Genomic DNA, 72,089 nt, shown 5'->3' on the forward strand with positions numbered 1-72,089 from the left:
TGAAATAAATTAAAATCTTGTGATATTAGAAAATGTGGTTCATAGGTGTCAAAATCAGTTTGACATCATTAATTGCACTTTTTCGAAATCGAAATTTTAATTGGTATCTTATCCATTTTAATTTTTTCATTATCATCCCAAGCAGCACAAAAGCAATGGCCCTTGATTGGCATTCTGGTGGCAAAATTTGGCAAGGAATATAGGTCCTTCGTTGGCATTTGGGCAAATTACTACTTTTTCCAACAATGGCCCCACCATTTATGACAATAGTATGCCAACCCGTCGCCATTTTATTGCCATGAGTATGCCTGCATAAAGCCAGCCCGTTGCCAAGGGTATGCCCGCGTAAAGACAAGCTGTCGCCACTTTCTCGCCAAGCATACGCGCGTGCAGCCAACCTGCCGCCACGCTCGCGCCAAGACTACGCCCACGTAGAGCCTACCTGTCCCCACGCTCCTGCCGAGACTTTGCCCATATCCAGCCATCCTACTCCCCATTTGTGCCATGGTTATGCACGCGGGAGAATCTGCTGGAGAATCTAGGCAGTGACCATTATATCTTGAGGATCACGATAACAGACACCAACATCAAGCGCAAGCTCGGCACGGCCAAGATCACCAACTGGCCGGCCTTCCGCAAGGCATGCACGGACCTGGAAGGGGGGATTACTTCCATAGATGATTGGTTTCAACAACTCAAAGACATCCAGAAGCAGTACACTCAGGAAGTGGATCACACTGAGCAAACACCAGAGGTGGACCCTCGGCTCCTCAGGCTATGGGAGGCAGGCCGAGGGCTCACCAAGCGCTGGAAGAAGCAGCGCTTTAACAGGAAACTCAAGCTGAAGATTGCAGAAGTCGTCAAGATAGCGGAGGAGTACGCAGCCTAACTGGCCAGGCAGAGCTGGCAGCAGTTCAGTAGCTCGCTGGACGGCACCCTCAGCACGACCAAAACGTGGCGTATACTCAAGACCCTCCTCGCCCCTATCCAAACCAGGGCCGAAAGCGGGAAAGCTATCCGCAGACTCATCCACACCTTCGAGGGTACGGAGAAGGAACTGTTAGATAAAGTAAAGGAGAAATGCTACGGCACGATCTTGCCTGCAGCATGCCCGAAACCATACTTGGGAAGACCGAACACCCACCTGGACAGGCCGATCACCAGGGAAGAAGTGTTCGCTGTCATAAAGGTATGCACGTGCAATACGGCGGCGGGTGCAGACAAGATCCACAATGCACTCATACGCAACCTCAGCGACGGGGCATTCGACCAATTGACAACCTTCTTCAACGGGCACTGGGCCGCAGGAACGGTTCCTGAAGAGTGGAAGCATGCAGAGGCCGTAATGATCCCAAAACCGGGTAAGAAACTCCAGATCGAAAACCTCCGACCTATCTCACTCACCTCCTGCCTAGGCAAGCTCTACGAGCATGTCGTTACTCGGAGGCTCCAAAATTACATGGAGGATGAAGACCTGTACCCCCACAGCATTTTCGGCTTCCGAGCTCACCTTCTCCACGCAGGACGTTCTCATACAACTCAAAAAGGAAGTCCTCACCAATGTCCCGAGCGCTGGCGAGAACGCGGTCATGGCCCCTGATATTAAAGGGGCCTTTGACAACGTTAGCCACGCGGCTGTAATGGAAGGACTCGACAACCTCCACTGTGGCGAGAAGATTCACAGCTACGTAAAGGCCTTTCTCTCCAACCGAACTGCAACGGTTGGGCTCGGAGTCCTTCGCAGCGATAAATTCTCGACCCTCAACAAAGGCACACCTCAAGGGTCCGTCATCTCGCCACTATTTTTCAACGTGGCTATGATCGGACTCGCTAGACAACTTGAGAAGATCGAAGGCATACAGCACGCCATGTACGCTGACGACTTCACGGTTTAGGTTACCTCCGGGTCGCCCGGCCAAAAAGAAGAAAGACTGCAAGCAGCGGCTACCTGCGTAGAAGAATATGTCCATGCACAAGGTCTCGCCTGCTCCACAGAAAAATCCGAACTCTTGCGAGTTCACAAAGGGAAACACAAAGAAGGGACCCTCAATGTCTCGCTCTAAGGACAGCTACTTCCCGAACAAGACAAGATACGAGTCTTAGGAATGTGGCTTCAGAACAATCAGCGATGCGGCCATACGCTCGGCGTACTCAAGCAATCGACCACTCAGGTCGGCAGGATGACCACGCGTGTGTCGCAGAAGCGGGGCGGTATGCGAGAGGGGGATACCCTGCGCCTGGTTCAGAGGCTGGTACTCCGTCGCGTAGGCTACGCCCTCCAGTATTTCAACCTCAACAAAGGAGAAATGGAAAGTGCAGATATCATCATCCGCAAAGCTTACAAGACAGCCCTGCACTTACCAATGAACACAGCTCTAACGCAAAACTACTAGCTCTTGGCGTTCACAACACCTTCGAAGAGATCAAAGAAGCCCAACTGGTCACGCAGATAGCCAGGCTCCAGCAGACTCCTACGGGGCGCTCGCTTCTTAGGTGACTGGGGCTAGGTGCAACTGCGGAAATCGAGAATCGTACTGCGAGCATACCGGAAGCAATTCGCCAGACGCTAAAGGTTAGCTCCCTTCCCCGGAACATGGACCCAACTTGCATGTGGCCCGTAGAGCAGCCAGGGCGAAGTATGTACAACTAAATTTAGCTACAAGATCCACAACGGTATACACGGACGCGGCTCCGTATACAGGAAGCTCACATAATAGCGCAGTGGCGGTAGCTATTGATTCCAACCTAAAGGAACTAGCTAGCGCCTCAGTCAGGAAATGCACGGTAACCGAAGGGGAGGAGCTGGCCGTTGCTCTTGCGGTGGTAGCCGGGTATCGAAGCAACACGTCCCTTACCATTCTTACAGATTCTAGAGAAGCGTGCCGTAACTACATGAACGGCCGCATAGGTCGCGCCGCGCTCAGGCTCCTCCAGAGCGCGACCCCATCAAAAGTCAAACACAACATCTACTGGGTGCCAGGACACACCGACATAGCGGGGAACGAACGCGCCGATCAGGTAGCTCAAGGGTACACGAGCCGAGCTTCCTCCCAATCGGACTATCTACCCGAGCGAGTCGGCTCTACGTACTCAGACATTCTGAACTACTATAAGGGGGTACGGATCCGCTATCCGCCACCTCATCGGGACCTAAAACAACAAGAGGCAGTGTACTGGCGAAGACTGCAGACAGCAACATTCCCTAACCTGCATACCCTAAGCAAATCTACCCGTCACAATATCGGGACACCTGCCCATGGTGTGGTAGCAAAACTTCGTTATACCACATCACGTGGCAATGTAAAAATCACGACAGCTTTCGTAAAGACCCGAGTGCGGAACAGTGGGAGAGCCGGCTCTCCAGCGGCGATTTGGATTGCCAACTAGGTCTCATCCAGCACGCCCAGCGAGCCGCGAAGCTTAGAGGAGCCCTGAAATAGGGGCACCGACCCTGTGAGAAGACGGCAGATGGAACTCTTCTGCTACTAGCATAAGACCCTCCTAGAGAAACTAACGTATTTCCTATCCTATCCTATGCCTATATCCAGCCATCCTATCCCCACACTTGTGCCATGATTACGCCCATATCCAGCCATCCTGTTCCCGCTTTTGGACCATGATTACAACCATATTAAGCCAGAATATTGATAGCCCGAGATTCATGCTAAGGCTTGGAATATGTGCAGCCAGTTCCACCCTGGCTCAGAATGCTTCTATTTCAAGGCGACCGTTGAATTTCTAGGCCAGTAGGAAATCAAATCAGGGGCACCCCACTTAGTTACACACCCTATACTCTTGTATATTCTGCAATTTGTTTTGTTTAATCGACAAGGGAAGCTGGAGGCAATAGTTAAATACACAATGCAGACTCCAAAAATTCGGACTTACACCGCTTGTCCTCCCCCAGAAGGCGGTTTCATATTGTAGCGCCCGAAGAAGAAGCGTGATCGCTTGGAAAAAGACGACGCTGCTTCCGTGAATCTCGCGTGGGCTGGTTCCGCTGCTGTTGTGCTGCACTCTTTGCCCTTTCGACCCGAGGTCTCTGCTGCCGCCGTGTCCCTGTGTGTCAGGACGTGACATTAGTGGAGCTGCTGGGTAAGAATTCGCATGCAGTACACCCCAACACGAAATTCGAGCCCAGTATTAAGTCCTGGCCACCGGATTTTCTTGGAGTCCGCAGCTGCACCTGAGATCCGCGCTAGCCGACGTCAGCAAGGCAAAGCGCCGGAATTTGGACTCCTCGCCGAGTGGAACATGTCTCGTGCTAACGTAACCCTGGCCTCCCAGTCGCAACAGCCCGACAATGCGACTGCGACACGGATAGTCTACGTGCCTGTAACGCCAAGGACTGTCTCTCCTGTCCGTGGCAATGACCTGAATGACATTGAAGACTGGGTAAAATATTATGAACGGGTTGCCCGCCAAAACGGGTGGACTGCAGAACATTTACTTCTCGCTGGAGGCACCAGCGAAGTACTGGTTCGGGAACCACGAAGCTTCGTTGACATCTTCGGAGACGTGCAAGAGCGAACTGTTACAAATGTTCGCGAACCAATACCGACGCAGAAGAGCTACTGCAAACTCGTATTCAGGGCCCAGCGGAAAGCGTGAGAAGTTTCGTCGGGACGTTCTGCGCTTAAACTCTCGCGCCGACCCTAAGGCTACAGAGGAGAAAAAGGTACTTGCGTTGATGCAAGGCCTACGAAATGAGACTTTTGATGGACTTCTAAGAAATCCACCGACTACAGTAGCTAGTTTTGTCACCGAAGCTACTACTATCCAGCGGGCGTTGGCCACAAGGAACACCCATATCAGCGATTGGGCAACAATTTCCCGAACGTATTGAGCCTTACCTCGCCTAGCCTAGGAGGGTTTGGCATCACCGATATTCGCGGTATAATCCGCGAAGTAGTGCGAGAAGAGTTTAAAAGGTTTTTTTTCTGCTTCAGAGCAATGTTCCCCGGCAACTATTACTACAGCCGTTCGCGAGTATGGCGCAGTGATCGACGTGGGGCAGAAAACGTTGACACTCCGGACACGTTGTTTCACCAAGGCCTCGTGTAGCGAACCGAGCTGTGCTTCGAGTAGACTCAAAAAAACGTAAATTTGCCGCCACTGTCAACAGTTTTTCTGCCTGTTAAAGCCGAGACATCTGTTTGGGGCGAAGGTGCCATGGAAGCAAATGTTTAAATGCTACTTACGAGGGGAATCGGCGTTGCGAGAGGGATAGGAAAAGGGCGGGCCAACGTCATCGTCACCAACTTTAGGAATGAGCCGCAACACCTGACGAAAAGTTATAGCCTACATGGAAGAAATTAGTGACGTTCACGAGGCTGTTGCGTTTTCTGAGCAAAGCTTGTCATTCGGAACACAAGAAAAAACGGGAATTGCAACTGGACCTAGATAAAAGGCTAGAGTTGTCCCAGAAGCGCGATCTTCTCGAACTTTTGCATCGATACAACGATTGTTTTGCCATGACATCCAGAGTTCGCCAGACGCCTGTCACAAAAAAAAACAGAATTATTGTCGATGGCGCAACACATCCGATTCGCCAACCGCCATACCCGGTTTCCTTGAAAGAATGAGAGACGATACAGGAGCAAGTGCGTGAAATGCTAAACGATGATGTCATCCAGCCTTCCAACAGCCCGTGGGCTGCACCTGTGGTACTTGCCAAAAGAAAGACGGGTCGCTGCGATTCTGCGTAGATTACCAACAACTCAAGAAAGTGACAAAAAAAGATGTATACCCACTGCCACGTATCGACGACATCCTCAATCGGCTCCGTCACGCCCGCTATTTTTCGTCGATCGATTTGAAGAGCGGATACTGGCAGATTGAAGTAGATGAGCGCGATCGGGAGAAAACTGCGTTTATAACACCAGATGGTCTCTATGAGTTTAGGGTGATGCCGTTTGGTTTATGTACTGCCCCGGCACCATTCTAACGTTCTCGCCGGTCTGAAGTGGCAGACCTGTCTTGTGTATTCAAATGATGTTATTTTTTCGAGCACCTTTGCCGACCATCTTGTGCGCCTTGAAGCGGTTCTCCAGGCTATACGGAAGGCAGGCCTCACACTCAAGACCTCAAAATGCCGGTTCGCGTACAGTGAATTAGTTTCTTGGGCATATTGTCAGCCACGCGGGCGTAAAGCCAGATCCTGCAAAAACAGCAGCCGTAGCGTCGTTTCCACGGCCCGGACAAAACGAGTCTGAGAAGGTTCTTGGTTTGTGCGCCTACTTCATACGTTTTGTCCACAACTTCGCCCAGATCGCCGCACCCCTGATCAACCTTACTAAAGATAGTATTGCCTTTGAATGGAATGAAGAGCAAGAGTCAGCATTCAGGCAGCTAAAACAAGCCCTTCAAACACCACCTATACTAAGCCACTTCAATCAAGCTGCCGACACTGAGCTGCACACCGACGCCAGCAACAAAGGACTGGGGGCAGTACTAGTGCAATTGCAGGACGGCGCTGAGTGAGTTATTGCGTATGCTAGCCGCGCCCTTTCCAAGGCAGAGTGTAATTACTCCACAACGGAAAAGGAGTGCCTCGCTGTCGTCTGGGCAACAACAAAGTTTCGACCGTATCTGTACGGCCGCCATTTTCGTGTGGCGGCCTATTCCTATGCAAAATCTACTACACCTTTCGAGCTGAAATAACGTTCACAAAGTAGCAAAATGTCGTCTACGTTATCTGATAAGTGATTCAACATCGGTACTTGCCTAGATTTTCCGAAATCGAGAAAAAGCTGCTCTCGGCGGCGTGCACAATTTTCGCAGAAGAGAGTCGAAAAGCTATTTTAACATGGTGCGTCATCTGTCGGGCAGCGAGGCAAGCGCGCCGACGGCCGGGATGGAGCTTGTCTCACTGCTCGACAGATGGCGCATCATGTTAAAATAGCTTTTCGACTGTCTTCTGCGAAAATTGTGCACGCCACCGAGAGCAGTTTTTTCTCGATTTCGAGAAATCTAGGCAAGTACCGATGTTGAATCACTTATCAGATAACGTAGACTATCTTTTGCTACTTTGTGAACGTTATTTTAGCTCGAATGGAGTAGTAGATTTTGCATAGGAATTTTTTAAATACCAGCCCCCAAATATTCAAGACCCGATATATAAATCCGGCCGAAAGCATCATGACGCTGACTGCTTGTCTCGAGCCTCCCTGGAGCCGGCACCAGGAGACGATGAAGACGCTGACAGCTTTATTGCGGTCTTAAACACGGCAGATATAGCGGTTCGACAAAGACATGATCCACAGCTTGGCCAACTAATGGCGCACATTGAAGGAGACGACGATGTGGTACCTCGCGTTTTCCTGCCTGTCCTGCCCACATTTAGAATTTGGAACAGCGTACTATACAAAAAACTTCGACAGCGGCCAGACATCGTGCCTTCTTGTTGTGCCAGAAGATCTGCATAGCGAGATCACGAAAGCTTGCCTTGATGATCCTACAGCTGGTCACCTTGGTTATTAGCCGAACACTTTCACGGAATCAGGAAAAGTATTACTGGTGCGAAATCGCTAAGTATGTGCGTCAGTACACAAGAGCTTGTCGCGAGTGGCAACGACGGAAGACGTGCCAGTCCGACAACAAATGCATCATAATAGCGACAGACTACCTGACGCGCTATGCGGAGTCCCGCGCAGTTCCCTCTGCGACGGCTGCGGAGGCAGCCAAATTTTTGTTGAGTGTATTGTCTTGCGGCATGGCGCACCGGCAGTTCTAATCACTGACCGAGGTACCGCATTTCTGGTACAACTTCTACAATGCATCCTGCGTCTAAGTTGTACCAGCCACCATCGAACTACTGCGTATCATCCTCAAACCAATGGGCTAATGGAGAGGCTGAACAAGACGATGGCTGATATGATTGCCATGTACGTGGCGCCGACCATCGAAATTGGGACGAGGTGCTACCTTATGCTACGTTTGCTTACAATACTGCAGTTCAAGAGACAACACGTATGTCACCTTTCCAACTGGTGCATGGCAGAAAGGTCACTACAATGCTCGATGCTATGCTGCCGCACGAACCACCTGACGGCGTCGCCGATGATGCTCGACTAGTTGCGAACGCGCTGAGGAGGCTCGACAACTGGCACGACTCAACATACAGCACCAACAACGTACCGACGCTTATCACTACAACCTCCAGAGACGTGACGTTGATTTTCGACCTGGGGATAAGGTCTGGGTTTGGACACCGGTTCGCCGTCGAGGCCTTTCGGAAAAACATATGAAGCGCTACTTTGGACCCTACATGGTTATTTGTCGCATCGGTGACCTCAACTACGAGGTGCTTCCCAGCGGAAGCCAACCATCACCACGCCTTTCCTCACGTCCTGAAGTTGTTCATGTTGTGCGGCCCAAGCCGTATTACGTGTGACCCTGGAGGAACCCTTCAGTGTTTTCTCCGCTGCACTTTTATCGCGAAACAACATGTGCAGACACTAACCGTGTTCTTGCTGGTGTTTTCCTTTTTTTTTGTTTAGCATCGAGACGATGGTTCTGTCGGAAGGGAGGCAGTGTAGCGCTCGAAGAAGAAGCGCGATCTCTTGGAAAAAGACGACGCTGCTGCCGTGACTCTCGCGCGGGCGGTTCCGCTGCTGTTGCGCTGCACTCTGCCGTTGCCCTGTCGACCCGAGGTCTCTGCTGCTGTGTGTCAGGACGTGACAATATGAAACATTTTGCATATGAGCGGCGAGCAGTGATGCAAAAAGGGGGACAAAATGATCGAAGAAACAAACTTTATTTTAATGGGAGGAGGAACAAGCTGCTGTGTTACTGGGTGCACTTGGCGCCTTCTTCTTATGGAAGTTGGGCTTGACTTCAGTCTCCTTAGTGCAGTGCTTGATCTGGAGCTCTCATGTTATCAGGCCAGGTAAAACGAGACCCTACAATTGCAATTCATAGGAGTCGACCCTGACATCTGCCAAAAAAAGTACCCCCCACGTAACTCAATCCCAACTTCTGCGTAAAGTAGGCACCCAATGCACCTTATGAGTCATCTGCCACAATCCTTCCATCTTGATAGTAAATACATTGCTGTAAAATTAGCTGAACTTATCTTGTGTCTTTCTTTTCGAGACTTGAACACTATGTCAAATGTAGTTCTCATACATTTGGAGGAGACTGCGGTGCGCACTTCTGACATTCAAGGAGGCTTCATATAATATGGTAAAAACATATTTGGTAGGATGGTAGCACTAGCCATTCTGTAATCCCCTTCCAAGGACAAAGTGAGACAGGAGGCTATAAACGTACTGCACACGCCACCCAAGGGTCCTCATTGAAAGACATTGCTGTTATATTAGAATAGGAAGATGGGGGGGGGGGGGTAATGAGATAAAGAACAGCGCACCAGGAATACATACAGACAGAAATGGCATGATCTGAGACACTGCAATGACACAAAGTTGAGGGCAAGCATGGAGGGCTGGCTGGAAAAACACTTCGTCTCTCTTTTGTGCTCTTCATCTTAGTGCAGTCCCAAGGCAAAGGTAGTTTTTAAAGATTTAGAAGTGATCAGCGCAAGTTTCCAACCCCTCCAGAACCGTCTCGAATGTCCCGAAGCTACTGTATTGAAGCTGAAAGAATGCTCAAGGTTCACTTGATCTCTTGGACTAATGATGATCGCTTGAATACAACAGCAGGGAAAACACATGTGATTCACGATATGATGTTGTATAGCCCATGTCATACATTCATTTTGCTGCTTGAAGATTATTGCATCACATTCTTAATTTGATATAAAGGCGCTGGATATAGAAGCTAAAACAGAAGCAATCTCTGCTGCAGTGATGTGAATATAATGCATAATGGTTCCTTATAGTAGCCTGTACTCGGCATAATTTTGCTAGAAGGCAACAATAACACATTTTTTTCCAAAGTATGAGAAATTCATTCATATTTACCTTCTTTTTAGGTCGCATCTGGCTGTTATTCACTTCAATGAAAATTCTTCTAAGATCCAGGCGCAGAAAAAAAAAAGAGAGGATGGCTGGAAAGTGAAAATGACAAAATCACGAAAAGGCCACTTCAGTGTCGCTCCAGTGAAAATGAAGCATACGTTTTGTAAGTTAGAACTTTGTTCTTCTTATATTATTACACAAAAAAACCAAGTGAACTGTTGTAATCACGATGACTATTCCACGCAGCGTACGTCCAGAGGCTTCTCCAGGATGCGGAGATACAGTCTCAGGGCTCTTCACACAGAGACAGCTGCAAGCATAGCTTCAGAGCACCACCTTATGACTGATGTCTATGAACGACCGTCAAAAGAAGAACTAATTGCTGCACACAGGCACAGATTTGCGCTTCATCATGACTATTCAATTACACAGTACAAGTGTCAGTATACTTAAACCAAATGTTCAACAAACTGGCATCAGCGCCGTAAAGCATTGGCCGCTGGAGCCGAAACAATTGTTTCAATATGTTTGCTGCGACTAACAATAGCTGGAGCGCAGTTTCATATGACTTTCTGTCGGAGTAAGTGCAGTCTTGTTGTAGCCATGTCGGTAGTTTGCTTCTGGCTGCGGCCAAGCAAAAGTGCGCAGAAAACATGTTGCTGCTTGCTTATCGCGGCACCTCTACATGGTGTGCGACCGCTCGCATGCCCTTCAAGTATTGCATCAAAGCTACCGCTTGAAACAAAAAGTAGGAAAGGAAGAGCAACTGTGGGTTCAGGATGTGTAAAGCTAGATTGCGAATAATTATGCCGATCAGAGTTATTCAGCTTCTTGAGGCCAAGCTGGAAGTAATTGGAAGTAATTAAAGTGTGCCGACTTCACAAGTGACCATGTCACATCTCTCTTTTCACGGGCTCACTGTTCCCCATCCATTAAGCTGCACAGTTAACAAGACAATAGTGTAAATGCGCTGATTATTATTATGTGCGCGAAATAATACTGTGTTCTTAGCGGTAATTCATACTGCTGAGCGACTAAAAAAGCACAGCGCTTCGCCGCGCGAGAATTTTTCTTTTTACTAACGTCAATTGTTTACTGCCTCAGGACATAATGGAATATGCTGTGAGAATTATCTAGAGAAATGCTGTAGGCCTTCTCTCGAAATAAAGTTTTCTTTGTTTGTACAGCCAGGTGGGTACAGTTGTCGTACCTAATTTACTATAAGACAAAAGTTCATACGCTACAAAGTTACTACGTGACAAAACGAGTTCGACGCAATGAAGTCAACAGTTCAGATGATAGGTTTTTAAAAGTCGCCACAGTAATGATACATCACAACAATGACTAACTCATTGCACCTGTGAAACCATCGTTTATCTGTGCGCTATATTCGTTTATCTGTGCGTAGCGGTGGCGTAGCGGTACAACATCCGCCTCGCATGCAAGAAGACCGGGGTTCAAATCCCGGTGCCGCGCAATTCTCCAACGGATTAAAAAAAAAAAAGAAAATCCGCGTATCGATGGAATTGCATAAACAGGTTTGTAGTGCGACCTGATGCCGGTGAACACCTCCGGCAACGCACTCCCTCACCAGAGAAGGAGTTGGTCACCCTGGTGCAGTAATTCGCCTCAACCTCTCATAAAAAGCTCCATAAAACCCCGGCCCTCACTCACCAGCGGCTGCGGACCTTTCGCGGCGGTCAGACCTGTGACGCAGAAGGGGGTGCTAAGAACTTCTGGCTCCGCTGGACAGGCCGCCATTGGAAACTGACCTTGGCAACGTTTAACGCTTGAACCCTAGCTAGTGAAGCTAGTTCAGCAGTGCTGTTAGAGGAACTATAGGGTATGAAATGGGATGTCATAGGGCTTAGTGAGGTTAGGAGGCCGAATGAGGCATATACTGTACTGAAGGATGGGCATGTACTGTGTTATCGAGGTTTACCAGAGAGGCGACAACTAGGAGTAGGTTTCCTTGTCAATGAGTATATAGCGGGTAATATAGATGAATTCTATAGTATTAATGAGAGGGTTGCAGGCATCGTAATTAGGCCTAATAAGCTGTATAAACTGAAGGTTGTACAGGCCTATGCACCTACATGTAGTTATGATGACCAGGCAGTTGAAAGCTTCTACTGTGCTAATGGTCGACTTCAATGCCAAGGTAGGGAAAAAGCAGGCAGGAGACCAAGCAGTAGGTGACTATGGCATTGGTTCTAGAAAGAGCATGAGGGAGTTACTAGTTGAGTTTGCAGAGCGCAGTAACTTAAGAATAATGAATACCTTCTTCAGCAAACGGAAGAACCGGAAATGGACATGGAAAAGTCCTAACGGGGAGACTAAAAAATGAAATCGACTTCATCATGTGTTCAACCCCCGCCATTGTGCAAGATGGAGAGGTAATTGGGAAAGTGCGATGCAGTGACCACAGGATGGTGAGGTCCCGAATTAGCCTAAATCTAAAGAAGGAACGCGAGCGATGAGTAGGAAAGAAACCCGTCAACGAATTAGCAGTGAGGAGGAAGGCAGAAGAATTCACGATCTTGCTACAGAATAGATCTTCAGCTCTAAACGAGGATGGCGACATTACCCTAGAAGCAAGGAACAATAACTTCAGAGATATCATTACTGAGTGTGCGGTAGAAGTAGGCGGTAGGACACTTAGAGAGGATGCCGGTAAGCTGTCTAAGGAAACGAAACAAACGCCAGAGTGTGAAAGCTTCCAATCTAACAGAAGAGATAGAACTGCCCGAGATATCAAAGCTAATCAATAAGCGCAAGGTGGCCGATATCAGGAAGTATAACATGGAAAAAATTGAGCATGCTGTAAACAATGGGGAAGCCTTAAAGCGGTAAAGAAGAAATTGAACATAGGCGAAAACCAGATGTATGCGATAAGGGACAAGGCGTGCAACGTCATCACGAATGTGGACAAGATAGTCAAAGTTGCCGAGGAATTCTATACAGATCTCAACAGCAGCCGAAGTAGTCAGGACCGTAACAACATTGGCGGCAGAGAAAAACAGTCAGACGTTACACCAGTGACGAAGGGCGAGATCAAGAAAGCATTAGAAACTATGGAAAAGGGGAAATCAGCTGGAGATGATCACATAACTACAGATTTGCTGAAGGACGGAGGGGATATCGAGCTAGAGAAACTGGCCACCCTGTATACGCAGTGCCTGGGATCATCGACAGTACCGGAACCATGGAAGAATGCAAACATTATCCTCATTCATAAGAAAGGGGACTCTAAGGACCTTAAAAATTACAGACCAATCAGCTTACTGTCTGTTACGTGTAAGGTATTTAGCAAGGTAATCCCTAATAGAATCAGGAGAACCTTAAACTGCAATCAAAGGATCAAGCAGGTTTTCGGAAGCGATACTCTAATATCGATCATATCCATACCATCAATCAGGTGATAGAAAAATGCTCGTAATATAACCAGCCCCTATATATATAGCATTCATTGATTACGACAAAGCATTTGACTCAGTTGAAACATCGGCGGTGATGCCGGCATTGCGAAATCAGGGGGGTTGACGAGCCGTACGTGAAAGTGCTGGAAGATATATATAGTGGTTGCACAGCAACCATAGTTCTGCATAAAGAAAGTAACAAAATTCCAATAAAGAAAGGTGGTAGGCAAGGAGACACAATCTCCCCAGTACTATTAACAGCTTGCTTAGAGGAAGTATTCAGAGACTTGGAATGGAAGCAATTAGGGATAAGGGTAGATGGAGAATACCTCAGTAACCTGCGATTTGCTGATGACATTGCCTTGCTAAGCAACTCGGGGGATGAACTGCAAATAATGATTGATGACCTGGACAGGAAAGTAGAAAGGTAGGCTGAAAATCAATATGCAGAAGACTAAGGTAATGTTCAACAGCCTCGGGAAGGAACAGCAGTTTGCATTAGGTAGCGAAGTACTGGAAGTATTAGGCGATTGTGTCTACTTAGGACAGGTAGTAACCGCAGATCCGGACCATGAAAAGGAAATAACAAGAAGAATAAGATTGGGATGGAGCGCATTTGGCAAGCACTCGCAGATTATGACTAGCAGCTTACCGGTATCGCTCAAGAGGGAAGTATACAACAGTTGCATCTTACCTGTGCTCACCTATGGGGCTGAAACGTGGAGGCTAACCAAGAGAGTTCTACTTAAGTTGAGGACAACCCAGAGGCTATGGAACGAAAAATGGTAGGGGTAACATTAAGAGATAGGAAGCGTGCAGAGTGGGTCAGAGAAATAACTCGTTACCGACATTCTAGTGGAACTTAAGAAGAAATGGGCATGGGCAGTACATGTAGTGCGAAGAGAGAATAACCGATGGTCGCTTAGGGTAGCAAACTCGATTCTAAGAGAAGGAAAGCGTAGCAGAGGGCGGCAGAAAGTTAGGTGGGCGGATGAGGTTAAGAAGTTCGCGGGGGTCAAGTGGATGCAGCTAGCACAAAAACGGGTTAAGTGGAGGAATATGGGAGAGGCCTTCGCCCTGCAGTGGGTATAGTCAGGATAATGATGATGATGATGAAGATGATATTCAGGCTAGTAAACACATTACTTACCAGCGTATGCTGTCGCTTTGACTCAATCCGAGGTGCGTATTTTGGTTTGGTGGACACGGGAACAAAGCGGTTGCCTCCGAAATTTTGCTGCACTGCGTACAGCGCGGTGCACTTGGGCACGGCTTTTAAGGCACCGACCTAAGCTGGAGACCGGTAAGCCGATTTCGAAGTCCATTTCGCATGGGAGACACAAGAAACGAGAACATACACAGGCGGAAAGCGCCACGCAGGGAACTGAAACGAGGTCGCCGCGCGCGATTGCGCCTTGGTTACCGTTGTTACCGCGGTGCCTGCGCGATACCGGAAGTGCAAGAAAAAAAGCTTTTGAAAAATGTTTCTGCCTGCAAAACATTCTAATTTTCGTTCCTGATAACTAAAGGTTAAGCATATTACAATTATTTTGGCATAAGTGGTAGTTTTATGTGTGCTTGACGTCGCAAAGAAGCAGACCAATAGTCATTCGAAAACGCATGTACGTAGACACGTTACACAGAGGAGATGGGGGACCGCAAAAGTCGAACAAAAGAGAGCGCCAACTTTCGAATAGGGTTGCGGAACCCGTGCTGCGCGTACGCGTGTTTTATTACGTCGGATGTGTAGCGCAGCATTACCTGGCGACTGAGATAGTTTGCGAGCAATGCTCGGGAGGTGTTTGTGGACCCCTTTAAGCGCAACGCAATGTGTTAGAACGCATGATTCGCGTTTGGCCAACTATGATGACTGTCTTATGTCCTAGCACGGACACCTTTAGTTTCTACGCCAAAGAACACCAGTCTTCTTTCACACAATCTTAGATCCTAAACAGACTTTTCACTAATTGGCAAGAGGACCATGAGTCTTTTCGTTTGTCTTGGCGCAGTGAAAAGCCGTTGAACTCTCGTCTATTATACAACATATTATACCTGCGAATGCGTTCCTGTCAATCGAAAACGGATGTTCTTTTGGAAGGATTGTTCTTGATTTAATTAAAAAGACGTGAGCTAGCAGATGCTCTCAGGTGCCCATGTATCGTATAGCGTTACAGATGTGTTCTCTATGGATGCACAAAGTCAAGCATTAATATTGCCACGAGAAAGGACCATGACGAGACAAAATAAGAAAAACCATTGACTGTTTTTATCACAGAACAGAACGATCTACAAATGCCTCACGTTTAGGAACTCAGCGCAAAAAAATTGGATGTACATGCGAATGCACTTTGTCTCGCCTTTATTTTCTGTAGCAAGCTTGCGTTTTAATATATCTTATTCAGGCGGGAAAAATAGGGGTATTTAGAAAAAAATCAGTATCTAAATAGAAAGAACGGAAAAAATGCTTTCTAAAGTTTTTGCATCGCAACCAACACGCCTAACAAGAAAGCTCGAGCACGCGGCCTCAATGATTATGACTGATGCTTCAAACTTTATCACACGGCGACTGCAGGGCACCCACCACAGCCACAGTGGCCCCAGGTTCATCGCCCAGTACTGTCCCGGAACGAGCGGCAAGCGCTGAAGGGCGCTAATGCCGGCTAAGACCACGTGATCGAGTGTTTTGGTTGAACGTGCTGGTAGAATTATGGTTTCACAAGCCGCCCGAAACATTTCATAATGATCAGTGTGGCTATTATAAAACCAATCAGGAAAACTGGTTCTCCTCCCTTTGAAAGTGAAAGAATTGTTTTTGAATCTGTAAACAAAAATACGTGATGCTTAGATTTTCCAGCACATTGAAAATATTTCTCCTTCCTGATCGCCCTATATTACAAATTACATTTTTGTTAATGCGATATAAAGGAAGAGCGCAATTATTTTTTTCTTTCAGATTTGTCGCTTCATTCCCAGTTCTTTTACGAATGCTTGGCAATGTCCTCAACCTAAACCAGATTTTTTTCCTCGATGCAGGCCGAGCTATGGACCCATTTTTTGTTTTTGTTTTTTCCGTGCTGACAGCATATTTAGAAAAGTTCCGCCACTGCCTCTGTATTCGACTTAGCAGCGATCACTACGGAAGCTAAGACAGCGCTATCTACTTCATGAATTTTGCCCTACTATTGCGAATTACAACTACCTTCGATATATTCAGTGCGTGTCTGTTATATTAGTACTTAAATTTTATATAGTTGTGCACCACCACACGACCAATTTTTTGACACCCCGCCGGTTTGGCGCAGTGGTTACGGCGCTCGACTACTGTTCCCAAGGACGCGGGCGGCATCTTTTCGATGGAGGCAAAAATCAAGGCGCCCGTGTGCTGTGCTATGTCAGTGCACGTTAAAAAACCCCAGGTGGCCGAAATTTCCGGAGTCCTCCACTACGGCGTCTCTCATAGTCTGAGTTGCTTTGGAGCGTTAAACCCCACGAAACAAAGCTTGTAGGCTGTAATAGCCGTCTGAATGATCTCAGAATGTGAGCTTTTGGGGCGGAAAGGTCGTCGGTGTGAATTCCACCCATAGTTTAAGAATAACCTCAAAAGTAATTTTATTCTCCAGAACATGTCATATAATTTGACGCCATGCACTTCCAGCATTCTGCGTCAAACGGGATACATCCTTTCCAATGCACAAACAGCGCCCATACTGCGTGTAGTGAATTAATATTGTATGTTACAAACGCATTCGCTATATCTAGAACGTTTATTTGTTATATACATATAACGCTGTGCAAACGTGTACACCTCAAAAAGCGAAATCGTTTCAGATCATCCGGAACCCTACACGACCAAAAACTCGGCCGTATATGGCTACCCAAAGATCCACATTATTCCGCGTTTCGAGGTCAAAAGGTCGTCTGCGCTATTCTCACACTTATTGTAGACTTCCTTTAAATTATCTGTTTTGTTTTTAAGGTTCCGAATCATTTCACACATACTTCAATATTCTGCGTCAAACGAACGACGCCACGTTTTATCCAAATGGTAGTCCTGTAGTGGTTCCACTTCAATAGCCGATATGCTCGTCATAAGGATATACTGGCATAAGGAATGGATGTTGCGGTTATTGATCGAAGTGCTGTGCGCTCACTATTGCTTTGCGCCTCATTATGATCACGATGTATCTATTTTAATGCCTTTTCGCCTCACTTCGTCCTTCATATCCTAGACACGCCGCCTTCGAAATAGAAATTAGAAAGAGCCTACGCTATTAAAACTGCGATGCCCTTTACACTCATCAAACCATTGCACAGCGCTGAGATAGTATACGATTACTGAAAAGCATTTCCTTTCTTTTTCTACTTACGCTCGCTTGCAGCATTTCTTATGAAAACTGTTCCTCTTTAAATGACAAACCTTGCTCAATACTCTCAATTTCGCCTACGCAGATTTATCTTTTTACACTGTTTACCTGTGTTCTAAAAGCGGTGAGCTCACTTAACTCACTTAACTTTCGCTGGTTATTAGAGACTGGCAATACTGCCACATGGGCCGGGCATCAAAAAGGTGGAGCAGCATAAAGACACAACTGAGCACAGAGATATAGATCAGAAAAATAATTGGCCACCAGTTTATATTTTATTAGTCAAGGAACACTGAAATACATGATCACTACTTCACTCAACCTGTGCCGCAGCACAAACAAATCGCTGAACAATGACACATCATACATATTGATGCATTTGGCTGACAGCCGAAGAACTGTGCCTGGCACGCACGTTTTTCTCTTATGCCGGTACTCTAGAACCGAGCTCTTCTGGCCTTGTAGCCTGATGCATATCATTTTCTGCTTAAACCCCTAAGAACTACGCATGGGGCAAAGGTTAACATTGAGAAAGTATAACACATTGTAATAAAAGAAAACCAATATGTTATGCTTTTACATAGGGATGTGAGCTACACATTGGAATCATTTTAGAAAACGAGCGTTACGCCGCTTCACGCATAAACAGACTGCCGAGGTATAAACCGTAGCTTAACAGAATCTAATTGATTGAAGCTTATTTTGGGGTCATCCAGGTTAAATTGCAATGGCTGATCAAGCACCACCCTGTACTTTCGCAATAGGAATGTCACCAGAAGGAAGATCTCCATCGATGCGAAGACTTCTCCCGGGCACGACCTCTTTCCTGCAATATTGTGAGTAGGAAGAAACGTGAAAGGCATTACCAAAAAAGATCAGTGAGAAAAAAGGCGTCGTGAAAGTTTTCAAATGCAGAAACACTCACAAATTTCCTAGTCAAGATGTCCCAGGAACGGAACAATATGGATAAACACTAGGAAATCTAACTTCCGTGCGGCTTGCTAGGGTGTAATTAGCAAAGTTGATGGTTCAACGTTATGAGCACCGAAACGTAGTCCCTAAGTCTCCGCACCCATTTTGATAAACGTTTTCGCTGCTTAGCCGTCAACACCTGCCTCTTCATTTCATGGCACCCAAGACGTTTCGCCTTTACTTCATCGCAGGTAAGAACGATATGCGGTTCAACCTCGAAGTGGGTTCTTCATCACGTCATCACTGCAGAAACGGAGGACCATTTGGCAAATACAACCCTTCGTTCGAGGGCTCCTGTGATATACCGAAGCAGACAAATCTGCTACTCTATGAGGCAAGAATATTTGCACCAGTTAATCCCTCTTTTAGTACCCAACAAGATACTTAACAGCTCTAGGGCTTGTCTACGCAGCGCAAGAGCGATAACTACACCAACCTCATATGCAGCATGCAATGCAAGCAACTGCAAAATTCCCTGCGCTGTTGGGATGACACTAAACACAAGCGCGTCCAAGCGGTTGAAATTAACCTTGAGCCCTTCAGTGCAGCGTCCCCGGTAACCTCTCTACTTATTAAAAATTTTAAAGTCCACTGACCATGACAAATACATTATTTCTTTTTAAGCAGATGCCGCATACTATGTCAAAACCTCTCTCAGGCTTCAATGTCTGAAGAAATCACCTCCCTGTTAACTTTGCAATGAACGGGAACGCGGCTAAGCAAGCGCAAAGAGGCGTCAAATAAAGAATTATTTCTGCGGTATATAAATAAAAGGTTTCATATGTTTATACCCCAATGATAGCAATATACGTAGAAGAACACCGTAACTCACCTACTGCAAAGGGTATCACATTCTCTAGCTTTTGCTGAATGAAAGAGCCATCCTTGTCAAGAAATCTAATCGGGTTGAAGAGTTCTGGTTGTTCCCAAATATTGGTGTCGTAGTGGGCTGCCCAGAAGTTGAAAAGAACGACAGTGCCTTTGGGGATAAGAAACTCGTTCACTACAATGTCTTCATTGGCCCTGCAAAGATAAAAATAATCCGATGCTTTTAGTTGTCTCGGCAAGGAAAGAAGGTACAAGCAGGAAGCGCTAACTGCCGACGGCCTGCTATAACGTAGAGGCATTTTTGTTTTCATTTCTAATCACAAAAAAAAAAACATAAGGAGTACCTTTTTTACGCACAGATTATTCTGAAAGGAAGTAACAAACAAGATTGATGTGTATTCGATATGGAAACTCTTGCTAATACCACCTCGTATTCTTTCCCAGTGGCAAGTACTTTCTACCGACCTACTAGTTACAGTTACGTCGCCAGCTGCATGTGATATTACAATGAGATGACAATGCGCATCATTACGTGAAAATATGAACCACAGTTAAAAATGCAAAACTCTGAACATTGGACATTTTTGCTGTTGAAAAAAACAATGGTACTTGTAAATTAGGACACCTAACCATGTTCATGGCAAGGTTAAGATTCTCCGCAATAAGTACTCCAAATTGTCGTGCCCAGGTTGAGATACGGCCAACATATTCCCGCAGCGCTCCTAAATTTATCTACAAATTTGATATTCTCATCTTCCTGTCCTCTGTTATGTATGCCTCCTCATGTACTACGGGCTATTTATTTTTTTTTATTTATTTATTCAGTTAGTAAGTAAGTTAGTTAGTTAGTTAGTTAGTTAGTTAGTTAGTTAGTTGGTTAGTTAGTTAGTTAGTTAGTTAGTTAGTTAGTTAGTTAGTTAGTTAGTTAGTTAGTTAGTTAGTTAGTTAGTTAGTTAGTTAGTAGGTTAGTTAGTTAGTTAGTTAGTTAGTTAGTTAGTTAGTTAGTTAGTTAGTTAGTTAGTTAGTTAGTTAGTTAGTTAGTTAGTTAGTTAGTTAATTAGTTAGTTAGTTAGTTAGTTAGTTAGTTAGTTAGTTAGTTAGTTAGTTAGTTAGTTAGTTAGTTAGTTAGTTAGTTAGTTAGTTAGTTAGTTAGTTAGTTAGTTAGTTAGTTAGTTAGTTAGTTAGTTAGTTAGTTAGTTAGTTAGTTAGTTAGTTATTTTACCTTTTGTGAATATATACAATAAGTTATCACTGGGGACAGGAAACATTTGTACATGTTTAGCTGAACAGTGTAAACGTGAACCAAATGACATAATTAGGCTACAATGACAAACGTCAAACTATCAGAATAGTCGCACAATTCATAAACGCAAGCAAACCAATAAGTGGTAGTAGGCTGCAAAGAACCAAATCAGAAATAGTTTAAACAACTCATAAACGAAATGTAAATTCAAGGTTGACACAGCTAAAACAGGCTAGTTATCACGTATTTTGAAATACGCTGTCTTTGTAAATGCGCAGGATCTATTGAGGTTATTCGGTTGGCTGCTTGTCTGAACAGAGAATGAGTGTAATTGCGATCTTTTGCTGTTTGGTATACTGAAGTTATAATGGGATCTCCCGACGACAGAAAATACATAGCTGGCTGTACTTCGACAGCGCGAATAGCAGGTCACGATAATATATTTTATGAAATGAACACAAATGACCCACGTTTCGGCCATATTATTGCGAAAAGCTACAAATTGTTTTCATTTGTACTACATTGACTGTTTTGTGGCGGTTGTTAAATATAATACAAACTGAGCGGTTTGACTCCGCTTCCAGCTGATCATTTAGTGTGGCGAGGTATGTATTTAAATATCTTGATGCGTGTGGCACTGCGATTTAGCAAAAATCATAGAAAACAGTTGCTTTAAGGATGACGGTGTGGAGAAGTTCTCAGATATCGTAATGTAGTGTAAGGTTCGGCCGTTCAGTTTTCGATCTATTTTTACAGGACAGTTTTCTTGTTGTGGTTACGCCAAAGTGACGGTGTGATGTGAAGGATTCTAAAATAGCATTGTTGATATAATAGTTGAAGCAATCTGCTTTAGCGCGAGATATTTTCATGGCATTGCAATTATTTACTTTTTGCTGCATGCTTCATGTATTAAACCAATTAGATACACAGTTTATGTTAGCTTGAATGGATCTAGTCTCTGTTTCAGTGACTAGTTTATGAAAAAATATTCCAGTCATCTGCAAATAAACAAATTTCGAAAATCTGAGCACAGAGGTTTGTTGACAAATTATTGATATAACTGCAAAATACTAATGAGCGAAGAATTGATCACTAAGGAACTCCCGAAAATACTAGTTCCGATGGCGAATCGGTAATATTAACCGCTACAAGTTGAACAGGTGAGATTAGGAAGGCCCAAATGCAAATACGCATATTTGAGTCAATGAAAAGCATGATAAGTTTATTCAAGAGTAAAAGGTGACCAACTTGATCAAAAGCTTTAGCAAAATAAAACATGCAGTCAGTCACAAGGCCTCATTTCATGTAAGTGCGCACGCTATTAGGAAAATAAAGTAGGCGGGTACCACAAAAGAAATATTTGCGCATTGTGTATTCTGAGTCAATAAAATATTGCAGTTTCGAAATTGTTTCCAGAAAGAGTAAAAATGATATGCTACATTATTTTGCATGACACTGATGTTAGTTACATGGACCGATAGTTGAACAGGTTATAGGTATCTTCGGACTTATGAATGCGTATGACTCTGCCTGTTTTCCCAACATACTGTAGTGTTTTACCTAAATAGGGTTGAATAAAAATGCATTTGCGTATGATAGAGGAGCATTTACAAGTGGTTTTCAAGAGTTTTATATGGACGAGGTTTATTTCTGAAGGAAACTTTGCTTTTAGTACATTGATCTTGTTTTTTGGCGCTTTGATGAAATATGATCAAATCCATACCAGCCTAATTAGTCGACTGAATATGTGGAGGCAACCTAGAACTTAGTGAGCATTAACGTTCTTGTATGAACACATCGTTAAGCGTGCTAGCTTGTGGATTATTAGCTACTGGTTCTCCAATTTTGGTTAAAAGTTAGACAGTGTGGTACTTATTTTCTTTCACAGTGTTCCAGACGCGCTTGGGATTATTCTTTAGAACACTTGGAAGGGTGAAATGAAAGAAAGAGAATTTTGTAGCTTTCAGTGGAATATAGATGTTTGAGATTGTAATTGAAACGCGTTCCAATGTGGAGGTTTCAAAGAGCATTTAGCTTCGTGGAAAAGGCATTTGTTTTGGTGGGAAAGGCGGTTTAGTAAGCGGGTGTAATAAGGCGCGTTACAATTGGAATAAACTCGTGGGCTGAGAATATAAAGGTTTACAAGCCCTAAAACATATCTCTTCAACCTATGCTATTTCTTTTTACCGTGAATGTTCTCAGTATACCTGCAAAAAACTATCAACAGAAACGCTAAGTTCGCAGTTAATCGCGTCAAAACTCGCTGTGCTGCAATAATTGCTAATTTTACCTGTTTTCCTAATTGTAAGTTTGACTTCGGCAAAGGAAGTGTAAAATTCGAAACATAAGATAACTAGAACAAGTTAAATATGTTATTGATAATATGTTTTCTTCTGATGACGTTAGTAAAAGGTCTGAAAGTGATGACGTAGTTGCTGTTCTGCCTATTGGCAAAGAAACTTTTTTGCGTTAGATTAAAATCTGAGCAAGTAGCATTGAATATATTATATTTAACAAACGATGTATCAGAACAGGATCAATAGCAGTACAAATGGGGTTGAACAAATTAAAGTTACCATACTAACGCGTGGCGTGACACAGATGGAGTACTTCATTAAAGCAGTCTTGTAGCCTGTCAGTAAATGAACTTGAATAAAACTTGGTTATATTCACTTCGCATACGAGCTGTGTCCATGTCCATTGCTCCTGACCCATGAGTGGGGGCGTCTTTAACTCCAGTTTCTATATGGCCCAATATGCTATCCTTATTGCATGCAGTGTTGCATTTATAACAAGAAACACTACATTTTATCGGTTAGTATCTCGAATGGAGCGAAACATTTTCCATGGCTCACTCTCTAGGCATTCCCAGTGGAGGCGCCGGCTTCCATCGGTGAATTTCCCAGACGCATGCCAGCGTGTAAGGCATCTTGCGTCGATCTTCCCAGGTTGGATATCTGTCAGGGCCTACAACTGTGTCGATCTCTTGCTGCACCAGGGCCTGCACTTCTGGCCTTGCCGCAAAGTTCACCAAGTGCAAATGCATTGTGTTGGTTGTGCTGAATGTGCCAGCAATGAGGAAGGTCTTCACATTCCCCACCAAAAATTGACCTAAAAAAGGCAGCAATATTCATTAGATAGATTCCCTCTTTATCGCAAATTTTCACGCCTATTTGTTTTGTCAGGTCAGATGTGAACAGTGTCTAAATAAAAAATTAATATTCCACCAAATGCGATGGAAAGAGCGGAAAGCTATCTACATTGAATTTTTTTGCAATGAGCGCAGTTACTGACAATACACCTTCAAGATCACTACGAATGCATTCAGCTCTTTTCAATATTTAAGTGATCGGTCACAATAATTTCGGGCAAAGTTCGATCATCGAGTCATTGTGCCTAGCCAATTGTTTAATGAAGTCTTGCTGGTCACTGCCCTTGGCACGTGGTCTCTTAAATTACATGGGCACTTTGATGATTTTTGCAATTCAATGTGTGCATGTGCTCTGAACTCTATCATTTTTGCCTTGGCGTGCCTTGTCTCCTTCAATGCGCTTAAACCTCTGCAAATTCACCTCCCGTAAGGCACTTCGCCCTCAACAAAAACTACGAATAAATGTTAAAGTTTACATTCGTAACTCGTTGTAGCTTTATGTGTAGCAACCGGTGCTCATTGTAGTTTTAGGGTTTACCTTGAAAAGGGGAATGTTGGTCGTTTCCTATTGCCATCTTGTTGATATAGCCCTCGATGAAGTCTCGCCCATCAGATTCTGTCACTCTAGGCCTGTATGATTGTATCTGGTCCCTTTAGAGAGAGAGATTCGTTTTATGACCATTTAGGTTACGTTCACAATCACTTCCTTAATTACACTTTTGCAGTTGCACAGAAACGGCTTGACAGACTGTAGAAGCTGGCTTCTTGTCGATTACCAAAGAAAACCAATACCGTTAGCAGTAGTTAAGCTGAAATGTAGATGAACTAGAACAAAACATCCAATGGATAAAAACGAGAACAAAAATGAGCTACGACATTTGTGAATAGCCTCCCGTCGGATTTTCAAAATCAAATGGGCATAAAAGTTAATCCTGAAAGATATTCGCTGAATACAAGGGAGCTTCCCTCCATTCGTACTTGGTGACAGGATTTCTACTGCTGTCCTATTATGGCAAAAAGATTTAAAATAGTGTGCATTACACGAGCTGCGTAATCGCTAACCCGCTTAGTCGCCCTACATGCGGGGTGCTTGTGTGAGTAGCCCTCTCTGCCTACTTTCTTTAATCAAACCGTATTGTCTCGACTCATTTATCGCGGTAGCATTGCAGCTGGTATAAGAACGCGGCCACGGCCAGCTGTCAAAGTGGACTTGTTCACAGCACCAGAAGGAAGAGCGCACCGTACTAACGTTCTTCAGCTGGATTTGAAAACGCGGCAGCGCGAGCCGATCAGCTTTGCGTCCAGCTGCTTTGTACGTCTCCGCATTCCCCACTGTCCTCCTCGCCTGTTACTGAACGCAGTGACTCTGCTTTGAGTATCGCTGTCTTCGTCAACTTCCTTCCACACGCGAGATAGCTCAAATGTAAGCTCACGACGACAATCCTGTTGATGAGCGCTAATTCCAAGGCGTGGCCAGTTTTATGGTACCCCTAACAAACCCAAGCAGAAGCGGACATTTGGAAGCGAAGGCAAAAATTCGAACACGCGGACGATTTGAAATCCATCCTTGATGGTTACTGTACATATCGTTTGAAATAGTAGACAATGTCCAAAATAGGTTTTACCAAAACCGTCAACACAAGAAGAATATTTATGCACAAAGTTTAAATTCATTGCAGAACTAGGCAAAGAAGATGGCTGTACAGTACGCAGGAGAACCGAGCGAGGATTAAAGGGGCGCCTCAGCTTCCTAGCGAATCTAAAATTTCAACAAAGGCCCTTATCTTCGTCTGGGCAGCGCGTTCACTGGAAGGGATTTAAATACGCGTTTGCTTCCGAAGAAGAAATGCTAGGAAGAGAAGTTGGAGAGAGGAGCAAGACAAAGAATGAAAGAATGCTTTCTTGTGTAAGAATATCGGTGAAACCTTGAAACTGTGGTCTTGTAAACAAAACTGTTAGGCAGCAGCATCAGGGAAAACTACAACGTGATGTAGATCATGACCTGACATCAGTAGCAGGTTGCATGTTGGCAGGTTTCGCTACGAACGGGACCGGCATTTCAAAGAGACCTTATGTGCCATACAGCTGCAGTGGAATACTCGTCAAAAGCTTCCCAGATGTGGGTAAGTACCAGCAACATGCCGTCAAGGAATATTTGCATTCTAGAACGCTTATTCTGTCAAAAACAGTACACCTGAGAGACAGCAGAATCAATGAGAGTAACTTTAAATGGCCATCGTGCAGGAGGTGGCAAAAACCTCCCGAAACACTTTTTCAGTCCTTCAGTAACAATACCCATATTTTGTATGAAAAATAAGTTTTTTGTTCTCCAGTTAGGCTTTCAATCCTGAAAGCACGAAAACTACTGGATGATATATCATATTCATAAATTTTAAACAGTGCAGCCAACAAACGACTTCGAAAGGACGATTATATTCATCTCAATATATTCCCTCTTTGCCATCATTGTTCAGGGACACCATTATATATAGCGTGAAATGTATAGTTTACTGAGAATATTTGTATCCCTCTCTATAGCATGAGCCCCAGAAATATTTCCGAACATGTTTCATTTTTTCCAATTTTCCTTTTTGTTCTCTCTTGAAATTATTTTTTGATAATGCCCCACTTGGCAGGTATGGTTACTCATTTATTATTTCTCAACTATCCTACCCTCCTCCTTTTTTTGTGGAACTTTCTTGCCGTATGCTGGCATTCAATCACTTCTGAGAAGCTATTCGAAAGTATTCCACTGCTGCTGTATATCTTACCAGGCCCTATTGTGATGCCTGTCCTCTTATGAGAAGTGCCTGATAACATCGCACCTGCTTCTGATGCTAGCTCATCATCCACCTCACATTGCACTCTTTTCTGCTGCCACCTTTTAAATCGAAAGTTTTACTGGCCTCTTCGAGCCAACAAGGTCGTCGGCTACGAAACTTTGGGCTCAGGTACGGAGCGTGGACCCGGCGGCGCGCCTCAGCTTCACACGTTCGGCGCGCAGAGCTGGCAGCACCTCTTTCTTAGCCCTTATCCGTTGGATATTAAAGTTTACTCTATCCATCCATCTGTCGCTGCTGCTCTGCTTCTTCACACACCTGACAAACATCACTTGTACCTCTACATATATCCAGAAGTACACAACATTGCCTGACACATTGCCACACATCCTTTCAGTCCCCGGCTTACTCTTTCCATCTACCAACAGCGCTGCCCATCTGGCATGGCTCTGCGACTTCCCCGTCCCCCGTTCTTTGTCCAGTGTTCAGGGTGGAGTTGTGTCAATTAGCATACAATTTAGCATCCATCTTCTAGCTAAGATAGAGGCTGGCTATGCTATATGGATTCGGACCGACGACATGTGTACCCCAGAAAAGTGTAGGTGTCCACTGAGAAGTGAGACAGGTATTGAACTTCCTTTGCCCAATAACCAACTCAATCAAGAAAATATTAAAGTATTCGGAAAATCAAAAGGTGATTTGAAGGTTCTTTGCGTCTACTATAAATTTGATGTTTGAGCGCTTCTGCATTTTTTTTTTTAAGTTCTCGTTGGATTCCGCGCCCTGAGGCATTCTTGCTGCATTGACTAGATTCGGCGGCCCCCTCTAAGATTCATTCGACAGTGAGATTACCTAGCATGTTCAATTGTGACATTACTGACCGTGTTAAATACGCACTAGTGGTGTAGGCAGCATAAGCAGGACTAAAGTTATCGTCTTCCTCGAAGCGTTTCTACAGCAAGCCTTTTCCAGGCGACTTACTGTAAAGTGTATATATATATATATATATATATATATATATATATATATATATATATATATATTCAACGTTTCACGCATGAAGCCTCGCCGGGGTGGCGCAGTGGTTACGGCGCTCGACTACTGTTCCCAAAGACGCGGGATCGAATCCCGGCCTCGGCGGCAGCTTTTCGATGGAGGCCCCGTGTGCTGTGCGATGTCAGTGCACGTTAAAGAACCCCAGGTGGTCGAAATTTCCGGAGTCCTCCACTACGGCGTCTCTCATAGCCGGAGTTGCTTTGGGACGTTAAACTCCACAAACCAAACCAAACCAAACCAAGCATGAAGCCTTTTATTCGGCGCAATGCTGCGGACTAATTGCGGCCAGGCTAGCCGCTTCAACTGCGCGGGTGAAATACTGTGAGCACTGCGTGGCGCTTCATCTTTCGCTCGGGTGAACGTACTGCTTCATGTTCATTCTGCTCTCTCTTGTAGATACCCATCGTCATCGCGGAGTGTGGTTAGCTACAGTTTGCGACCAGGGCTTCAGGTCTCCCATAAAACCTGATCCGCCAAGCCCGACCTTCGCTTTACCTTACAATATATATATATATATATATATATATATATATATATATATATATATATATATATATATAGAGAGAGAGAGAGAGAGAGAGTGCAAGGAAAGACATCCTTATTTTTGGCACAGATATATGCCTTTTTAAACAGGAAACTCTTTTCCCTACCAATGTTTTCGGACACAACAACTACTCCGATGGATACAAACATGACTTGCCGAAAAACCTTCGCACTAAAAGCTACCGTTGTGGCAAGATACAGCCTGATCTCAAAGATAAATTAAGGGGCTATCTAATTTATTTAAGTTGATAATGCGATTAGAAAGTCTTCAATCCGCTCAGCCTGCTCCTCTCTTGTTGCTGCAGCTCAACCCGTTCGCCGTCCGGCTGTCAATACATGTTTAGCGCCATATATACATGGTCGTACTGTCTGCTTGGGGCGAGTTTCCCCTGGTGGGTACATATCTTCAAGTGGTGCAGCGCAAAAGCAAGAGGCCTAAACGAGAGAAGGGGACAAACAGCGCTTCTCCCGTCTAGGCCTCGTGCCGCTGCGCTGTACCACCTGAAGATATGTCTGACCAACTAGCCCTCCAATTCATGAGGTACATACGTCACATTAATTTCGTTTCATTCGAACATCACACGTGGAACTCTCTGGGCGTGATTTAAAAAAAAAAACAAGCAAACACAGTGGCCAACGGTTGCCGAATCACGAGACCAGCAAGCCTGCCAAGTGCCAAGAGCAACCTGCCAATTGCCACCGTTTAAGCCAACTTGACTTGACAGACTTCGAGGACCGATAAGTACTCCGTCATGACGAGAGGCCTTAGGACGTCACAACTTGTCGACAAATCAGCGTATTTCAAAACATGGTGCCGGATAGACGCCATGTTGTTTCTCTACCAAGCTTTCAATGCTACCGCAATAAATGAGCTAAAGCAGTGGCCACAGAAATCGCAAAAACGAGTTCTCTTCTTTATATCGTCCAGAAAAGTCGTGGGTTGTTATTTGCAGTAACAGCAGCAAAAAGCATGCTACATCTATATATGCGCTGCATTTTTTACACGCACTTATATTCTATGGCACAGATGTCGAGATGCTATAACTCTCATTTTATAAAAACAATCATACAAAGATATCGAGCCATCCAGAACTTTTGAGCAGAGATAAAGAGTACCAGGTTCCTCTTACGTAACAAAGTTGTCCATTTCGTCCATGATGGCCTGCACTTTTCCATTCCTGGTACACGGGATGTAGTATAGCAGTTTTCGAAGCAAGCTGGGTAGAAACTGGATGACAGCGCCTCCCGACATGATATTCCGCATCCTGTCCAAAATACCGGCCACTGTTCCCAATGCGGTCATCTCTCCGGGCAGTCCCGAAGGGTAGAAAAACGATATTATGTTGCTAACAACGCATGTCAGAATAAAAGGGCGAATGGCTACGGGCTGACCCTTCGTATCGGCTAATTTTTTCTCCAGCTTGCGGAAGTCCTCCTGGAAGGAACAACAAGGCAGGAATTGAAACAAAGAGCTGTACTTTTTAATTTCAGGGGAAAGGGGAGTTAAAGCGCTCATAGCTTATAAGAGAGAATGTATTAGAGGACTTTGGAGTAATTAACATCGTTGAGCTTTTTAACCTGCTCTTACACGACACCGCGTTTTCATATCTCTACTCCAAGAAATGCGGCTGCCTCGGATCGGATCGCAACATTCGTGTCACAAGCCGAAACCACAAAAGTGAATGAAATGACCAAACTTCAGAGCAGTTTATCGCGGTTGCTCGAGTAACTCGCACGAAAGCATGGTATTCTCGGTCAATTTCTAGGAATGTTCGTAAATTTCAGCTTGACCAAGTCCAAATTATTGCACTGCCTAGGTATGAAATTCTATTGCGACCGTCTCACTGCGCGTGGCCTGTTATCCAACTCTATATATAATATAACTAATTTATGCAGTTGACCAAGTCTGGAATGAATAACCTATGTTTTAAATATCTGCAAATCTACGCTGCTCGCTATGAAAATAAATATCGCTTAGTAGAAATTTTTGTTGTAGGCACCAAGCCCAGTCAACCTAAGGAATGAACACAGAAGCCTCGTCTTAAATCGTTAGTGTGCAATCTACAAAATGCATTCAAAATGCCGATTTTGAGCGTGTTCACAATGTTCACACAAGCAATGGCGTGCATATTTAATTTTTGTACCAGTTGATGATCTTTTTTGCGAGACGTTTTGATAGTTTATAACTAGTTTTTCATTTAACTTACTCTAGGGAATTTTTGTTGAAAGAAAAACCACACCATGGAAGCAGATCACAACCACAAAGGGAAATTACGCGCGGTGCTCACTACTGCCGTAGCTTATCTCACGAACTTTTATCGTCTTCTCGCCCAATCAGATAACTTCCTGTTTAAAATAAGCTTCAGATATGCCACCATTGTCACCTTATTTCTCTTCGCATTCGGCGGCCATCACTGCCATCAACCAGGTGGACGCAGGCAGACTTCGTAATAATATCTTTTAAAACCCTAAAGCCCCGCTTACTCAGAGCGACAGAAACAAATAAATTATGCACGCACTAAATTCTGTACGCTTCCGACAGCGCAGCCAAACCACGCTGCGTAGCGACCGCAGGAAATACCTTTTCGTTTTGCCAATTGCTTTTTTAGAAAACCTGCCACCGCTTATTGCGAACTACAAGTATTCCCACCCTGTTAAAACCAAATGCAGCATGCAGCAGCACGTTTTTGACAAGCTTTACGGCCTTAAAAAAGGAACACTTGACACGAGGCGAGCAGCAGCTGGATACAAGTACTGTAACACTTGAATTTTCGCACTACAGTCCGCATCCGGTATTCGCCCTTAAGCGCTGAAATTGCGTTCAAAAATAAATATTTTATTTATTTTCACACTTGGCATACTGTTCATACTCCTTTTATTGGGCGGTTATAAACAGCATGCGGTATGAAATATCAATTCTTTTCTTCTTGGTCATATTTAAGCGATCTTAAATTTATTACAGTCACGCAGTCTCAGAATTAGTTTCCCGACCTACTAAAAGAAATATAATTATTTCATCAGCACGGGTTTTATATGCTTGCAAAGGCATCATGTTTTAGCTTTGGCTATTGCGGCAAAAACTTATCGTAATGGAGATGAAATTGGCTTCAGAAACTTTTCATATAGTGATCAATTTAGCCAGTCATGTTTTCGAATTGTATATTATGTACCTATAACGTTTAAAGTGTGACCACGCATAACACTCGGATCAAATGTTCACACTAAATTCGTGTTCTTAAAACCATTCAGTTTAAAACTTCGAACCAGGGTGGGACCCGATACTGCGAAGGAAAAAAGGGTGATGTGAGAAGGTCATATTCCGTTATCTTGCGTAAAAAGGTGAATAGCAAAATGACGAGCCGCGGGAACATCAAGCCGCACAATTCTGCTCGCACTGGAGCAAAGCAGGCAAAACTCATCACGCAACTCAATTTTCGAAAAGGTTCTTCAACACGATTTTCTGGTTTGCAGTATTGGATGTTTTTAAAGCCCACCTCTCCAATATTTGCGGCAGGATTTACCTATTCGATTTTCACCTCACTTCAGTTCTGTGTTTTTTCTTCGTTGTTTTTTCTAAAACTGCAGGTGCTTATTTTCAGGTAATGGGCCATATAGCTTAGCGAATATTTCCTATAGATCTGAAGTATTCAGGCACTTATATATTAGATATTACTTCAGAATCTTTACCTAGCATAACTTAGAGTTTTGAATAGTGAAACGAAAATCATTTGTGTTTTCGTTCTATCTAGTGCTCGTCCAAAATGCTGTAAATTAGTTGTTAGTGCCTACAAAGATGTGCCCATGGCTCCATATATAATATTTTCTGGTGTGTAACCACAGCTCCTATCTTCCATTAGCGTCCACAGTATAAATATATAAAGATACAAATACCTGTAAAGATACAACAAAATCGATGTGCTTTGCGGCGTGCAATTCTGATAACTGCTAGACAATTGTCACATCTTAAGAAGGCAACCCCTGATGAACAGCCATCTGCCCCGTATTGAATCGCTTGTGAAAGCAGCTAGCCGCTTGACGCCGATAAACGTTAATACTATCTAAGAATCACAATTCAAAGCACCAAGATAACGTAACCTCATTGGTCGCAGACCGTTTTGCACCGCAAGCCTAAAAGTTCCCGTTCTGGAAAGCCTAAGCTTTGAACCCATTATAATGCACGAACTGCACAGTATACTCCAAACTATGGTAATTAAAACTAGCCACCTTAGGGAGCGTAAGCTGTACGCTGTTCATTTGCAAGTTTGAAGTTATACCGCTGCACTTATTATCTCATGAGTTCCACAGATGGCACCATGTACTCTCTAGACGCATGTTGTTTCAACTCGCGCTGTACAAACATCATCTTCATCGTCTGGCTGACAGGACAGTACTACGCTATTACCGCAGCCGATCATCCCTCGTTAACACCTGCAACACACTTTAGCGTTATGCAGTAAACCTCCTCGGTTAATCAAGTTCCAATTAAAAATGCTCTGAAAGCCCGGCCACGTGATAGCGTTTCTTCGGCGTCGCGTCAGCGTCTCGTCTATGAGCGTCGTCGCTCGGCCCGCACCGGAGAGGGTGACCAAATACATGACGGCGTACGAACTGGCGCCTGCAAACCAAGGCATGTGGGAATCCTCAAAGTTCGAACAATTGTGCCCCGGCCTATTCAGCGCCCTATTCAGCGACTACGGCAACTTACTGGGGAGAGTGGGGGAGGCAAGAGTAACAAAGGCGCCGGCATGCACGCAGAAAAACGAGGAGCTCTTGCTTCCGCGGAAAGAAGTTTCGCCTGTGGCGGTGGATGCTGCAGCTGCCCATGCGTGGCTTGTTATTGGTCCCGACCTGCGGAGAATTTCCGGCGTCGACGCTGAGATCTGGCACCTCCAGATATCTGCGTCTTTCAGCGTCGCCTCGCTTCAAGAACCAGAATTGCGCCTCCGGCGACGCCGATAGGCCATACGCTGACGCGGCGCCGAAGAAACGCTGCCATGTGGTTCGACCTTAACCCTGTGCAATGAACGTCGTTGTCTTCATGAAGTTCTATTTTCATCGCATCCTCGTGTAATCTAGATAAAATATTCCACACACGTAATCTCTCTTGCTAAAGACAGAGACCGCAGCCGTGGCAGACAGGCTGGCGAGACCATCCAACAAGGAGGACCAAGATATTCTGTTACCAAGAAGCTTATCAAGCGCAGAAGAGAGCCAAGATCGAAGAGGCAGCAACGACTGTGGCTGCGGCTAATGACTAACGCTCGTGAAACTTGGTTCAATTACGGTTGAACCTACGCGTTCTTTTTATCTGAACGACGACAGTTCGGTATCAATTCTAAGCTAATTTTCTTAAATAACCGGGTCTCCTTCCATTTTTTTATACAACGCCCTCTTTTATGCTGACTTGATTACTTAGCTAGCATCCGCCTTTGGGAAATTCCTAGTTCTTTAATTTGATAACGTGCGCAAGTTTTATATGAGCAAAATATGCTCGACTGTTTACTTCTCCAAAAGCGTAGAAGCAATATTATATTATCCGTGGACTCAGATGTTTCCCGCTAACTTTCTTCTTTGAATATTTTTGTGTTGGAACTTTCCTTCCAAAACATTCTCCGCGTGCTTCTTAGCCACAACATTTTTTCTTAAATCGATTCTTTATCACAGATCGCCCTAATACTGAGCCTCCTCGTTTGTTTCTTTATTTACTCGTGAACCGTCTTGTTGCCCTGCGTACGAAATGCAGAGCACGACAGTCCATACAAATGAAAATGTCGTCGTCACCTTTTCATATTTTAAGCGGACGTTCACCACCTAGTGTTCATTTCAATTTTTTTCATCAGTCGTAACAGCGCAGCGTCTGAAGCAGTCTTGTATACCTTACGCTTTCGGCAGCTATAACGTTTAACGATATTACATGCATAATTGCGCTTATCAACATGAACTATGATCTAAGGCATGATTATATGCTTCCCAATTTTAGACAACATGCTATTTATCATATTCAGCGGCACTCTCGTTTTCGGAGCATAAAATATTGGCTGGCTGCTTTCATGGCCCCTTCATAATAACCTGCAATATGCCTACCTCCATTTTTATACTAAAAGTTCAAGCCTTATTAGAACTAACAATGTTTCTTGCTGGGACAGCACGTTCCACGTTGTACTCTGCCTGACACATTCCAACTTTCTCTAAGACAAAGTTAGCTCTTTTTTTACCCTGCCCACTGTACATCTGGAGCTATAGGAATACTACAGAAGCCTCACTTAACTCACTAAGGAAGATTTATACTTTTCACAAAACTACGCCCGCTTTCAAAGCCAAATTCGTGGCGTCTTTTTAGACGGCAATCATTTCTTTTTAAGGTAGGCATGCTGTCGGTAATTTAAAATTTTTAATTCTCACAAGCACAAATGAGCTACAAAACGTTAAATCAGGCGAGTTGATAGAAAAGAAGAAAAGAAGGAACAGAGGACGAACGCTGACTCGCATTCAGAGGTTTATTCCCTAAAACCTCATATATAAAAGAAGAATCGCAGGCAATATCACAACAACCATGCAAACCACACTAAAAACACTGCACATAGAACCTTTCACAGATTGTTCTTTTATAAATGAAGGTTCTGGGGAATAAACTACTAGTTGAGAGTCAGCGCTCGTCCTGTTTCTCTTCATTCCTTGTCCCTCGTAGTTAGCGCTGTTTACATTATGAACAAGTGAGCTTAACAAAGATCAACGCGGAATTAGTCGAAGCGCGCTCAGGAGAAAACATTCCGAGAGCACTGCAGAATCTGCAGTAGAGAAAAGCGTAAGACTAAGTGTTACTACTGCACATAGTATATCGCGCTCCCTTTGATTTATCAATGCGGAAATTATAACAGCAGCGGCGTCTTCGATGACATTGTGCAGAAAGCTGCGTAGCAATCCTGGCGTGGCGTAACATTGTAGTATGCTAGGCCGTCGAGATGGATAGATGGAAAAAAATTTATTCCGTCAGACAGCACGTGCGGACTGTTCCATCCTAGGTGGCCATCAACCCATGGCTGACAGCGAACTGGGTGGCCCACTCCACGGCCCTGGCCTGGACGACCCGGTATGAGATGGCCATCGCGTCCTCTCACTGCCCGAAGGATCCCGCATAATTTAAGCTGGCGGCGATGCTCTGCTGCACTCCAAAAATACGTGGTCATATGTTGCCAACTCCTGACAGCATCTACACTCTGGCTTAATTATTTTCTGGTATATTTTACTCAATATATAGGGATTGAGGAAAGCGCTCGTCTACACTCTTCGAAAGATGTAGTCCTGCGTCTTGGTCAGATGCTTGTCATCATCATCATCATCATCATCAGCCTGACCACACCCACTGAAGGACGAAGGCCTCTACCCTATTTCCCCAATTAATCCGGTTGTGTGCTAGCTGCATCCACCTACCCCTGCGAACTTCTCAACCTTATCCGCCTACCTAACTTTCTGCCGCCCCCTACTACGCTTTCCTTCCCTTGCAATCCAGTTTGTTACCCTAAGCGACCATCGATTATCCTCTCTTCGCACTACATGTCCTGCCCATGCCCATTTCGCTTTCTTAATTTCCACTAGAATGTCAGTAACTGTAGTTATTTCTCTGACCCACTCTGGACGCTTCCTAACTCCTAATGTTACCCCTGCCATTTTCGTTACATAGCCCTCTGAGTTGTCCTCAACTTAAGTAGAGCCCTCTTGGTTAGCCTCCACGTTTCAGCCCCATAGGTGAGTACAGGTAAGATGCAACTGTTATACATTTTCCTCTTGAGCGATACCGGTAAGCTGCTAGTCATAATCTGCGAGTGGTTGCCAAATGCGCTCCATCCCAATCTTATTCTTCTTGTTATTTCCTTTTCATGGTCCGGATCTACGGTTATCTACCTGTCCTAAGTAGACATATTCGCCTACTACTTCCAGTGCTTCGCTACCTAGCGTAAACTGCTGTTCCTTCCCGAGGCTGTTGAACATTGCCTTAGTCTTCTGCATATTGATTTTTAAGCCTACCTTTCTACTTTTCCTGTCTAGATTTTCAATCATTATTTGCAGTTCATCTCCCGAGTTACTTTGCAAGGCAATGTCATCAGCAACTCGCAGATTACTGAGTTATTCTCCTTCTAACCTTATCCCTAACTGCTCCCATTCCAAGTCTCTGAATTCTTCCTCTAGGCAAGCTGTGAATAGTACTGGGGAGATCGTGTCTCTTTGCCTAATACCTTTCTTTATGGGAATTTTGTTTTCTTATGCAGAACTATGCTTGCTGTCCAGCTACTGTATATATCCTCCAGAGCTTTAGCGTACGGCTCATCTACCCCTGATTTCGGAATGCCTGCATCACCTACGAGGTTTCAACTGAGTCAAATGCTTTTTCGTAATCAATGCATGCTATGTATAAGGGCTGTTTATATTCAGAGCATTCTTCTATCACCTTGTTGATGGTATGGATATGATCGATAGTAGAGTACCGTTTCCGAAAACCTTCTTTATGCTTAGCATAACTGCAGTCTAAGATTATCCTGATTCTATTAGAGATTATTTTAGTAAATGCCTTATACGTAACAGGCTGATTGGTCTGTAATTTTTAAGGTCCCCTTTCCCCTTTCTTATGAATGAGGATAATGTTTGGACTATTTAATAGTTCCGGTACCGTTAATGACACCAGGCACTGCGTATACAGGCCGGGTGGCCAGTTTTCCTAACATGATATCCCCCCCCCCGTCCTTTAACAAATATGTAGTTATCTGATCCTCTCCAGCTGATTTCCCCCTTTTCGTAGTTTCTATTGCTTTCTTAACCTCGTCCTTCGTCACTGGTAGAACGTCTGACTGTTTTTCCCTACCGCCAATCTCATTACGGTTCTGTCTACTTTGGCTACTGTAGAGATCTGTATAGAACTCCTCGGCTACTTTGACTATCTTGTCCATATTCGTGATGACGTTGCCCGCCTTGTCCCTCATTGCATACGTCTGGTTTTTGCCTATGCCCAACTTCTTTACCGCTTTAAGGCTTCCCCCGTTTTTTACAGCATGCTCAATTTTCTCCAGAGCTCACCGGTATCCTCTCTAACTATCCTACCGCCTAATTCTACAGCGCACTCAGTAGCGATATCTCTGAAATTATTGTTCATTGCTTCTAGGATAATGTCGCAATCCTCAGTTAGAGCTGAATATCTATCCTGTAGCGAGATCCTGAACTCTTCTGCCCTCCCCCTCACCGCTAATTCGTTGACGGGTTTCTTTCTTACTAATATGTTGCGTTCCTTCTTCAGATTTAGACCAATTCGGGACCTCACCATCATGTGATCACTGCATCGCACATTCCCGATTACCTCTACATCTTGCATAATGGCGGGGGTTGAACACAATATGAAGTCATTTTCATTTTTAGTCTCCTCGTTACGACTTTTCCATGTCCATTTACAGTTCTTCCGTTTGCTGAAGAAGGTACTAATGATTCTTAAGTTACTGTACTCTGCAAACTCAACTAGTAACTCTCCCCTGCTATTCCTAGAACCAATGCCACAGTCACCTACACTGCCTGGTCTCCTGCCTGCTTTGCTCCTACATTGGCATTGAAGTCGCCCATTAGTACAATATACTGCGTCTTTACTTTTCGCATTGCCGATTCTACATCTTCGTAGAAGCTTTCAACTGCCTGGTCATCATAACTAAATGTAGGTGCATAGGCCTCTACAACCTTCAGTTTATACCGCTTATTAGGCCTAATCACGATGCCTGCCACCCTCTCATTAATACTCTAGAATTCATCTATATTACAAGCTATATACTTAATTGCAAGGAAACCTACTCCTAGTTCTCGCCTCTCCGGTAAACCTCGATAACACAGTACATGCCCATCCTTCAGTACAGTATATGCCTCATTCGGCCTCCTAACCTCACTAAGCCCTATGTCATCCCATTTCATACCCTCTATTTCCTCTAACAGCACGGCTGAACTAGCTTCACTAGCTAGGGTTCAGGTGTTAAACGTTACCAGGGTCAGTTTCCAATGGCTGCTTATCCAGCGGAGCCAGGAATTCTTAGCACCCCCTGCTGCGTCACGGGCCTGACCGCCGCCGTGGTCAGTTGTTTCGCAGCCGCTGGTGACTGAGGACCAGGGTTTTATGGAAGTAATCATGAGAGGTTGCGGCCAATTACTGCACCGGGGTGGCCAACTCCTGTTCTGGTGAGGGCGTGCGTTGCCGGAGGTGTTCACCGGCATCAGATCGCACCCCAAATCTATTTATGCAATTCCATCGACACGCGGACTTTTTTCATCCGGTGGAAAATTGCGCGGCACCGGGATTTGAGCCCCGGTCCTCTTGCATGCGAGGCGGATGTTCTACCGCTGGGCCGACAGTTGCTTGTCAGGGGGCGGATAAATCCTCCACTCTAGTTTATAGTGGTTTGTGATATCGTGAAAAGGTACCAGCCTACCCATCGTGGACCTGCCCGGAAACGCCGGCTCACCTGTTTCTTTGACAAAACCTCGAGCATTCATGGGAGCCGCCTCGTTCCCAAGGTTCCCAGAGTGTGCCGGTTGACATATAAGTTTACCTCCCTAGGCTCTCGTCCCGAAATTTGGCTAGGTGTAGAACATTTGGTACAGCGACCCAACTGCTTGATCAGGCCACCGTGACGTTTTCTGTATCGGCGCGTCTCATCTCCCAACGCGCCCAGAAATGCTGCGCCGCCGGTTCTCTACTTCACCGTTGCAAAGGGAGGGCCATATCGGCGAGCGGCTGCTAGGGACGCCTTAGCGGTGCCGGCGGCAGTCACCATGGCAATGTCGCCTAGGTGACGCAACCACATACCCGTCTCCCTTTATGCTTTGCCTGCACCTGCTCATCGTCTGTTGCCTTGAATATATATATATATATATATATATATATATATATATATATATATGTGTGTGTGTGTGTGTGTGTGTGTGTGTGTGTGTGTGTGTGTGTGTGTGTGTGTGTGTGTGTGTGTGTGTGTGTGTGTGTGTGTGTGTGTGTGTGTGTGTGTGTGTGTGTGTGTGTGTGTGTGTGTGTGTGTGTGTGTGTGTGTGTGTGTGTGTGTGTGTGTGTGTGTGTGTGTGTGTGTGTGTGTGTGTGTGTGTGTGTGTGTGTGTGTGCGTGCGTGCGTGCGTGCGTGCGTGCGTGTGTGCTTTTATTTATTGGACACTCTTCATACCCCTTTTGAACGATACCGACTATTAGCACATTTTCCTCTTACGTAGTAACACACGTCGTCTTCCGGCTGAGTGACGTCGCATTTGTTTTGGCGTCGACATTAGCTCGCTCGGCTATTTCGTCGTCTGATTGATTTTTGGCCATTTTTATTTACTAATGACTCCACTTCAACCTCACGATTTGCCTGGCGAGATTCTTTGATCCTCTTTGGCACAGAAATTATCCTTTTAGTCTAACCCTTTCAAATTCACCGCAATCGTGATGACGAACTCTGAGAAGCCGCTTCAAACATAGGCACTCTCTTAAGGCTTACATATAATAGCCTCTTCTTGATGATACTGCCACCCGCAAACGTTTGAATAAGGTGTAGTCTGTGCGTAAGCTGCAACTTCCTCCCAAGTATGAAAGAGCACTAACAAGTGTAGGAAAGGGTGAGGGAGGGGGGAAGCCTCAGTTCGCAGGTCGAGCCAACATCTTGCCAAATGGACTTGTCTTCGTTTGGGCCAAATTCCTCCCAAGTATTTCGTGCATTCACGCTGAACTTTTTACTGTAAGCAGCCCCGTTATCTTTATCCGTACTACGTATAAATTCTATATGTCATCCTAGTGCCTGCACATGCCCAGCGAATCAAATGCCCGCGACTTTTTCAGATACGATATCAATATGCCGAATATGCATTGGTCGGCCCGTGATTGGAGGTAATTATAATTTCCTTTACTTTCCCATGGGATGACTCGTAAACAATAAACATTGAGAACAGACCACCGAGCTCTATCCCTGTGTTTAAAGCTTCACTGTCCACTCAGTACAAAATTTATATTATATTTATGATTTTCCACTATTTGTCGATGCTCAGCTCCTTTATATCAACACTATGGAGAATTTGCTGCTTATTGAGGAAACCGCAACTACGTTGTAATCAAAGTAAACTTTCAGCCTAAGAAGTGGACGCACATATCAAGGCATAACGAACAATTCTGTTACAATACCCACTGTTGTCGCCCTACGCTCAGACTAATATCAGGATACTTTGTCCGAGCGATTAGGGATCTCTGAGACAATTTTGTCCACCTGCAGTAGCGGATACATTGTTCTCGCTTACAAAAAGTAAGTGGGAAATGGCGGCGTTTATCGCGCAACCTTTCGATAACAAACTGATGGTTCATTGTTGTCAAGCTACCTTTATGACATATGCCATGAAGGAGGATGCTTAATATTCCCATACATGCTTTCCTACGAGTAATGACATTCGCTACATTCATATGGAACGCAGTGATTAAGCTATCGTAGCGCCATCTCGGCAATTCAAGTTGTCGATAACAGTGAATCAGTTTATATCTATAATATATTTCTTGATATGAGGCGCCAGGTCTTTTTCCTCTCAATGTTCTTCTGGAGGTAATCTATCCGGCATACAGCAGTAACTATAGTCGACTTGTCTAAAGGCAGAGTTTAAGGCATTCTTTCTTCACAGATATTTGGTTTGAGGCTGAACATCTCAAAGTTCAAGTTTACAAACCATTAATTCATTCAAAGAGCAGTTCTCACCATCATTCGTTCCTCCATGGACGTCTTAGCGAACCCACACTCACGCAACACGCTCATGCAGTACTTTTTGTTGGCAGCCCAAAGGTTGCCGTTTAGAGTAGCAAGGCCTGGAGAGAGAAATTTTTAGTTAGTCAGGATAATGAAGATTGCGGACTTTGTTTTGCATATTTTCTTTCATTCTACGCGAAAACATGGTTGATTCATTTAGTATGTCCAGCTCTAATGAAACCGATGCAACTTCCTGATCAAACCGGCCTGACTAAACCTTACGCTTACATATATGGTCCGACTATTTCCAACTGATCAAGAAGGCCGGTACACGGTGTTACAGTTGAGAGCTACTTTCTCTCATGCAAGTTGGGTCAAACAACGAAAATAAAAAAGAACAATGGCTTTTTAGAAGCTTCAATACTTATCGACCCTATTTAAAACAAGGCAGCGTTTTCCCCAGTGGCTGATCATTTGCATAGAATTGAGCATTACCCGACATTTGGAAAAACACCTGACCTAATTCCTAAAGACTGTGTTGAATTTACATTCAAAGACGTATCGATTCTGACACGCTCCGGGGATTAGGGAAATTCCGTTCTGCCACCTTTCCTTCAATATGTTGTACCCTTTTAGGGGTTTCATAGCACTACGCTCTAAGAGCAAATTATTGCGCCTGGAAGCAAAATCAAAAATGAAACTTTATCTTTGATATAATATATATCAAGAAGGCAATGTATAAAAAAGATTGAATACTAGAGAACTAGAATTTGTTTCATATGCGCAAAAACTGCTACATCAATGTATTTTGTGAGTTGTCAAAATCATTCATGGCTGTGTCCATGTTCTCTCGTTTTGTTTAAACTGTTTACAGCTTTATTTCACGTTGATGGGGCCGCCCTCAGAAATGCGTATTGGCAGAATAATGTGGCCCATTTGATCTCAATAATATATGTGTCTTATTCCTTTGGCGTTCTCTGTTGTGGTGCAATAATGAAAACGGCATTACTACAAGCAGCTCTCAACATGCTGTTTATAAATGAAATGCTTTTTTTAACAGATTTTATTGTATATGCTGCCTAACTGATGCTATTTATTAGTTAATACACACGGCAGCGCCATTCTAGCTGCAGTGGTTTTTGTAAATGATAGCGGACGAACGTCTATAGATTGTTTTTTCCTTTTTAAATCCCTGTCATCTGCTAGATGCGTTACAGCACTCAATTACAGTGAGGAATAGGCAGGCTAGTCACATTGCCTGAACATTATTTGCTATAAAGAACCAATTTCTGTTCTTTGGTTGGGGAAACGTACCTAGCACTTTAGCCTTAGCACTTCTTGGATGACCTCCTAGCGTTTCGTTAGAATATTTGTTTTTTTCCGGTCCTTAGGATAAAATGCAAGCTGTTGCTCCGCATTCTACTAGTTTCACAAGAACTTACCTTTACAGTGGTCACGACCCACAACAAAGCAGCCTGAACGGTACAGTCCCTCGCTGCTCTTGCAGAAGATTTTAATGCTTTTTATGTCACTCAGTACCACCACATTGGTAAAGTTGAGAGTTAACCTGCACAACACAAAATATCTATTACGAAAACGGAAAGCTGTCCCGAGCATTTAATATGAATAAAAAGCGAGCTTTGCATATATTAACACTCTCATTATTTCGCCATTTGAAGGAGAGGGCCTAGCATTACAGATAATGTGTAATTTATGGGAGTTTTTTTACATTGAAAATGGCAGTGTTTGTAGTATAGCCTTATGAATATCCGCACAATTTTACCTTCACCTATATATCTGAAAAACGGCCGCCATGGCATACCCGCTGAAATTAAATACAACGTGCCCGAAGAAGTTTCCTTGGAGCCGTGCAACGGGCGTTACAGGGGGTTTGCCTGGGACATCACGCCTGTGCAACCATTTCTTGCAAGATGATTGAGAGCCTAAATCTTAGCTTTGGCCTAGTGACCCTGAGTCCAGCGAAAATAATCAGCACGTCCAACAAAGGGCTTTGCATCGTCTAACGAGAACAATGTTTAATCTTTCATCCTATAAGAAAACCCACAGACCCACACAAGCATGGCCCAAGAATGGGGCATGTTCACACAGAAGGTGTCTCGACAGCGACTCTGTTTGACTGGAACGACCTCCGCTTTATACACGTGACAGTCCGGGGGGTGTGAAGGAAGAGTTTCAGAAATAGCTCAAATCTTAACCCGACCTTCATGTTCAGGTAGGCATCGCCGAAGCAGAAACACTGCTGTCAGAGAAACCTGCCAGAAACACTGGTGTCAGAAACTTCGTTGCACAGCAAGGACAGAGACTTTCGCCCCGAACGCTGTGCTTGACAAAATAGCTCAAAATGTCCTTCTCTCACTACTGCTGTTGCGTCCATTGCCGCCGCGTCGGTGACGGCACACATTGGCGGCGAAACATCACAGAAGGTTCTAGCTTAAGGAGAATTTTTGTAACAGTCGACGGGGCACGCCGCCTTTTGGTCTAACATCGGAGATATGAAACGCGGGCAATGTAAGAAGAGCTGCAAAACGCTACCCAAAAGTGAGCACTCTTGGCTCTACATATACGAAGAGTGTTGTTCCCAAGGGTTTTGAAAAAATAAAGTTTTCTAAAACCAAAATGCACTTTCTTAAATCTTTCCAGGCTGTGGCTAACAGTTCTTGCTGTAGTTATTTTAAAATGTTCCATCACATCCATTTGATGCCATTTGATGCTATGGTAGGCCTCGCTTTGGTATGGTTCTGTATGATAATATATACAGCCTGGTGTACATGGTGTGTATGGTATGTTCTGACGAGATAAGGTATGGTGCGCTGTGGCATGGCATGGTATGGTATGGGCATAAATTATACCATACGATATAATACCATATCAATTACATTATGTTATGACTGGGTACAGTCAGCCATGATACGGTACTCTATTTCATGATATATGGTATGGTACGGGACGGCACCAAAGCGACTGAGGCTACGACAAGTATGGAGAGCGTGTCATAATAAGCCATTTATCGAAACGATATGGGTATTTTATATTTTTTGATGCATTAAAGTGTCATTTCCCCTGACGCTCGTGAGTCCTCATTTCTTGAGTGATTGAGGTAATTGTTTTAGGTGCAGGCCACCAAGAGTAAAGTTCTGTTCTCCAATCAAAAGCCCGATTTTCGTACCATGTGTTTTGGAGAATGCGGCATTGGAAAAAGCACATGCTATATAGGATGGTTCTGTTCGCCATAGCGAATTGGGACTTAGAACAAGATTTGACACGCAATACTATTTAATTAACAAGAGTTTTTGACTGATCCACTAAGATAATCAATAAATAATTTGACACTTACTCTTATCAGTAATTGAAAATTATATATTAGGCGTAGATAAGGAGATACGGTTAAATATACTTTAAAATATTTACTCCAATTACAGAGTTAGTAAACACAGGTAGGTGCTATTCGCCTCTCACGCTCTCAAACGTGGTATTTAGACTAGCTGACAGCAAAAAAAAACAATAAGAAAAAGAAGTATTTAGGAGCTGAAATAAAATTTGATGAAAGCGTTGCAGTGTGTGAATGTGACTCGTCTGTGCAGGAAATCGCTTTTCAGGAGTGAAGTCAATTTTATTTATGTTTGACATTTATTTCTCCTTTTTCTTCCTAAGCGGCATGGTTGACAACTGGACTATTTTAGTGCATCATTCTCAGCACAGTGACGCCTTTTATGAATGATTCGTTATGGCACCATATTAGAACAAGCGGTCATTTGGTTAGAAAGTAATAATTTTTCTGATCTACATGAATTTACTGCGTCCACCTTCTTGTAAGTCTGAGGCACGCAAGTCAATAACAGCTTCCTTGTAGCACCAGGTCAAAGACATTGGGTAAACAGTATGCCTAGAACACGTCAGATTTTACGCCATAGTTAGCCAGCGAATAAATGTATACTAATTTTGGGCCTCATAAAAACCGCCGAGGGAATTTTGACGAATAGAACGCCTATATTGAAGGTCCGAAGGGTAACAACGCGCTAACGGGTGAAATCACTCGAATTAGGCAGCTTGATTGCGTGAAAGGGATTCGACCAATATGGATGCATATGTAGGTGGCACAAATTGAACCGCATGGTTCTCTAGCTCAGTATTTATTTATTTATTTATTTTCTATTTATTTATTTATTATTTATTTATTTATTTATTTATTTAATCCTCGAAACTCCGGGGACATCACATCAGGCGTGAGCTGCGAAATTCAATATGAAATCAAAATGTCTTAGATGATGGATTTGTATTGGTGTAAGTTGGTGATGATTGTCACTTCTGATAGAAGGCCATTCCAGTCACGAACCGTTATCAAGAAAAAAGACCGATAATATGTATCGGCGCAGGCTTTCATTGGATAGACGGCGTAAGGGCAAATTATTTGCCTTTTTTTCTCTCAAAAATTAAACATGGGTTGCTGTGCAATGCTTCCTCTCACGAGCGTGAACAGCATCAACCTCCTGCGGCTTCTATTAGTGGCCTTGTACAGATTCGAGTGACAAATATTTATGTTCCTGTGTTTTGGTAATACTAAGCACCACCTTTCACAATTGAAACACTGAATTCAATTTCTTTGCTAGCTACCTGCCCAAACATGGGAAGCCGAAAATGGCAACTGCACAGGGGCAAATAAGCGTTACTGAATTACCTGCAAACCATATTGCCACAGACCTAACTCACACTGTTTATTCACAAGTTGATTGGTCGCTTTTTCCAAACTCTCAGACACTACATTCGCTCAGCACGTCAAGTACGTAACGCTTTATCTATGCTGCACGCTGACAGCAATGGTCAATACCTGTAAACCGGTCCATATTTTTTCGCCCATTCCATAGCTGTCGTGAAGTGGAAGGTTCTCTGGTTCAGCTCATCGTGGCCGCGTATGGAGGTGCGCGGTGGCATTGGAGGAAGCCTGGTTCCTGGTGATAAGCCTCGTTTCCTTTTATACTGCTTCAGAAGTAGCTTCAACAGCATGCATAACGTGAATGTCACAACAAAGACCACCAGTGACATGACGTAGCCTTCCCGGTTAACCTGGAAGGCGAATTTAAAGAGAAATAACACATTAATCTTTAGTAAGTGTCCTCGGTTCTCCATTTGAAACAAAAAAAGGTCAGCAAAACATTTAAAAGTATAGCCGCTCGTATTAAAACCTTACATTCAGACCTATGTATAAAACACCGTGATCAGTCTACAACAAGCACATTGGCATTTACCCCGCCGGGGTGGCGCAGTGGTTACGGCGCTCGACTACTGTTCCCAAAAACGCGGGATCGAATCCCGCGACCTCGGCGGCAGCTTTTCGATGGAGGCGAAAAGCAAGGCGTCCGTGTGCTGCGCGATGTCAGTGCACGTTAAAGAACCCCAGGTGGTCGAACATTTCGGAGTCCTCCACTACGGCGTCTCTCACAGCCTGAGTTGCTTTGGGACGTTAAACCCCACAAACCAACCACATCAGCATTTGCTAAGTGGAGAGGGGAAGGGGTTCCGCACAACTTAATAAAAGGACATCACTCAACACGATCCGGAACGTCATGCCTGAGCTAGGGTGTCATTATGGTTTTTGCAATTATCATTGTGTCCTGTAGGTGCATGTTTAACCCTCCTTGCACTGACACACAAGAGTGCGAGCGCATCACTAACTCTTACCGGTGCGCCAGTTTAAGTATTACCCATCTTAGTATAAAGCATAAATTCCCGTCCATCCCGAAAATTGCCAAAGCTAAATAGATGAGAAAATTGTGCTCAGACATGCCCCTCACCAACGTGACTAGAACCAGCTTCAGTTGGAAAACTCCCCGCCTCCGCTGTACATCGCGGGCGGCGCCCGGAAGCTTCCCGGGATAGGTGGCGCGGTAGGCGAAGGGCAGCATTTGCGAAGTGTTAATTTGTCTAAAGCAATAATGCGAACGGGGATTTTTATTTTTCACCAGCTGCGACCTTGGTAGTAACATTTTGCAAACAACACGCGTCGCGCGAACAGAAATGCATGTATCGCTTTGTGGTCGCTCGGATGTGCAGAAATAGAAAATTTCGCTTGTTCGCCCGGAAGTGTATGCGCGATCATGAAGCGGATACGCCGCAGTGAAGTATACGCTCAGCGTAAGTCAGTGCTGCTCATTTCGCACGGTTTTTTTTTTTTTTGTGCAGTGTTGCCTTATGATTGTGATTTGCCGCGCAAATTGCTAGCTTTGTACCATTCAACGAACATCTAATCTCAACCAACAAAAAAAAAAAGGCCACGTGACTACTTTTATAGCGCAAGTTGAGCGCTTCAATGTCAAGCGCCTTAAACTAAATACGGTGTGCTGTAAATGCTTATTGTGTTTCATTTTGTTGCAAGACAATTAATTGGATGAATTTGTTCTGACTTTTGTTGGATTTGCAAATAGTTTTGCGGTGTATAGAAGGATGCGCTCTATGCCAGCAACACAGAGCGTCGTCGCCATTTCGCGTTGCCGTCGGTTTCGTGCTGTCGCGTGCATGTATGTCTTCCCAAGTAGGCGACATAGCGAACCGTGTTCGCTTTGGCCGCGCCAACTTGTCGCGCCGCTTCCTTTTTCGCCCAAATGGAGTTCAAATCTTTAAGGTGTAGCAGCAGCGAGCGCGGGATGTTTGGCTTATTTTCGCCAACCGGGAAGGCGATGCTATAATCAATCGCCAGAAGGCCTGATTTTGAGCAACTGGATGTCTGTGCACATTTTAGTTAAGACAAATTATCTATGGTCTTCAAAAGCTTCTATAGCAGGCCTTACAATTCAACCGCGTTTTCCCCGCCACACTTGACGATCGCAATAGGGAAGTATGAACATAGCGGCATGAAACACTGCCGGTCGGGCCACTTGGCAGAATCAATAGGGACTATTCCCAGTTGTTGGTTAAGTAATGTGAAATATAACGAACATGCATGTATATGATCAATCAAATATTTCATTAAGCAGCATTACTTGCTTCTGGACCGCCGTGTACAGAATGCCTGTACACTATTCATCCGCAGTGGCTATGCATTGCTTATGCCGGTGTGATTGAGCTGGAATAATTGTGGTTCGCAGATGTAACATGCTAATTAGTACAATTGTGAATATATTTTACGCAGATTGTTCTAAATTCATTATATTTATTTTTAACTGTTATTATACTTTACGCTACATAATTAATTCATGTATTCTTCGATTGCTGATGTAAAGTATAATTGCGCTACACTAACTGATGGACTTATTTAGTGTCATTAATTGGTTATCCGTGATTAACAAATGTCACTTCATGCTACAGCATGACTTATGAGGAATATAATTGCACCTCTCTATTGATTGCCGTAAACAGTTAACTGCGATTAAATGCGAACGTTATGCTACAACATCAAGCCATGTTTGTTTCGGCAACTTGTAGCGAGTACGATTGCCCTGCAATAATTTTCACTACACTAATTGCACTGCACATGCTGCCAGGCAAGTTGATGTTGCATTGTGCTGTAAACAGAAAGAGCGGCAACTTGCAGGGGGATGGAAGCGTAGTCAAATGTGGACGAGCGCGCTGTGTACTTCTTTTTTCCCTTCAAGCTCTTCACACCGCGCCTTGCCTTTTTTTTTCAGAATTTGCGGAAAGTAACGGGCCCTGTCCGCACAGAAAGGGTCTTTGAGCGCGCAATTTAGTCGTCCATTGTCTGAGTTTGCATAGTAATATGTAAATGGAGGGACTTTCAAGCACGAAAAGGAATCCTCTTATACACGAACACCACACGCGTTAAAATAGCTCGCAGGCAGGGATGATAACGTGGTTGGTTTCTTAATCTTCCCGCCATCCTTATCAGGTGCAGTGGCAACTTTGCGCACCAGGTCGCCCATATGAATGGAATCTGTTAAGTCAGCGAACTATGAAAAAAAATCTTGGAAATAGGAATACAAAATTCATTATTTCTGGAGTCGCTTGGTTTCCACGGCGTCAAGCCAGCGCTTTAAACTCGCGCGCGCGCCGCAAAAACGCCTGCAGCCGCCGGCAAACGCGCCGGCGCGATGAAGTCTGCTTCGACTGTAACGCCACTCGCCGCGCAAGGCAGCGGCGCCCCGGAGTTCTTAAACTGAGCTGGTTCTAGTAAAGTTGCCTGTCACATTAAACTGAAGCTGTTTCTAGTAACGTTGCCTCTCACATTAAACTAAACCTGCTTCTAGTAACGTTGCCTCAAACATTAAGCTGAAGCTGGTTCTAGTAACCTTGCCTCTCATAACCGTTGTAACCTGTATCATTTCAAAGGTGAGCACCCGCCAACTTCTGAAGTCATTATTAATTACGCAAAATCATAAAAGAGCTTGATTAGTCTCAATACATAGAAAGCCTGCGGCGCTCATGCCCCAAAGATGGCTAGAAAAATACAGTATCAGCAGCCGCACAACGAGTAAAATGGCAAGAAAGGGGATGACGTCAACAAGCAGCAATATGAGGCACACAAGCCTAGATCCGCGACCTATGCCACCGACAATCTAGGCACGCCTATGCTTGTGCTTCGTTGTACATATGTTGGCCACTGACCAATATCCAAGCGGAGCCAGTTCTTACAAGTGTCGTATAAAAATTATAAGCAATTATCAAATGGGTTGCGAAAAGGGTTTTCGTTTTATATAGCATAAATATACTTTTCACGTTTGAGGCTGGTTCGCGATAGAGATTCGAACCAACGACTAATCTACCACCAATTGCATTGTCACGTGCTGGTGACCAGGGTCGATGACACAAATGAAGACACAGGCTTGATGGTACTGAAATTAACTCTTTATTGGGCTGACTTGCGCCCGCAAAACAACTAAGCAACTCGGCGGCGGCGATAGAAATAAACGTGTTGGTCGATCGTCGAACAAAGAATGCTCGTCACACTCGTCAACGCTCAATTTAAAAGCTCCACAGAACAATCTAGATAACGTCGCAAACAGCTACCAGCACGGGCTGGAACATTGTGGAAAGACACACGAGTGGCAGAAATCTTCGAGATAGATTTCGGTGCATCTTGCGCTACAACCAAACTGATAAAGGTGTGACTCGCGACATCGAGCATTAACAAAGATTACGGAACTAATACGCGATCCAGAATCAGAGTGATAAGCCTGTATGCCGGCGGCTGTTGAAAAACAACAAATACAGTTTTGAAGTTTTCGGGGCAGTATAATTTCAACGAACAAATTCGGTAAAAAACGGCTCTCCGCGCCGCATGAACATGGCAGTCTATGCAGAATGCGTAAATACGGACATTGTATAAAATACCAGCAGGACAAAATTAAATGCAGGTCGAAACTTTCACTCTAAAACATTTTGCTCGGGCTGCTTTCCAGCTCTTTTTTCACACACTTAAGAAGTCCTCGGTGTCTCCGCCGAACTCTATCGCTAGTTTATTTATCTAATGCAAATTATCTATCAGTCACCCCTACGGGTACCGGCTCATGCTATGTATTAAATAATCAGGCTCAATCTGAATGAATATATCTAGTGAGAGTGACCTAAACGCAATCTGCAACTTTCAGTGCGTTGGGCAGTGGGACTACTCTGAGAATTCTTATTTCTGCTTCACTCCTTGTCGGCTTCGTTCTCTAGTCCTTTCCATGTGAATTGACTGATTTTTGTAAGCGTTAGCAGATGATTTACATGTTTGACTCCTCGCACATACAACGCAACAATGAATACAACGATCAAGTTTGCCACTATCCGATTAGCAATATTCGAACAAATACAGCGAAGTACTGCATGGGCACCAATTTTCACATATCACAAAACAAAACCCCGCAAATCGAGGCCAGACTCCCCCTAGAGAGGTATCAGGTTTCGCCTGTCAAAAGTGCGCAGCATTGCTTTTCTGAAGCAGATTGCACTAGTTGGCGCGAGGAGATGGCAGATTTTGAAATCAACTTTCGCTACGCGTCGCAACGTTAGAAAACTCCCATCAGCATATATGCACAGAAGTATCTCACATTATCCGACACCTGCCTCGTGATTCTAAATTGGCGTCCCAAAAGTGTTTCCGCACATAAGAAGGCGCGGAGGCAATGTTTAAACGCTTCTAGGGATAATAAATGCGTTGCAATATTGCCTCTTCATTACTCACTGCCCGAAACTACTGTACTAGTGTTGATATGCATAAAAACTAGTATTTCGCTGAAAAGAGGCGCATTTCATCATTGGGTAATGAGGCGGTACTAATTCAATTTCTATGCGCACCGGCCGTCATTTGCTAAGTATCTGTGCGAACATTTGTTCTCAGACGGCGCAAATAAATCTGCTATAATGTGCATATTTTTCATTGAATACGGGAAGGCGCACAAAACGAATGTTAAGAGAGAACAAGAAACAGTAATTTTTTTAAGTTTCCGACTTGATTTAGAGAGTAAATTTGTACCTCGTCTAAATAGAGGAAGTCTCATAACGAAGAGTAAGAGACCATGCCTGAATACCCCGTCGACAACGCTTGTAGGGATGCAGGAGTTTGGAACTTGGATCGCCTGAACCTAGCACGTTGTTAAATCCTGGGTGCCATTCAATGGCTCAGGTATGCAGCGACAAGTTTTTCGTCTACTTCTGCATGGCAATGGAGCAATTTTCTTTAATATTTTACTCTATATATATATTTCTTTCAACCTGGCCTTACTTCGGTACCTGCTAGAGTGAAATTTACGCCGACAAAACCTCTCTCTGGGCATGTCAGACATTTTCAAAACTAATTTACGAGTCGAATCTTTCACACTATATAAGCCGGCTGTAAAAGATAAAATGGTCTATAAAAAGCCACCATATATATCTTTTTACTGATGTGAAACACAGAGATGTATCATTTCAACTTTCTCTTCTTGTGCGGAATTTTTCGCGTGCGTCCGAAGGCGTCATTTCTTAGACATGTCCCTGGCACAATAACTTCATTATAAAAATTACAGTCTCCAACGCTGCTTAAATGCGCATCAGCAGATTAATGAAACATTGTGCGGAACACTGAAATTGAATGCGTTCGTGAATTGTGGCATAGTATATTTCTTGAATTCGCTCATTCTAACAATCATAATTGAAGCATTCATTACACTATTCGAAAAGCGGGATTCCTATAATGTCATAAATGAGTGCTGAATGAGGTTTATATTTTTTTACCATACTTTCAGTCTTTAGCAAGCAGTGCACCTATTTGCATGCTCACCTCGCTGCCGCGCCTGTATGTAATAACACCACCTTCCATTTTCTGTGTAGGCGCGGTGATCTTGCCAAGCCTTGGGCTTTTGACGCTGGTGATTTTAAGAGCAAGACGATAGGGTTGAATGCACTGAAAGGATTTGATCTCTTGACAGCGATTCGAATTTGAGACCCGTCTACTAGTGAAACCTTATTTTCCAATAGCCACAGTTTAAGCATATCCTGCCGTCAAGCAGGAAAATAATTCGCTCCTATTTGATCAGGCTTTCTTACAACAGCCTTCATCAAACATGTTAACGTCGATTATTGGGCAGGGCCTCTCTCATAGACCTCCAGTTACTTACACCATGCGTCTACCGCTAGCCATTCGGTCGCAATGAATCTTCAAATATCAGTGCTCCAACTCCTTCCCAGTCCGCATTTTACTGTCCACTTGCATGGAACTATGCTAGACTTGAAGACCCATGCTTTATCAACTCCAATGCTTCGTTTTCTTCTTGCTTAGTGCCAGCTTTGTTTCCTCCACATTGCTTTCTAGTTAACACTGCTCATTTTTGTTCCTCGACGTTACCCTTAATGTAGTAACGTAACACTTCGAAGTGCAAATGTCGCAATGTTGGTTACCTGCTAACTGATTCTTGCCTTTGCAACACTTAGTTTAGTTAGATTAGTTTGGCTAATCATACTGACACAGATCTTCCAAAACATTGAAGGTAGCAGCAGAGCGACCGCCACAGTGCATGACCACCTGCCACCGCGAGCTGAGGGAAGAAGAGTGAGGTAGACTGAAAAGCTGAGAAACACATTCATTTGTTTGCCGCGTGTACGACGAGAAAAGTAGGCGACAGGGTGCTGGTGTATTTCTGGCATAGGTTGTGTGGCGAGGACGAAGTAATGCGAAAGTAGCATGAAGATGGTACAAGAAGACCTCCGACATTGGCTACCGTTAATGTTTTCACGAGGGCTACAGAGAGCGCCCACGTGACTTTGCTAGAAATAAACACGAAGTGTGAGTGCATCGTTTGCAAGAATACCCCCAAAAGCTACGACAGAGAAATAGATGAGTGACAGGAATGCGTCTAATGGGTGTGAAAGGCCGTGGCGGAAAACTAAAAGGTAGAAAGTCGAGCAAATGGTATGGAGGTGAGCGTTGGGAGATAGAAATACCGAACATGTCTCTGTTATATGGAAGCTGGTAGTTTACATACACTGCAGCCTTAGAGGTGGTAGTCGACTCGGAAGCTACAAATTCGTCAACTATATCACCTATAGTATATCACTATAGTAGTCATAACGCACACTGGCACAGTACGTTCCAATACTTGACATCACTGTGACATAGATGGCTGAATAAAGCTTTTTCTAATGGCAGACAAAGACATAATATCCACTTGGTCACTGAATGAGGTATTTATAAATTTTGGTGCAATAAAGCTCAACATACAAAACACATAGTTCTGCAATTTGGTAATGCAAGCCTACTCTGCAATCTGATGTCGTATGATGAGTGGTGACATGTAAATGGAACAATTTGAGAAAAAAAAATGACTCAACCTTTTTTATATTGATTTATAAAAACATGCAAATCTGTAGTCAAACAATTTGTTGAGAAATACTATACTATAATGTAGGCTGATGTGTCTAGTAGGCAAATCATACGACCCGTTGACGATTGCGCAAAGCATTTTCTTTTGCAATTTTTCCAGTTTTAGGATATTAGATACTGTAGTGCTGCCCCAGACAAGGAGGATATAGCAGAGGTAGCAGTACAAAAAAATGCATATTATAAAGTAATTTTAGTTTTTTTAAGCAGAATAGGCCTGTTACAGGAAATAATTTCGACGGTCCTATAAAGCGTTGATGCAAGATTACTAACATGGCAATCCCAGGCCATCAACGGCTGAACGTTACACCCGCTGATTTGAAGGGGTCCACGTACTGGATTATGCTGCCGTTGAGGTATAACGAGGGGCGATAGAGTACTTGTTTTCCTTTAGAAAGGAAGAGCATTGATTTAGTTTTATCTTTGTTTATATTTAATGGGTTGACTGATGGCCATGTGGCAAGCGACAAGAGGATGCGGTTTGCGGTATTTGCTGAGTTTTGTACATCATTGCAAAAAGAATAGGCTGGTGTCGCCTGGCTATACAATACATTTTCCATGGTTACTGATTTTAGGCATATCATATATATATATATATATAACACATGCCGTTAATAGACGACGAAGCGAAACGGTGCTCCGCTTTTGTGCTGCCCTGACTGACTGTTGGTGTTCTTCGGTGCCAGAGTGCCAGAGCGCCTTCTGTGTAACGTTACGTTACAAATATATATATATATATATATATATATATATATATATATATATATATATATATATATATATATATATATATATATATATATATATATATATATATATATGTGTGTGTGTGTGTGTGTATGTATGTATGTATGTATGTATGTATGTATGTATGTATGTATGTATGTATGTATGTATTGAACAGGAGTGGCTCTAAAATGCTCCCCTGAGAAACGCCATTCGAAACCTTTACAATCTGTGAAGAGGAATGATTAATCACCACATTTTGAGACCGTGAACAAAGATAAGATTTGATTAGACAGAGAGCGTGCCCGCGTATGCCATAGTGCTATAGTTTTGTAAAACAAACATCTTGATTTAAGGAATATAAGGTTTTGTTGAAATCACAAAAACACCGAGTGTTAGAGGCTGTGGCTCAAAGTTTTTAATATGCATTCCTTTTAGGCAAGTAGTGCATGCTCCGTAGACCTATTTTGTGTAAAGCCATACAGACACTCAGTTATTACGGAATGTTTCTACCGAAAATAATGAAAGCGGATACGAATTAGATGTCCTAAACGCTTAGAAAAATACGGAAGTTCTGACACTGGCCTATAGTTTCCCAAATTTTTGGCACCACCTTTTTTTACATATCACGGCTACCCTGGCTATTTGCATGTCAGTAGAGAATTAAGCCCAAAGTAGAAGGAAAAACAGCGTGGCGATGGTGGGAACTGAACCCGCGACCTCCGAATATCGCGTCCGGTGCTCTTCCAACTGAGCTACATCGACCGCTGTCCACCTGCTACTTTCTTGAGTATTAATGTTGTCTGTATACGAACCTTGAGAGTGTTCACCAGCGCCACCTTCAACCATAGCGGTAGGCGTGGAACGCCCTGTGTTACCGCCAGCGTCACTTAGAAAGTGATCAAGAGCGAGGGCGAAAGCTGTGCTAGAACCCTCTTATGCTACCTACAGCTTCAAGACTGCCAGAACCGAGACCCCTGTAAGCTACAAGCAGATAAATGAAGGGGAAATGAGGGTGCGCGTTATAATACATGAAGGAAAGAAGTCAACAGTCAGCTAGAAAAAAGAAAGCATTGTGGATTGTACTTTGTCCTTTTTTTTATTTTTTCTTCGGTAATCACATAAATTATTAATGCAATCTGTTTAGGGGAAATATATAAACACAAAGTAGAAGGAAAAAGAACTTGCCGATGGTGGGAACCGAACCCACGACCTCCGAATATCGCGTCTGGTGCTCTTCCAACTGAGCTACATCGGCCGCTGTCCCCCCTGCTCTTTTCTGGGGTATTAATGTTGTCTGTATACGACCATTGAGAGTTTTCACCAGCGCCACCCTCAACCATAGCGGTGGACGTTTAACGTCCTGTGTTACCGCCAGCGTCGGAGGTCGTGAGTTCGGTTCCCACCATCGGCACGTTGTTTTTCCTTCTACTTTGTGTTTAATTATCTTTCCCCTAAACAGATTACATTATTAATTTATGTGATTACCGAAATAAAAATTAAAAAAGACAAAGTACAATTCCCAATGCTTTCTTTTTCCTAGCTGACTGTTGACTTCTTTCCTTCATGTATTATAACGCGCACCCTCATTTCCCCTTCATTTATCTGCTTGTAGCTTACAGGGGTCTCGGTTCTGGCAGTCTTGAAGCCATAGGTAGCGTAAGAGGGTTCTAGCACAGCTTTCGCCATCGCTCTTGATCACGTTCTGCGTGACGCTGGCGGTAACACCGGACGTTCCACGTCCATCGCTAAGGTTGAGGGTGGCGCTGGTGAACACTCTCAAGGTTCGCATACAGACAACAATAATACCCAAGAAAGTAGCAGGTGGGACGGCGGCTGATGTAGCATAGTTGGAAGAGCACCAGACGCGATAATCGGAGGTCGTGGGTTCGGTTCCCACCATCGGCACGTTGTTTTTCCTTCTACTTTGTGTTTATCTTAACCCTAAACAAATTACATTATTAATTTATGTTATTACCGAAGTAAAAAAAAAGACAAAGTACAATCCCCAATGTTTTCCTTGGCCTTGCCGACTGTTTACTTCTTTCCTACACACACACACATATATATATATATATACGTTAGGCATGGCGTAATTACCTCAACAATATACTTAACCGTTCGGATCTGTAAATTGTGTGCATCAAGAACACAGGTGGTTTTTAATTTCGGTACATTGCAAAAACTTCAGTTTTGTCCGTTTGCCTTAAAGAGAAATGCTTCAAACTCTTCGCCTAAGCAATTCGCGATTCTAGCATTAACTTGGCTATAACCTTCTGCGCAGAAACATTTATAATTGTGTTTGCGAATTATGAACCGAGTCCTCTTTACATTGATTATTAAGCTTGTTATGTTCCTGCTGTGTCTATATTTAAAAGTAAGTTTAAGTGCCTTCATTCTTCTTTGGGATTTTTGTGAAATTGGTTATCAAATAAGTTGTTATAGTAAATGACCCTAGCTATCCTATTTCTTCATTCAAATGATTGCGCAATGATTTAAATCTCGCGATTACGTCCGCATGTGCAAGCATCTTATGTTTCTTTTGCCCTAATCGTGTAAAGCGACTATTCATCTACTGCTTACGAGTGTTTTCGCATGGCATTATGTCAACCACGGGAAGCAGTCATTATAAAATATGAGAAACATTTCCGTAAATTTGAGTTAAACGCCCTCAGCTGTGTTTGCTCGATATACGGGAACCCAGTTCACTAAAGCAATGCTGCTCTTAAATTATTCACACCTTTCTTGAGATATAAGTTGCCATCGAGCCTGTGCGTTTGCCTTCACGTGGATTTGTTTGTCTAAGGATTTGTTTAAGGATTTATTTGTCTTATCTTCATTATTGATCTTCCCTCTGGTATTTCTACCAATATTCGCCTCTTTTTAGATGATTGCATTCCTTTCGCCGCATTGCTACTAACAGGGATCAATTATCATTCCAGAGCGACTTGGACATAATTGAACGCTGGTGCTCTGACTGGCTTATGCAGCTGAACATCTCAAAATGTCAATGCATGCAAGTATTTCACAAACATTCCGACCTCACTTACGCCTATTAATTGCATTCAAACACCCTAACGCACGTTCAATCCTACCGATACCTCGGAGTTAGAATTTCCAGCAATTTAACCTGGTCCGAACACATCCTAAAATTAGAATCCAAGTCATCCAAATCACTCGGCTTCATCAGAAGCTCGTTATAGTTGGCCCCCATTCTGTCCGTAAATTACCAAATGAAACTTTCATACGTACCAAACTTGAATGTGCATCTTCTTTACGGAACTCTCATCAATCGTATTACTTAGCTAACACCCTAGTAGCTATTCAGAACCGCGCAGCATGTTATATCACCACAAATTAGGATAGAAATTACAGTATCATCAGGATCCAATCAACACTCAACCTTCTACCACTTAAGAACTGTCGAAACGTCTCATAACTCTGCCTCTTTCATAAATTATGTTACAACTTTCCTGACCTCCATGACTCATTACTTCTACCATCCATCTGAACAACGCGTCGCCTCTTTAATCCCTTGAGTGTTCATGATATTGCTATATATTGATTAGAACTGCATCGTAACATTTCACACTATGAATGAATGAATTAATTAATTAATTAATGATATCTATTGCGATACAGCCTTAAATATGTTCATTATTGCTGTTTTTTACTATAAGATCTGGCGCCGAAGAACAGGTGTAGATGATGCGTGTGGGGCTACTGATAACGCAAGCGCAAAGAAATAGCATGGGAAGCAGTTGTCTGAACAATGTACCACAGCCAAGTTGTTTGGCCCTCTTCCTCTCACATCAGATAGCAACCGTTTGCGTTCACTGCCATCTACCAGCGGACGCGGTACGCTGAGACCGCCCCTCTTCGCTAAGTTGCCGCCTCTGAAGTCGGCAATTTTTTCCTGCTGCAATAGTGCTGCAATAGCCATGGAGTTCCCCGCATTCTCATTAGTAACCATAGAAAAACATTTCTATCTCAAGTCCACGAGGAAGTACTGCACACCGCCAACACCGTTCATAAGGCGTTTTCTAGCTACCAATTCTCTAACAAATGGACTCATCGAGCGTTTTCACCGCATGTTGTCCAACATGATATCCATCAAGGTTGACGACTGGGCGCCGGACCTGGGACAACGCTTTACCTTTCGTCATTTACGCCTACGATTCCGCCGTTCAGTGCACTATTGGTTATAGCCATTTCTTTTTATTTTATGGCCGTCAACAATCCATATTATTTGATACTACTTTTCTTTCTGCTCCTGCCTCTCCGTCTGCATCTCTGTGCTAACTGTTTTCTACTCTTATGGCCCACTGTCTTTAACTTACTCCTTTCAACACTGAAGATGCCCAACAAGAACGCAAAGCCCTGTACGATCAACGCCATCGAACACCCTCATTTTACCCCGGTGAGGAAGTTCTCCTGTGGACACCAGTCCACATTCCTGGCCTGTGTGAGAAGTTTCTCCATCGTTACATTGGCCCTTAATCTGTACAGCAAGGAACGTCCCCGGTTACCTATCGCGTTATTCCCTCGCACACCGTCACCGACCGACGTCGACGCTCCGAAGAGGTCGTCCACGTCTCGCACATGGAGCCCTCTGCGCACCGTCCCTCTTCCTTCTAATCAGCGGCCAGGGTGGCCGCTTTCTTACCGGGAGGATTTGCGTGAGCGCAGTGCAAGAAATTTCACGTCTTTTATTTGTATACCCAGCATCATCATCGCTTGTCGCTGCTCGGAGCATCTCGCGCTGTGTGCCAGGTTCTCCTAGAAGGACAGATATTTGTTGTAGTGGAGTCTTACAACATCTCTTGGTTCATGGGTCTTTAGTCCTAAAGCGGCTACTGGAGACAAAACGTGATATGAATGGACCCGCGTAATTCCGACGACATCAAATTGTTTAATGTGCACTGAAATCGCAGAATGAACGGACTTGTTGCATATTGTGCCATTACAATGGAGAACCGCTAAAGGAATTGAAGCGGGGTCTCCGGACCATCAAGTCGAAAGACCACCGGAACCACTGTGACCTGCCTTGCATTTTTTTTTATTATTGCCTATACGTTTCTCATCAATTATTCTATTTTGTGGAGGTATTTTGTTGATCATGCGTATTATGAACTTTTTGCAGCGTAGCTGTGTCGCAGCGGTTAAGAAATGTCGGGCGCTTTTTGAGAAGTTATGGCCTTAAATATGATGAATGCGATATATCTTATGGCCGCGTCCCTTGTGAGGTTTTGGAGTGGGCTCTATAACCGGAAAGGTTTCAATGGCTTTGCTGGTGTGCTGACAGCCCAAAATCTTGCTTTCCTTTCACATTACAAATAACTTAGCGGCTTTTGAAGAGCCTATAATAGAGCATTGTTGAAGTTGAATTAGATAGAAATGTAAACAGTAAGAGAAAACCTAAAGACCATGCTTCCTGGAACTTCTTATCTTACTAAAATTAAACTGGAGATCTCGTCAATAATAATTACGTTGGGTGATCCCATAGATAGGCAGCGTTTAATCCAAGTCACGTGTGCTCGTACCAAACGAGACTTCAAGCCTGTATTATCTTCTGAAAGCCTGTATTATTGTCTGTATTATCTGCTCGAAGTCTTCGAAAAATCTAGCAGGCAATTTATCTTTTCATTTTCTACTCGAAAGGTCCCGCAATATCCGAAGGGGCATATTGAGTAAACGATATTGTAATGGACGACGACGACAGAGTTTTTTGACGAATATGTTTTTGATCGAAAACAGCGAAAAAGCTCCACAGGCATTCACTACAATATGGCGAAACCTATAATACAATTGCGCACATCATACCTTTGAAGAAACTGTGCAAAGCTATTTTGCCGGCAATTGGTCACACGAAGCTGTCCCCGGGCACACAATGCTACTGACTCCGGCAGATACCTGGCTGATTTCTGGCCGTTCCTTCAAACAGCTGCAACGCTCAGCTTAACGACAGTGCACTCCAATCATAATTAATGACAAATTCATTGGAAACATTGTGCTCCAGGTGTTGCAATAAAACTTCCCATCCGGAGTGCTGTTTCAAAGCGGCCATTTTGGCTTGATTGGGAGTCAAAACGGAAAATGATGCGGAAAATGGCGCAGCTCGTATCGCTGCCAGTGACTGCACATCCTATTGAACAGCGGTCACCTGCACAAAGAGATAGTCGTTGCTAGCCGCATTCTTTGGCATACCGTTTACAGAGACCTCATCTGGGAGTGGTGGCTTCCAATCAGGTTCTGCTCTTATTGCAAAACATATCAAGCGCTCTGTGTTTGAAAGCTGCCGAAATAACGGTGCAGTCTAGTATATACGCTACCCGTAGAGCAAAGGGGTAGCTGAGGATGCTACAAAAAGTAATACTACGTGCAGTAGCTATCTTGTGGTAGGTATGCAATTCTAACCCCGATACCGCGCATTTCAAGGGGCAGTGTCAACAAATCGAAAAGTTCGGTTATCAACAGTGGCCTGACTCAGCCACGCTCGAATGTTAGAGAACGGTTGTGAACAACAAACATGTCTGATATGCCGATTAAAAAGGGTTCAGCGATATAAAATGTGAGCCACCGAAGACTTCGAATCTCGTACCAAACAATTTTTGCCCTCGAATGCAGAAAATGATAGAAGCAACGCTATGTCAAACTACCCAAAGCGGCAATAAGCCCAAACACGCAATCCATGTCTAAAAAGGGGCAGAGGGCTGAGACTCCTAAGCCTGTTTGAGTCCATCTTGCGCTTACAAATGAAGGTTCCATCCAAGGGAATTAAAAAGAAAATACCACTAACACCTTGCAAAACGGAAAAGCATGCCCAGCCTCAGAAAACCGCGGAATCTTGTCTCTGTCATAAACATATTTTAAAACTTGATCCAACATTTTTATATACAGTAAGATCCTCATTTTACTGTGGCCAAGGGCTGTGACCGAATGAACCAAATGCGCCATTCCCCAGGAGTAATTTTCCACACTCATTCGGTACACAAGAAAGAGAGCGGGTTACGAAATAAGTGTTACGTTGGGGAAGCATTATTTCGGTGCACCTCGTAGGTTTTGCGAAGGCTGTATGTTAACATTATTCCCTTAAAGGTTTTACCTACTTTTTAATCCAGCTCAACCACGTCGCGTTGGCTCAGGGGTTACAGCACTCAACTTGTCAACCGAAGGATGCCGGTACAACATCCCAGCTGCGGCTGAGGCTTTTTATGGAGGTGAAAGACAAGGTACCAGTGTACTGTACGATATCTGTCAACGATAAGGAGCCCCGGGTGATCGAAAGTTCCGGAGCCCCAACTACGGGGTCTCTCATATCCTAAATCAAAGCAAACAATGTAGCTCAAATTATTGGTTGAATAGTGAATAAAATATTCGTCGATGAATTACTGAACACAGAATTCGCATATGAATATTTCACGGAACTTAACTGGTACACATTTGATTTTAGTGAGTGTTATATGCTTTATTTCTGAAAACAATAGTGTTCCTCCCTTTGAACTGAATTGTTTGCGGCTTGCGGAGACATATATGCTGGTTTCGGACAATGTTTTAAGTCACTCCCAATAACAAAAAGCGCGTTGGAAAAGGCTTTTTTGTCGTACTTATATTAAGAGTAAAACACAATGAGGTAACAATTCACTCCCGTGTTTTTTGCCTACCATAGGATCGCACACGACTGCAGCGACACCTCGATAGCCTTATTTGTTTGTACACATGGAGGACGTCTATACAGCACTATTGAAGCCTGGTCTTGATATGACGTTTCCTAAAGGCAGATTGTGCGCATGCGTTAACTTTCAGCTCGAATCTAGAACAAAGGATTTGTGAGGGTGCAATATGGGAAGACCGGTCAAAGAGTTAAAGTTTATCGACGTGACGTCGATGGTGAGAAACAGCGGTGTCATTGTGAAGGAACAAAAAAAAGCTTAACAGAAGCAAGGAAAAAGCTTTGTCAGACACAAACATTTCACAATGAAGTATATGCGGTCCTTTGATGCCGAAGGTGGTCCTTTGTCATACTACGCTATGAATATGCCCTCCTTGCTTCGCACAATTTCTGAAATGAGTGCGTAGGCAATGATGCAAAATTTACTGTTAAAAACTCGTTCATCCTAACGCATGCAAAACACGGCCACGCACGTTTGAGGTCATATGCTTAGCTTTATCTACGCATGCTCGCTGGCTAAACGTGCGATGACTGTGCGAAGAGAAACCTGTTCATATGGAAGTTGGGCGCTGCGGGTCATTGTAGCCTTTTTATTGAATCGACAGGAAATCCGCTCGAATTTCCGGCCGGCTTTGTGAATGGGGCAAAAGCATAAAGTAGTCTTTGAAGTTTGCACCTAAATTCGGTAAAGAGGGTTTCGAAAAAAAAACTCCGGCCACGTGTATTTTGCGCGTAACAATATGAAGGAAATTGTCTCGATACTGGAAGCACTTTGAGGAAACGCCGAGCGTTCGCGGCTTGCACACGTTTTGTCTTCGTAATAAAATGATCAATTTTTGTTTTGCCTAAAGCTGGTATCACTTCTCAGCCTAACTTGTCAGACAAAACTCACAGTGCCTAAGGTTGAGTGGCCTTGAATATAGAGCCCAAAAGTTTGAAAAACACTATCATCAACCAAAATATTTATTAGGACCCGATGTTTCAGGGCCAACTCGGTCCCTTCCTCAGGGGCGACTAAAGTTTGAAGCCCGCAGTAGCAAGCAGCAGCCTATGCTTCCCCTTTCCCAACACGGGGCGAAGTCCAATTGTGTACGCGGAGGGTAGCGTCCCCGGTTTTCGATTTATTGCTGCTGCTGTCAGCCGGATAAATTATGACTCGACGAGATGTCTTTTGAAAAGGTTGGTCTCCACTTCAAGTACCCCCACGTCCTCAAAGGTGATTTTGTGGTCGGCGCGTTCGCAGTGCTCGGCGAAGGGGTTGCTTTCCGAGTTCATTTGCTGGAACTCATTTTTGTGCTGCAATATTCGCTGACGAAGATTTTTTACACAATTTACGCGTACACAATTGGACTCCGCAACGTGTTGGGAAAGGGGAAGCGTAGGCCGCTGCCAGCTACTGCGGGCCTCTGACTTTAGTCGCCCCTGAGGAAGGGACCGAGTTGGTCCCGAAATGACGGGTTCTAATAAACATTTTGATTGGTGATAGTGCTTCTCAAACTTTTGTTTCAAGTACCCAACCAGGCAGAGTTCCGCCGAAAATGTTCTCGTTCAAGTATAAAGTCCAGTGGGCATGCATAGGCCTGGGAAGTACTCCTCTGTCATCGCTATGAAAATCATGAACCACGATAACTTTGATCAAACAGATATTTGTGATCCATCATATTCATAATATTAGAAGTATCGCTGTCTTATTGCTCTTCCTCTTTCTTATAATCTGATGTCATCTTCCTTTTTCATATCAAAAGGCAATGACACACTTCAATGGAATGTTGCATAGAGAATCAGTAGTTCGTCTTTTTTTTCTTGAAACGGCTTCTCGGCATTTTAATGAGCTACTCTATATTTTGCGCATGTTACCAAAGCGCTCTTCTGTGGAGAACTCAGCAACTTATCTACACTAAAATATTTTCCACGTTTTGGACATAATGTATTTCCACTTCAGTCTCAATAAGTCATGTTGTTAGCTGCCCATTCCTGCAAAAGAAAAAATATCTTCGAGAATGACGGAGCTCTAAGCATAGCCGTAAAAGCCTGCAACACGCCAGCCGCAATCACGACCCTGTAGTTTCATCGATTCCTAGGGACACGCTAATACCGCCATTGTTTCTCATTTAGCTTTTTTGCTCGGCTTAGATTACATTTTATAAATGTGCGAGGGATGGCGTGCGTATTTACATGTGCCTATATTGGTCCTCGTTTCTATTCGGAGTTTATAACTCTTTAGCAATAAACAACTTAGTTCCAATGAATCTCTTGCTTCATTTGTAGCATATCAGTTATCCGGTCTCGATGACTTCCAGGAACAAAAAATTTGGAGCAATCAATTAAACTGATCAGAAAATAGTGGGACAAAAAAATACTCGGTGCTTGTTTTTCTTTTTTTTTATTGAGGAGACAGGTTAGACAGTTTTTTCGTTGTTACTCTTACTGTCCATTGCTTCAACGGACATAAACAGAGGCTGGAGCGCACTATGATGATAGCGGTTACTGGCGTGGCCGCCGCAGGCATATTTTGTGCAATGTGTTGCTGATCTTCAGAACACACTGTTGATTAAGACTACACGTTGTAGTTAATCACAAGCATGAAATCCTAACAAAAAACTCTTCAACGATTGCGCAAGACCTAGAGAACAATTTAGGCTACAATGCAATAACAAAAAGTGCCCTTTTTCACTACCCACGCGTTGAATGAAATGTGAACTCACATGTTTTGATGTGCACTCTCCTAACTCTGCTGTTGTGAGTCAGCACTTGCTAATAGAGCTTGAGTGTCTGCGTTTTTTTTTCTTCCCTCAAAGTCCTTCACGAGCTTTCAATTGGCACAGTTGGACGCACTCTACAAGCTGACAGTTTACTAGATCTGAGCAGTGGCCGCTGGTGACACTAATGCCTGCAATAAAATGACAGGAGTTGTTAGCAACACTTGTTTTCTCCTATCAACCACTGCTTTTTTCTGCAGGCCTAATATCAAGCCAAGCTGCAGACCTGCTTCCGGTGAACCCACCCAAACACAAAGCGTTATGGCTTGTCACTGGTCAAACAGATATGGTGAACAATAATAAAAGCAAAAGGTCTGAATGGCGCGGACATTGAAGCCTCTCCTTAAATAATATGAGCTTAGGCGATAAAACTTTCAAATTAGGCGAGCATTCAAAATGAACGTCTTTTTTTTATTCATTTTATCAGCAACAAAATAGAATACATATAATAATTATTAGGTAGCTTTCGGTATAAAAGCCTGTTATGCGCTGAAACCTGTATATAAAACCACCAGTGTCCGAGTTCGGCGTCACTTGATAATAGATATTCGTCTGGAATCTCAATGTTATTACGGTTTCCAGAGCTCTTTTGTGATTTTTTATTCTTTCAATATTTAATATCGATTACTCTTGTAGGAAGCTTATATATATTGGGACATTTGTATGCTGCTATGGCCCTGCTGCTATGCCCCTGATGCTACCCCTGAAGCTATTGCCGCGAAACCTTCAAACAGTATTTGTTGTTTTTTAACAGCCGCCGGCATACAGGCTTATCACTCTGATTCCGGATCGCGTATCAGTTCTGTATTCTTTGTTTCTTATTGCTCGATGTCGCGAGTCACACCTTTATCAGTTTAGTTGTAGCGCAAGATGCACCGAGATCTGTCTCGAAGGTTCCGGCCACTCGGGTGTCTTTCCACAATGTTCCAGCCCGTGCTGGTAGCTGTTTGCGACGTTATCTAGATTGTTCTGTGCACCCTTTAAATTGAGCGTTGACGAGTGTGACGGGCATTCTTTGTTCGACGATCGACGAGCACGTTTGTTTCTATCGCCGCCGCCGGGTTGCTTAGTTCTTTTGCGGGCGCAAGTCAGCCCAAATAAACAGTTTCTTTAGTGCAATCATCGACCCTTCAATTGTGTCGTCGACCTCGTCACCACTACGTGACACTATGTTGCATGACTCGGCATTGCAACCTTGCTACAGAAAAACATGCTGTCCTTGGGGCTGCACTTTCGCTGTTGCAATTTTTGTTCACTAGACAGCACTTGCAACAGATGCCTTGCTTAACTAACGCAGTTTAACATACCATAAATGAACGAACATGTCGTAAAGGAATTGTTCTTTAACTAGGGAGATTCTGAGAAAGCTGTTTAGGTTTTGTTTGTAACCGTACGGCTGCGCTTGGGTGGATGTCAATAAGTAATTACTTCCTTAATACAAATCTACTCCACCTTGGGGGATTCCCATAAATATTTGACGAACAGCGCTCTTACTTCGAGTTATTCGTCAATTTGCCCTCGCCCTACCATCTGTTCTGCTGACCATCCGGGGGGAGCAAACGTCCCAAACGAACCTCTTTCGAAGAGTAGGTGACGAGGGTCTTGGCCTATGTCATTTATATTTGAGACAGATAGTGATGCCCTTCATGTTTCTGGGCAGACAACGATATCCCTTTCTCCATTCTTATGTCCAATACATGCTGTCCAACGCCTCAACGGATTTAATAGTTTCATCAAGTGAGGGGAGTCGTTATGGTGCGTCGCGCTATCTCCTAGAGGTGGTGGCCTCTTATCGATTTCTTGCCATGCTTTTCACCAGGGAGTTCTTGCACACAGTAAAAAGAAAGCAACTAACGAACCTTCTACACACTGGCACTCTGCCTCTTAAAGCTTGGTTACGTGAAAAAGCATATATACTATGGAGGACGAACTGTTTTTTGTGTAACAAAACAGAAACAATCGAACATATATTCCTTGAGTGTAACAACGCTATCTTCTTTTGGGACGTGTTACAGCGTACCATTCAAAAGGATCTTCGGTATCGGGTTGCTGTCAATTCACGACGATGCAATACCATACGATGTCATATTCCTGATGGGCCCGCATTCTGTGTGGCTCAGTGCTATGGATTATCGTCACGTGACACTGGTGCTAGATTCGTGAATGAATATTTTGCAGAGAATATTGTGAAAATACATGATGTTTTGAAAGAGACAGAATGTAATGCTCAAATCGAGGTGGTGTTTAGAAATCTTGCACAAATGAAACGACTAGCTCCATTGTTCGCGTTCGGCAAGCGGCCTGCAAACCTTGTAAATATTTTTTACTGTATATTTTGCCATTATGTACATTTCGCTATAAAGAAAAGAAAGTCTGGGTTAGCTCAGTTGATAGAGTGACTGCCCCGGAAAGGCGGTAGTTCTGGGTTCGATCCCCGGACAAGGACGAACTTTTCTTCAACTAAGAGGTTTCTGAAGAAGATGTATAGCTTTTCTTTGAAGCCGTATCGCTGCGCTTGGGGTTTTCTTTTTTTTTTTACCACCATGGTTTAGAGCCAGAATTGGTTCTGCAAAGCCACTCATTTTTAAAGTCAAATTTGTTCAAGGAATTCCAAGCTGGTGCTAAATAACCAAAGTAGAAATTACATGGAACGTACAAACGCGTCTGAGCTAGTTAGGGGTTTTAAAATACTGTGCCTAATGCACGAAACTGAATACAATGTTTTGTATGACACTCTTAAAGAAATTACAGGATTGCACTTAGGTTCGCTAAAGAGCTTAATTACGAAAGCGTTTTCTCTTTCTTTTCTTTTATATTGCATTTTGTGTACTCGTTATAATTCCATTAATTTATTCCCTTTGTCTGCGTTGTCAGAACCTGCTACGAAGTCCTTAACAAGGCAATTATCATGACGTCAGAATCCATTGGGACGTCTCGCTTCCACAACTCGCGGAATCTCGCAGAATGTCGCGAGCACGTCTCGCAGACGCGAGATATCCACCATCAGCCTGGAAACGCTTTCGCCTTAATAGCATTACCCGGCTAGGGCTGCTCATCTATCCCCTTAATCCCTAAGACCCGTCACGATGACGCAGTAGTTTGTGCGCTCTACTGGTGTGCCCAAGGATGCAGGGTCGTATACCGGCCGCGACCGCAGTTTTTCGATTAAGGCAAAAAGCTATAGCGCTCGTGTGCTCTTCGGAGTCAGTGCAGGTCAAAGAACACCAGGGCCCGCTTGCACAAAACAATCTTAAGATTGTCTTAGCTAAGTCCAGACTTAACTGGAGTCTAAAGAATAGGCCAATAGCATGGCCGCTTAAGACTGGAGTCAAGACTGGGCTTCAGTCCTGACTTGAATAAGTCGCTTGTATGATTACGACTCTAGTGCTGTCTTCGTTAAGACACAAGGACGCCAAGTGTCTAAGTGGAGAAATTAGGGAAATACAGGGATGCGCTGGCACTGTCCCTGCTGTAAGATGTACACATTCCGTCAATTTTGCGTTGTGTAAAATCCGTGCCATTGCTTTTTGCGGCTTAAGATTGTGTTACGAGGAAAAATGCCCCAAGTGATTTCTGAGGCCGTTCTGGGAAGCCACTCTGGTGAACATGAACCCGAAGCGTTCGACGTTCGGAACACGAGCCGTCTTAAATAAGCTTGGTCTTTCTAAAGACACCATTTAAGTCTGGACTTAGCTCGGACTTTATCGTGCAAGCCGGCCCAGGTGGCCTATATTTTCGGAGTCCTCTCCCAAGTCATAGCTCACAGCCTGAGTCACTTTCGGGCGTTAAACCCTATAAACCAAACTAAGGCTTTCAGCAAGAACGAGATGCATGCGAAATTAAGGGTTCCTACATGCTACACCTCTTCAAACGATGAAGATTTTCAAAACAATCAAAGTGGCATTCTATGAATATATGAATTCGCAGAAGAGCCCTTTCTGTCCAGGTTGCCACATTCAAGATGCCCTCCGAAACATATGATTTATCACCATGGCAAGGTGCAGGGCAAATTCAATGCTGGAAAGTAGGGTAAATCCTCTTAGCGTAACTAAATTATCAGCGACATGTAAACTTTACACAAAATTCTCCCAAATACCTTCAGCAGTAACTCAATGTTCTTATTGTTACCAGCGTTTTGAGCTCCATGTGAATGGGAAATTTGCACCTAGAAGTACCACCAACAACTGTGTCATAAAAAAATATCTTGATAACATTTTAATCACTCGGACACCTATTGTTAAGTGACCCCCAGATATTTCAGTTTAAAAATAAGCATCCTTATGCATACATTGCCCCTCAAAGAATTTATTCATTTTTCACAAAAATACGCTAAAACATAAGGTGTAAAGGTAAATAAAATAATAAACGTCATGTATTCTCGACCACGCAGCTATATGACGTATCAGAGGCTAAAAAAACGTGTCTACGGGCCATAAAAGTATCGCACTTATTATTTTTCATTAGATCCTAACCAACTATTTTCCACGGGTATGTTCATTTAGGTATTTGGATGCCAATTAGCGTGGTGTACAGTATGCAGCAGCAACTCTCTTTTTTTTTCACATTTCTTCACTGCAAGTTCTCCGGCGCTGTCGGAACTTTATTTTAGCGGCGCTCTGTTATGGTGGCAAGCGGAGAATTTTACAGGTTCGAAGATGTAAGACGCCCGCGTGTAGACGCAGCTTGCAGTTTGTCCGGTAGGTACATTTAGTTTTGCTTGTACACATCTGCGACCAATATTCCGCTATAACGGACACAGAAATGGTATTTACTGAAATCTAAATCTCATATAACTATTATGTTTGCGCAGATACAAATTCTAAAATACATATGTTGAGGGTAACCGCTAAAGGTAAAACATATATATTCAATGAGAGTTAAAAGAGTCGGCAAGCGGTTACTGCATTCCATTCCACATCACCTCTAACGACCTCAGTGGCACACTCCATCGGCTCAACATGTACAGTACATTCGCACTGCAGCGGCCTTAGGTAGGGCCGGTTACACGTTTCCTACACGTTATATACTTTCGCAAAAACATATCATGAAAAATAAATATATGCTGATGGAACACTTTTATATGCTGTGTTTACAAACTTGTCCGCAGTGAGCATAGAATCTTTCTCCTGAAAAACAAACATTGGGCTTTTGTAGATCACCACTTCTCAGACTGCTGAAAAGGAACTGGCCTTTATCAACGCGACTATTACATTGGTATCTGCGCAGTGGAAATCTGGTAAAGCAGATGTTTGTGTGTACAGTTCGATATCGCAAACCTCGAGCACTCATGCTCAGTCATGCGTGGTATCACCGTTCTATAGGCAATTAGGGGGGAAATATACGCGTTAAAGGGATACATAAACAAATGTAACGATTGAACTATAAAATTTATGTTCAGTGTGGAATAAAATTCTTAAGCATTTTGGAGGAACAAAATCTGGAATAATTTTGAGGCGTGTTTACAAGTCTACCTCAATCATAGAAAGAATAAGAATAAAACCAGAAGCTTGGAAGAAAAACAGAAACAAAACAAAAAGAACAAATAGATAATAGAATATAGAAAACAAGAAGCAAGAGCCCAGAAAACAAATCCAACCAACCCAAGAACAAAGAGAAACATGGAAACTTTTCGGGTTACATCTCGCTGTCATGACTGCTGAGATATCCAAATTATTTTCTTGTACGCATCATTTCGGCGTCTCTGCGCATGTCACGCGGCATCATATAAACCTGCCACTTGTGCTGGAAATAGCGTCGCATCAATAACCGGCTTTGAAAAAAGTGTGAAATCCACTTAGCTCGATGCCTTCATTCGGGCTGTCAAGTAAAAAAAAATTGCATATCTGGACACTCATGATGCCCCGCCGGGATGGTGCAGTGATAACACGCCCGACTACTGTCCGGATTTTCCGGTTTCGAACCCGACCACGGCAGCTGCGTTTTGATGGAGGCGAAACGAAGAGGCGTCCGTGTGGTTTGGTTTGGTTTTAACGTCCTAAAGCGACTTCTGCTATGAGAGACGCCGTAGTGGAGGACTCCGGAAATTTCAACCACCTGGGGTTCTTTAACGTGCACTGTCATCGCACAGCCCACGGGCGCCTTGCTTTTCGCCTCCATCGAAAAGCTGCCTCCGAGGCCGGTATTCGATCCCGCGTCCTTGGGAACAGTAGTCGAGCGCCGTAACCACTGCGCCACCCCAACAACCCTCCCTGTTCCCTGCTTTCAACAAGGTTGACGACTGGGTAAGTTCATACTGATTCACTTTAAAACCAGCCGAAAGACACAACACAGAGAAGAGAAGCGCACAACACGAAGCCTGACAAAAAACTGAACTTTTCTGGAAAGAATGAAGCAAACGAAGACTCGCACTGAGATGCGCGCGCATAAAACAAAAAGTCGTGAAAGGGCAAAACACAATCGCAAGTCATCGTCTTTGTGGTTAGTTATCTAAAAAATCAAAATCCTTCCTTTGAAGGTTCAGCGTCATCTAGCCATACAAGTAAGTGTCCTTAGCCTTAGCGTTGTAATATACCGGAACTATTTCCCGACAAATTTGTTTATTGTTTTCATACACCAAGGAAGTGTAATTGAAATCAGCCAAGCTTGAAGCCTGATTTCAGCCACGCATCCGTTGTTTATGAAAATAAAAAACTAGTTTGTCAGGAGATAGTCTAGGCTTATTGCATGGCTAAAACTAAGCATACGTGTGTGGCTATGCCGTCGATGAACCGTCACAATACGCAATTTGCGTTTTTTTTTTTATAACTCACTAGTACGTAGATGGATTTTTATTGTTTCTGCCCTTTCACTGCTTTTGAGTTTGTGCGCGCGATCTCAGTTCGTGCCTCCATTTGTTTCTTTCTTTCAATAAAATTTCAGTTGTTACTGCAGCCTAGTCTTGTGCTCTTCTGTTCTTTGTTATGTGTTTTTCGGCCGGCTCCTTGTCATCTGACTGTTCGGGTTCGTTTTCACGGTTTTCTACTCTTGGTACTTTTGTTCCTTTTATTTCTATTTTCCTTTCTTTTCGGTCCTTCTAGTTTTCTCTGTTTTGGGGCCTTCTAGTTTTCTCTGTTTGTTTAGCTTATATCATTATTATTATCCTCTTTGAGAGGGAAAA

The 72,089-nt window shown here is 43.8% G+C and overlaps 1 protein-coding gene across 1 annotated transcript; it reads right to left on the reverse strand.

Annotated features, from left to right (window-relative positions):
- Window positions 1–18,338: 18,338 nt before the first annotated feature.
- Window positions 18,339–46,068, reverse strand: LOC146177104 (cytochrome P450 2F3-like). The gene is made up of 8 exons (XM_084581093.1): window positions 45,854–46,068; window positions 42,450–42,574; window positions 41,020–41,126; window positions 29,407–29,711; window positions 24,436–24,548; window positions 23,602–23,857; window positions 19,508–19,698; window positions 18,339–18,529 (listed from the first exon to the last, which is right to left on the reverse strand). The coding sequence occupies exons 1-8, from the start codon at window positions 46,066–46,068 to the stop codon at window positions 18,339–18,341; spliced, it is 1,503 nt and encodes a 500-aa protein (XP_084437219.1).
- Between the last annotated feature and the right edge of the window lie 26,021 nt (window positions 46,069–72,089).

This window comes from Amblyomma maculatum, chromosome 10 (assembly GCF_055883805.1).
Source record: "Amblyomma maculatum isolate TAMU_Amacu chromosome 10, ASM5588380v1, whole genome shotgun sequence".
Taxonomy (NCBI): domain Eukaryota; kingdom Metazoa; phylum Arthropoda; class Arachnida; order Ixodida; family Ixodidae; genus Amblyomma; species Amblyomma maculatum.

Bases quoted from the DNA above. Each gene is read 5' to 3' on its own strand.
- LOC146177104 (XM_084581093.1), bottom strand. From the start codon at position 46,068: ATGTCACTGGTGGTCTTTGTTGTGACATTCACGTTATGCATGCTGTTG. The intron at 41,127-42,449 runs GTAAGTTCTTGT...TTCTCTCTCCAG, and splicing joins GGGTCGTGACCACTGTAAAG to GCCTTGCTACTCTAAACGGC. The intron at 24,549-29,406 runs GTAAGAGGAACC...CTCTCTCTAAAG, and splicing joins GAAATGGACAACTTTGTTAC to GGACCAGATACAATCATACA.